The following is a 72,089-nucleotide window of genomic DNA, read 5'->3' on the forward strand; positions in this document are numbered from 1 at the left end:
GATTATATGATGATCAATATAATTATGAAATTAAACAAAATATAAGAATTTAATAATTTGAAAAATAAGCAAAAAAAAAACTTTTGTAAAAATAAATTTAACCAAACTAGAGTAGTAGAGTTAATGACTTGATGATTAGACTTGATGACTTTGTAATGACTTAATGACTGAGTAATGACTTGATGACTAGACTTGATGACTGTGCAATGACTTGATTACTAGACATGATGATTGTGTAATGACTAGACTTGATGACTTGGACGTCTAGGATTAGTTAATTTAAAAATAAACAGTTGAGATTTAATCTTTTATTGTAGTCGACCATAATCGTCCGTAGTCGACCGTAGTCGACGAATACGGTAGAAGCTTCCCAAGATTACCTTTTGCTCGTCCTCGAGCAAAACAAAACCAAGGGAGAAATGATGAGCTTATTCAAACAAACAAAAAGAAGAGAAGAGACAAGAATATACACTAACTCACTTTCGTAGGAATCACGCTCAATTTTAGCAACTAAAGACAAGCCATTTAAACCCCTAGATCGCCCTAGAGGACGAGTGATGCTCTCGTAAAGGTTTCCTGAGAGATTAATCTATAACTCTCGTCATAATACAAACAAGGCAAAGCGCAAAAAAGAAACCAAAATATAAGAAAAGCAAACAAATGTTCATGAAAGGACTTTTCCAAATGTACAAGCACAAGTGAATGCAAATCTTTTTAAACAAGTAAAGGAGTTCACATTCTAAGATACCTAAGGTTGATTGAAACATAGGTCATGATAAGCATGGAGAACTAAAGAAACCCAATTCACTTTCATCTCAAAACATTTTAGCACATTCTTCCAATTAGCTTCAAATCTACTTTTAGTGATTGTCTTTATAGTTCCTCGAAGGAACCGGAAAAACGAATAGATTTGAGGTTTCTCAACATCTTGACTTTGCATCACCTTTCCTTAGGCTTTAACTCATAATGCCCTCCCTCGATATCTGACTCAACCTCTAGGTCGAAAGGTCTTTCCCAATGGTTGTAACGTAAGGGCAAAAGGGTGAAGGTACTAATAGTGAAGCAAAGAAGGCGCCTTTCTTAGAATCACAATCAAGTAATGACCAAACAAAAACAAACTAACACCCCCAAGCTTATTCAAAGCTATACTCACAAACATATATACAAAAAGCGTAAACGCTTCTCCCCCAAGCTTAAATGAAGCATTGTCCTCAATGCTTAGAAAGGGAGAATAATTCACATCAAAATATTTTTGAAATTTCTCATTTTCACCTTTTTTTGTTGTTTTCATTTTTTTCAAGGCAATTGTCCTCGCCTCTTTTAACTATGGACGACTCTTACAACTTTACATTTATTATGTCCTTGCCTTTTTTTAACTTTGGACGACTTTTCCATCATTCATTTGCCATTATTCACAAGATATACATAAAACACAAGCTTGCTTACAAATAGAACCAATATCCAAACTCATATACCACAAACTCCAAGAACATGATCATTTGCTTCACAATAACCAAGAATGGAACAAAAAGAAATAAAAGGCTCAAAGTTCTAAAAATGTGGCTTGAAAAGAAGGGAAAAAGCTCAAATGGTTAGCAAGAAGGCAAATGTAAACCCAATGAACTAAAATAAAGAAGATTAAACCTAGAAAAAGAAAAATTACCACCCCAAAAAGATGCCTTTGTCCTCCCTAGATGGTTCGGTCTCGTGTTTGAGAATTATGAGTCAAGATTCAAGATTAGATAAGCAATAGTCAAGGATCAATGCCGCTCATACAAGTAAGTAAAAAAGGCTAGAAAATCATGAAACCTCACAAGGTTGTGGCGAAAACTCACTATTAGCTTCAAATTCACCAAAAGGGAGCAATTGTAAAATTTTAAAAACAAATAGAATCCGGCTTCAAGGTCCCAATAGTCCAAAACGACTACCTTAGCATAATCTATCCTAGAATCAACCAAACATACTCTCAAACCATGCACAGAGTTACCATTTAATAATAAAAGCATTCAACTATACAAGTCCAAAAGTATTATGTCCAAAGCAAGAACAAAACAAAGATACATTGCAAATTTGCCTTGATAGAAACAAAAATATTTTTGGAGTTTTTTCAAAATATAAAACATGGAAATGCATATAAAAAGGTGCATGTGTAGACACCTAAAAATGTCTCCCCAAAACCAAACCCGATGATGAACAACCTTTCACCACCATTATTGGTCGGGTTGAGTATTTAATTTTTGGAGTGCTTAAATCCATATTTCCATTTAATAAACCAACCCAATTCCTATCCCATTTCCCCAAACCATAACTTATTTTCCTCTTTTCGTGCCTTTAAACCCAAAATAATTCATTTCGTGTCCTTTAAAATCAATCATTTCGTGTCCTTTTTATAAAAACGTTTATTCCAGTTTATTTTGGTCCATAATCTGGGTCTAATGATTGAATATTTGGATGGGGCTTTAAAAGAGCTTTCCAAAGATATATTACAAGCCAAAATCCGAGTTATAACGAATAAGTTATGGCCAAAATATTAAACTGAGCCCAAACCTAACCTAAGCCCACCTTACCTACGACCCAATGATCATGTAGAGGGTCCAAATTATTTAATCCAATTTCTAAACTAATTAGGATTAATTAGAAGCCTATATAAGTTTCTAAAAGATCTTAATTATCCTTTTTCAAAAGATAAGATTAAAGAGTTTCAAATTGAATAAAACTTTTCTTTTTGAAAATCCTATTTATATCCGAATTGAAAGACGTTCAAAGATAGACAGATATTATTTTCGTGCCTCATATCTTTTATCCAAATTTTATATGTTTCGAGAGCCCTTGAAATTATCTTTCCACTTATATATTATAATATCAATTCCGAGTTATAACGGAAAAGATATGAATAAAATGTCAAACTCTATCCAAAACTGACACCGTCTCACTATTTCGGCTATATCTTTTGTTCTACAAACTATTTTAATCTGATTCCAATTGGGTTAAAAATTAAACTTCAGGAGCTTTCCAACCATATCTTATTTATCTTATTCCGATTTCTCGTTCAAAAGATATGATAAAAACAAAAACCGCAAAAACTGCTGTTTATCGCAAGAGTTTTATCCGATTCGAATTCTTATCTTTTCTTGATTCGACCCCTCTTTTCCCCTTATAAATAGAGGTCATATCTCCCCTTTTTGAAACATCAACAAGATTAATCATCAAATCCTTCTCTCTTTCTCTCTTTTACACCAAAAATCATTCTCTTCTCTCTCTCCGATATTCTAAGCCTTAAACCTATATTCCTAATTACACCATTTTTCCCTTAAGCACTCCAATGAGTCCATACTATACCCAAAGTTATATACTTAAACCAAGGCGTGAAAGGTATAATTGACTTAGGGTTTGGACCAAATCAACTCTACTTTAATTTAATTTTCATTTGATTTATATTTTTATTGAAGTTACTAACATTTTATTCATGATGTAGCAATTTAAAGGAACGCGCAGAATGTGAGTAATTAATTAATTGAATTACTCTTATTTTATTTTTAATATTGCTAGTATCATGATTAGGGTTGTTATTATTATTATTTGATTTGGCTAACACTATTATTGTTAAATTGCTTCCAATATTAATGTTTATTCTATTATATTTTTTATTGATCACCATATTGCATGTTTAAAGGGAATATGTAATTGAAAACCACGCCTAATAAGATAATTTGGACAACCGGTTTAGGTTCCTTTTTAATCTTGTTGTTTAATTCAAGTGATCACAAATATTTTAGAATTATATGTTGCATTAATATTCAACTGATTTAGCTAAATAATAGTTTGGAGCGAATTGAATATTTTGTTTGTATGCCTTTGAGATCACAGGAATGCTTTTCAATATAAGAATCGAGTAGAGGCCAATACGGGCGAATGTGACTCCACGACTAACTTCGTACCATCATCCCCGATCCTCCTTTCGTGGTTCCGAACCATATGGAGTTAGTAATCTCATGGATTATGAATGGGGTGTAACCTTCACAGGTCAATCGTTGTTTCCTTCGTTTTCCCTTATTCGTGGTTGCCTTTTATGATCCGTGAACGGTTTACAAGTTCCTAAAAAAACTTGTTGGCGGCTCCCTACTTTATTTGTCCCTAATCGTTGTCCCTAATCGTAATGTCAATTCCCACTTCCTATGAGTGCCAAGCATATTCACACATGCTTTAACGTAGGCGCACTTTGAACGACGCCTACAATTTGGCGACTCCACTGGGGAGGATTCTTGGTTATTTATCGATTTGAGTGATCGGTATTTAATTAAGATGAGTGGATGAGACTTGAAAGATTCTTGAATTGTATTCCTGCGATTTAACTGGCATTGTCACATATGCATATGATTTTTTTTAGGTTACCTATTTTGCCACAATAGTACGTGTTCTACGTATGTGGCTAGCCCGGGGGATTTATGCTCTATCAACCCGAAAACGCTCATGGCAATAAGGGTTCATCCGAGTTTTTAAATCCACCCAAACCATGGAGTCGAGTTCGATTTCATCACGAACTCGCGGAGCCGCCCGTTGGCATACACCCTCAAGGGAGGCTGCCTTGCTAACGCGTCCAAACTCTTAACCATGGTACCCTTTGACACCCAAAAGATTGACCATAGTCGAACATAGAACTTGACTTTAAGTTGCAAACTTCATTGCATCATGCGTGACTATATGCTTATGTGTGCATTTTTTATTGACCTTTTTTTAATTATTTTTTTTTCTCTTATCAAACCCTTTTTTTTTTATTAGGGTCGGGCCGTAGATTTTTTTTTTAAATTTTTGAGTCACCCGGATTTTAATTGCCGTATACTGCACAAGAGTCAACTTGTTTTGGTCATAGCCGAAGTTCTAGAAAGAGTTACGTGTCGTGCCACCTATGGATCTGTAGCCCCAAGTTGTATCTTTCATTTGGAATTGATTTCGTCCCAATAAGAGTCACAGATCAAAAGTTATAACCGATATACTACAGCCTGTCCAGTTTAGGTGTCTTTTGAACGTTACCTTTTTTATTTTATTTTTATTTTTTTTAAAATCGTGTCAAGCTAGTCTTAGCCAAGTCCTTTAATCCGTGTCAACTCGTATAACATAGAATTATAGAATATTTTATTTATTTATTTATTTTTTTTATACCCATGAGTCATAACTCTTCTAGAATTCTAGTTCTCTTCCTAGTGCTAACCTTAACATGTGTTCTTTGTCTTTGATTGTGGTTGATCTTATTTATGACTAATGATTGTCAATGGACCGTTTTCACTTAGTAAATAGCATAAACATTAAAAATGGACAAAATTAATCAAGTTAGTTTGTCTTTTAGTCTTCCGTGCTATTTGGTCATTAGGTCTTTTGTTTTTCACAACGTCCTCATGTCTAGCCATGCGATCATACCACGAGTCTTAATAAACTCACCTAATCACACATGTTGAGTCGTTGCACACACTTTGTCTTCGAGTAATGCACTTTATTGATTATGATCGTATACTAGGGCCATGCATGTATCGTTTTCCATCGTAATAGGAATGAGTGGAGTATTTCCCATCAGATTTCAAAATTGTTTCTTACGCTCTTCCTTTCCAATCCGAGTATTGAGTGAATGCATTAAGTGAGTTCATCCTTACAAAGTACTTAAGTCTAAAATCACTAGGAAATAGTTGGAAGAATAAGGGGAACGTCACTCCTTCCTTCTCTCCTTCCAATCAAAGCATCAACAACAAGAAACTTTTTTTTTTCACCAGGCGGCAAGAAGTTACTCATAAACAGCCATGAATACAATGCATGATGTATGCTTCTCACCAAGATTTCATGTTTTCTTCTTCTTTTGTTTCAAACCCTTCCCCCTAAAAAGTTTAGCATAGGTTCTCCTTACCCATGTGTCTATATGTCACATTTCTTACCTTCTTCATAAATGAGCATCTCTTTCTTACATTCGATCATGTGATAAAAATAAAAAAAATAAAAAAAATCATCAATTGGCGAACTAAACACAAGGTACACCAATGACTTAAGGCACCTTTGCAATCCTGTCATTCCCTATTAACCATTTAATCACATATCCATTTCTACGTCAACCAATTTGAGCCTCGTCTAACGTTTGGCCTTCATTTTTTCAACCCACATTCACTCAACCCTGGAATCGGAAGATGTGCAATTTGTGTAACATTCAAAAAGCAAGTAAAAAAAAAGCAGCAAAATAACAATAAAACAATGTCTAAAGGCAAGTGTTCCAATGTCTTTGATATGAACATGTCTCAAATTGCGTCTCTCATCGAGTGCTTGGTACCGTGCCTGAGAAACATGAATGCTAAGTGAGTGATGGACCGCATGATTTGAGATTGCCTACATTGATTCAAAAGAATAAAAAAAAAGAAAAAAATTCAAAACAAAAAAATGTAGAAAATAAAACTTGCAAAGTCCAATTCACAATTGCATATCTTGGGGATTCTCTCGGGTATGGAGCCTTGTACCCTTTTCTTCTTTAAACCATCAACTTAACCATATTACAACCCTTGAAAGACCTCTTTGAGGTGTACATACACTTGTGCAAAGTTCGGTTAGAGCTACGTTGGCCTGATTCCTAATGGATACGTAGGTAACCTCACATTGAGGTGCGGCCACATTCAATATTCATATCTATGCATGATCGAGTCAAAGAATATCAATGATTACCCCTACCCATTTAGAGCTAGACTTGGGGGCTTAAACCTACATCATTTAGCCTACCCAGCCTAAAGAGTCACCATTTTGACTCTTCTCACATAAATTTCCATCACCATAGCCTTTGCAGCCCAGCCTTAGTATCACATTCACACACTTCACTCACACATCCATATCCATATCAATCATCCTCCCCTTTAAGAACCCTTTTTCATGAAATCTTGTTTTAACACTGTGCATGCTTCATCATCTTTCAAGACAACATTCATTAGAAGAAACATTATATACTTGCTTAGCTTCCTGACCTGAGCAAAATTCATTGTTTCATGCATCGCATATCGTGCTTAGATCCTTGACCTAAGAAACATTCATTATGCAATACTCATCAACCACTTCATCTATATACGTGCTTAGCTTCCAGACCTAAGTGACGTTCAAGATCATTTCCTTACGCCATATATGATGCTTAGCTCCATGACCTAAGTTCATTCATCTATCATGTCACATGATGTAATTGTCCTTAGCCTCCTGGCCTAAGAACATACATCATGCATACATTATTTCCAAGACAATCAATTCAATCAATACAATTCATTTCGTCTTGCTCAAGGAGGAAGTTCAAAACTTCTTCCTTTTTTTCATTGTTTTCTTTTGGGGAAGTTTAAGAAAAATTTCAAAAATTTTATCGAGGGAAGTTTGAATATAAAATTTCATTTTTTCACGTCTTTATTTTTCAGGAGAAAATCGGTACCCTCCACTCGTCTCATGACAAAAATTGACGGAATTTTTTTGCTTTTGCATCTTCGTTTAATTTGCTTGTGTCTGCACACACACACATATACACACACACACACACTCACAAGTCATACACATGTCATGTCACATCAAGTCAAACTTGGTCAAGTCAGTGGTCAAGTCAATCACAATATATACGAGTCCATTGGCAAATTTATTTTTACAGGTCTCATCTACAACCCACGTTCGGGGACAAGCGAACCAACTACAACCCACGTCCGGGGACAAGCGGACCATGTACAGCCCACGTTCGGGGATAAGCGGACCATCTACAGCCCACGTCCGGGGACAAGTGGACCATCTACAACCCACGTCCGGGGACAAGCGGACCATCTACAGCCCACGTCCGGGGACAAGCGGACCATCTATAGCCCACGTTCGGGGACAAGCGAACCATTTACAACCCACGTTCGGGGACAAGCGAACCAACTACAGCCTACGTCCGGGGACAAGCGGACCATCTACAACCCACGTCCGGGGACAAGAGGACCATCTACAGCCCACGTTCGGGGACAATCGAACCACCATCATTTCACGACGTAAGGTTCTCAATACACAGAGACTTGCAATCTCATCATCTGTCGACTTTCCTCAAGCATGGAAAGTATTATTCGGTGGATTTCTTCAAGCATAGAAAACCGCCAAGTCGACTTTCCTCAAGCATGGAAAGCGTTATCGGTGGATTTTTCTTCAACTATAGAAAACCGCCAAGTCGGCTTTCCTCAAGCATGGAAAGCGTTATCGGTGGATTTTTCTTCAAGTATAGAAAACCGCCAAGTAGTCGGCTTTCCTCAAGCATGGAAGGCATTATCGGTGGAATTCTTCAAGCATAGAATGACACTAAATTCATACGTCAACTTTCCTCAAGCATGGAAAGTGTTTTCCGGTAGGTTTCTTCAGGCTTAGATAGCTACCAAACTCATCTGTCGGCTTTCCTCAAGCATGGAAAGCATTTCAACATACGTCATCCGGTGGATTCCTTCAAGCATAGGAAGCTACCGAACTCATTTGTCACCGATACACTAGTGTTAGATACGCATTCTATCCCTTTACTCTTTTATCTGTAGAACTAACATTTTTCTGCAGGTATCGGCGTATACAGAATGATTTAGGATCGCAGAACGTCTTAAATCATTCTCCATTCCTATCGACTACTTTGACTATAGTTTTCGAAACTAAAGTTTCTACAAACTCAGTCAAAGTGGAGCTTCTGTAGACACCTAAAAATGTCTCCCCAAAACCAAACCCAATGATGAACAACCTTTAACCACCATTATTGGTCGGGTTGAGTATTTAATTTTTGGAGTGCTTAAATCCATATTTCCATTTCATAAACCAACCCAATTCCTAGCCCATTTCCTCAAACCATAACTTATTTTCCTCTTTTCGTGCCTTTAAACCCAAAATAATTCATTTCGTGTCCTTTAAAATCAATCATTTCGTGTCCTTTTTATAAAAACGTTTATTCTAGTTTATTTTGGTCCATAATATGGGTCTAATGATTGAATATTTGGATGGGGCTTTAAAAGAGCTTTCCAAAGATATATTACAAGCCAAAATCCGAGTTATAACGAATAAGTTATGGCCAAAATATTAAACTGAGCCCAAACCTAACCTAAGCCCACCTTACCTACGACCCAATGATCATGTAGAGGGTCCAAATTATTTAATCCAATTTCTAAACTAATTAGGATTAATTAGAAGCCTATATAAGTTTCTAAAAGATCTTAATTATCCTTTTTCAAAAGATAAGATTAAAGAGTTTCAAATTGAATAAAACTTTTCTTTTTGAAAATCCTATTTATATCCGAATTGAAAGACGTTCAAAGATAGACAGATATTATTTTCGTGCCTCATATCTTTTATCCAAATTTTATATGTTTCGAGAGCCCTTGAAATTATCTTTCCACTTATATATTATAATATCAATTCCGAGTTATAACGGAAAAGATATGAATAAAATGTCAAACTCTATCCAAAACTGACACCGTCTCACTATTTCGGCTATATCTTTTGTTCTACAAACTATTTTAATCTGATTCCAATTGGGTTAAAAATTAAACTTCAGGAGCTTTCCAACCATATCTTATTTATCTTATTCCGATTTCTCGTTCAAAAGATATGATAAAAACAAAAACCGCAAAAACTGCTGTTTATCGCAAGAGTTTTATCCGATTCGAATTCTTATCTTTTCTTGATTCGACCCCTCTTTTCCCCTTATAAATAGAGGTCATATCTCCCCTTTTTGAAACATCAACAAGATTAATCATCAAATCCTTCTCTCTTTCTCTCTTTTACACCAAAAATCATTCTCTTCTCTCTCTCCGATATTCTAAGCCTTAAACCTATATTCCTAATTACACCATTTTTCCCTTAAGCACTCCAATGAGTCCATACTATACCCAAAGTTATATACTTAAACCAAGGCGTGAAAGGTATAATTGACTTAGGGTTTGGACCAAATCAACTCTACTTTAATTTAATTTTCATTTGATTTATATTTTTATTGAAGTTACTAACATTTTATTCATGATGTAGCAATTTAAAGGAACGCGCAGAATGTGAGTAATTAATTAATTGAATTACTCTTATTTTATTTTTAATATTGCTAGTATCATGATTAGGGTTGTTATTATTATTATTTGATTTGGCTAACACTATTATTGTTAAATTGCTTCCAATATTAATGTTTATTCTATTATATTTTTTATTGATCACCATATTGCATGTTTAAAGGGAATATGTAATTGAAAACCACGCCTAATAAGATAATTTGGACAACCGGTTTAGGTTCCTTTTTAATCTTGTTGTTTAATTCAAGTGATCACAAATATTTTAGAATTATATGTTGCATTAATATTCAACTGATTTAGCTAAATAATAGTTTGGAGCGAATTGAATATTTTGTTTGTATGCCTTTGAGATCACAGGAATGCTTTTCAATATAAGAATCGAGTAGAGGCCAATACGGGCGAATGTGACTCCACGACTAACTTCGTACCATCATCCCCGATCCTCCTTTCGTGGTTCCGAACCATATGGAGTTAGTAATCTCATGGATTATGAATGGGGTGTAACCTTCACAGGTCAATCGTTGTTTCCTTCGTTTTCCCTTATTCGTGGTTGCCTTTTATGATCCGTGAACGGTTTACAAGTTCCTAAAAAAACTTGTTGGCGGCTCCCTACTTTATTTGTCCCTAATCGTTGTCCCTAATCGTAATGTCAATTCCCACTTCCTATGAGTGCCAAGCATATTCACACATGCTTTAACGTAGGCGCACTTTGAACGACGCCTACAATTTGGCGACTCCACTGGGGAGGATTCTTGGTTATTTATCGATTTGAGTGATCGGTATTTAATTAAGATGAGTGGATGAGACTTGAAAGATTCTTGAATTGTATTCCTGCGATTTAACTGGCATTGTCACATATGCATATGATTTTTTTTAGGTTACCTATTTTGCCACAATAGTACGTGTTCTACGTATGTGGCTAGCCCGGGGGATTTATGCTCTATCAACCCGAAAACGCTCATGGCAATAAGGGTTCATCCGAGTTTTTAAATCCACCCAAACCATGGAGTCGAGTTCGATTTCATCACGAACTCGCGGAGCCGCCCGTTGGCATACACCCTCAAGGGAGGCTGCCTTGCTAACGCGTCCAAACTCTTAACCATGGTACCCTTTGACACCCAAAAGATTGACCATAGTCGAACATAGAACTTGACTTTAAGTTGCAAACTTCATTGCATCATGCGTGACTATATGCTTATGTGTGCATTTTTTATTGACCTGTTTTTAATTATTTTTTTTTCTCTTATCAAACCCTTTTTTTTTTATTAGGGTCGGGCCGTAGATTTTTTTTTTAAATTTTTGAGTCACCCGGATTTTAATTGCCGTATACTGCACAAGAGTCAACTTGTTTTGGTCATAGCCGAAGTTCTAGAAAGAGTTACGTGTCGTGCCACCTATGGATCTGTAGCCCCAAGTTTTATCTTTCATTTGGAATTGATTTCGTCCCAATAAGAGTCACAGATCAAAAGTTATAACCGATATACTACAGCCTGTCCAGTTTAGGTGTCTTTTGAACGTTACCTTTTTTATTTTATTTTTATTTTTTTTAAAATCGTGTCAAGCTAGTCTTAGCCAAGTCCTTTAATCCGTGTCAACTCGTATAACATAGAATTATAGAATTTTTTATTTATTTATTTATTTTTTTTATACCCATGAGTCATAACTCTTCTAGAATTCTAGTTCTCTTCCTAGTGCTAACCTTAACATGTGTTCTTTGTCTTTGATTGTGGTTGATCTTATTTATGACTAATGATTGTCAATGGACCGTTTTCACTTAGTAAATAGCATAAACATTGAAAATGGACAAAATTAATCAAGTTAGTTTGTCTTTTAGTCTTCCGTGCTATTTGGTCATTAGGTCTTTTGTTTTTCACAACGTCCTCATGTCTAGCCATGCGATCATACCACGAGTCTTAATAAACTCACCTAATCACACATGTTGAGTCGTTGCACACACTTTGTCTTCGAGTAATGCACTTTATTGATTATGATCGTATACTAGGGCCATGCATGTATCGTTTTCCATCGTAATAGGAATGAGTGGAGTATTTCCCATCAGATTTCAAAATTGTTTCTTACGCTCTTCCTTTCCAATCCGAGTATTGAGTGAATGCATTAAGTGAGTTCATCCTTACAAAGTACTTAAGTCTAAAATCACTAGGAAATAGTTGGAAGAATAAGGGGAACGTCACTCCTTCCTTCTCTCCTTCCAATCAAAGCATCAACAACAAGAAACTTTTTTTTTTCACCAGGCGGCAAGAAGTTACTCATAAACAGCCATGAATACAATGCATGATGTATGCTTCTCACCAAGATTTCATGTTTTCTTCTTCTTTTGTTTCAAACCCTTCCCCCTAAAAAGTTTAGCATAGGTTCTCCTTACCCATGTGTCTATATGTCACATTTCTTACCTTCTTCATAAATGAGCATCTCTTTCTTACATTCGATCATGTGATAAAAATAAAAAAAATAAAAAAAATCATCAATTGGCGAACTAAACACAAGGTACACCAATGACTTAAGGCACCTTTGCAATCCTGTCATTCCCTATTAACCATTTAATCACATATCCATTTCTACGTCAACCAATTTGAGCCTCGTCTAACGTTTGGCCTTCATTTTTTCAACCCACATTCACTCAACCCTGGAATCGGAAGATGTGCAATTTGTGTAACATTCAAAAAGCAAGTAAAAAAAAAGCAGCAAAATAACAATAAAACAATGTCTAAAGGCAAGTGTTCCAATGTCTTTGATATGAACATGTCTCAAATTGCGTCTCTCATCGAGTGCTTGGTACCGTGCCTGAGAAACATGAATGCTAAGTGAGTGGTGGACCGCATGATTTGAGATTGCCTACATTGATTCAAAAGAATAAAAAAAAAAAAAGAAAAAAATTCAAAACAAAAAAATGTAGAAAATAAAACTTGCAAAGTCTTATTCACAATTGCATATCTTGGGGATTCTCTCGGGTATGGAGCCTTGTACCCTTTTCTTCTTTAAACCATCAACTTAACCATATTACAACCCTTGAAAGACCTCTTTGAGGTGTACATACACTTGTGCAAAGTTCGGTTAGAGCTACGTTGGCCTGATTCCTAATGGATACGTAGGTAACCTCACATTGAGGTGCGACCACATTCAATATTCATATCTATGCATGATCGAGTCAAAGAATATCAATGATTACCCCTACCCATTTAGAGCTAGACTTGGGGGCTTAAACCCACATCATTTAGCCTACCCAGCCTAAAGAGTCACCATTTTGACTCTTCTCACATAAATTTCCATCACCATAGCCTTTGCAGCCCAGCCTTATTATCACATTCACACACTTCACTCACACATCCATATCCATATCAATCATCCTCCCCTTTAAGAACCCTTTTTCATGAAATCTTGTTTTAACACTGTGCATGCTTCATCATCTTTCAAGACAACATTCATTAGAAGAAACATTATATACTTGCTTAGCTTCCTGACCTGAGCAAAATTCATTGTTTCATGCATCGCATATCGTGCTTAGATCCTTGACCTAAGAAACATTCATTATGCAATACTCATCAACCACTTCATCTATATACGTGCTTAGCTTCCAGACCTAAGTGACGTTCAAGATCATTTCCTTACGCCATATATGATGCTTAGCTCCATGACCTAAGTTCATTCATCTATCATGTCACATGATGTAATTGTCCTTAGCCTCCTGGCCTAAGAACATACATCATGCATACATTATTTCCAAGACAATCAATTCAATCAATACAATTCATTTCGTCTTGCTCAAGGAGGAAGTTCAAAACTTCTTCCTTTTTTCATTGTTTTCTTTTGGGGAAGTTTAAGAAAAATTTCAAAAATTTTATCGAGGGAAGTTTGAATATAAAATTTCATTTTTCACGTCTTTATTTTTCAGGAGAAAATCGGTACCCTCCACTCGTCTCATGACAAAAATTGACGGAAATTTTTTGCTTTTGCATCTTCGTTTAATTTGCTTGTGTCTGCACACACACACATATACACACACACACACACTCACAAGTCATACACATGTCATGTCACATCAAGTCAAACTTGGTCAAGTCAGTGGTCAAGTCAATCACAATATATACGAGTCCATTGGCAAATTTATTTTTACAGGTCTCATCTACAGCCCACGTTCGGGGACAAGCGAACCAACTACAACCCACGTCCGGGACAAGCGGACCATGTACAGCCCACGTTCGGGGATAAGCGGACCATCTACAGCCCACGTCCGGGGACAAGTGGACCATCTACAACCCACGTCCGGGGACAAGCGGACCATCTACAACCCACGTCCGGGGACAAGCGGACCATCTATAGCCCACGTTCGGGGACAAGCGAACCATTTACAACCCACGTTCGGGGACAAGCGAACCAACTACAGCCTACGTCCGGGGACAAGCGGACCATCTACAACCCACGTCCGGGGACAAGAGGACCATCTACAGCCCACGTTCGGGGACAATCGAACCACCATCATTTCACGGCGTAAGGTTCTCAATACACAGAGACTTGCAATCTCATCATCTGTCGACTTTCCTCAAGCATGGAAAGTATTATTCGGTGGATTTCTTCAAGCATAGAAAACCGCCAAGTCGACTTTCCTCAAGCATGGAAAGCGTTATCGGTGGATTTTTCTTCAACTATAGAAAACCGCCAAGTCGGCTTTCCTCAAGCATGGAAAGCGTTATCGGTGGATTTTTCTTCAAGTATAGAAAACCGCCAAGTAGTCGGCTTTCCTCAAGCATGGAAGGCATTATCGGTGGAATTCTTCAAGCATAGAATGACACTAAATTCATACGTCAACTTTCCTCAAGCATGGAAAGTGTTTTCCGGTAGGTTTCTTCAGGCTTAGATAGCTACCAAACTCATCTGTCGGCTTTCCTCAAGCATGGAAAGCATTTCAACATACGTCATCCGGTGGATTCCTTCAAGCATAGGAAGCTACCGAACTCATTTGTCACCGATACACTAGTGTTAGATACGCATTCTATCCCTTTACTCTTTTATCTGTAGAACTAACATTTTTCTGCAGGTATCGGCGTATACAGAATGATTTAGGATCGCAGAACGTCTTAAATCATTCTCCATTCCTATCGACTACTTTGACTATAGTTTTCGAAACTAAAGTTTCTACAAACTCAGTCAAAGTGGAGCTTCTGTAGACACCTAAAAATGTCTCCCCAAAACCAAACCCAATGATGAACAACCTTTAACCACCATTATTGGTCGGGTTGAGTATTTAATTTTTGGAGTGCTTAAATCCATATTTCCATTTCATAAACCAACCCAATTCCTAGCCCATTTCCTCAAACCATAACTTATTTTCCTCTTTTCGTGCCTTTAAACCCAAAATAATTCATTTCGTGTCCTTTAAAATCAATCATTTCGTGTCCTTTTTATAAAAACGTTTATTCTAGTTTATTTTGGTCCATAATATGGGTCTAATGATTGAATATTTGGATTGGGCTTTACAAGAGCTTTCCAAATATATATTACAAGCCCAAATCCGAGTTATAACGAATAAGTTGTGGCCAAAATATTAAACTGAGCCCAAACCGAACCTAAGCCCACCTTACCTACGACCCAATGATCATGTAGAGGGTCCAAATTATTAAACCCATTCCTAAACTAATTAGGATTAATTAGAAGCCTCTATAAGTTTCTAAAATATCTTAATTATCCTTTTTGAAAAGATAAGATTAAAGAGTTTGAAATTGAATAAAACTTTTCTTTTTGAAAATCCTATTTATATCCGAATTGAAAGACGTTCAAAGATAGACAGATATTATTTTTGAGCCTCATATTTTTTATCCAAATTTTATATGGTTCGATAGACCTTGAAATATTCTTTCCAATGATATATTATAATATCAATTCCAAGCTATAACGGAAAAGATATGAATAAAATGTCAAACTCTATCCAAAACTGACACCGTCTCACTATTTCGGCTATATCTTTTGTTATACAAAATATTTTAATCGGATTCTAATTGGGTTAAAAAGTAAACTTCAAGAGCTTTCCAACCATATCTTATTCATCTTATTCCGATTTCTGGTTCAAAATATATAATAAAAACAAAAACCGCAAAAATTGTTGTCTATCGCAAGAGTTTTATCCGATTCGAATTCTTATCTTTTCTTGATTCGACCCCTCTTTTCCCCTTATAAATAGAGATCATATCTCCCCTTTTTGAAACATCAACAAGCTTGATCATCAAATCCTTCTCTCTTTCTCTCTTTTACACTAAAAATCATTCTCTTCTCTCTCTCCGATATTCTAAGCCTTAAACCTATATTCCTAATTACACCATTTTTCCCTTAAGCACTCCAAGGAGTCCATACTATACCCAAAGTTCTATACTTAAACCAAGGCGTGAAAGGTATAATTGACTGAGGGTTTGGACCAAATCAACTCTACTTTAATTTAATTTTCATTTGATTTATATTTTTATTGAAGTTACTAACAGTTTATTCATGATGTAGCAATTTAAAGGAACGCGCAGAATGTGAGTAATTAATTAATTGAATTACTCTTATTTTATTTTTAATATTTCTAGTATCATGATTAGGGTTGTTATTATTATTATTTGATTTGGCTAACACTATTATTGTTAAATTGCTTCCAATATTAATGTTTATTCTATTATATTTTTTATTGATCACCATATTGCATGGTTAAAGGGAATATGTAATTGAAAACCACGCCTAATAAGATTATTTGGACAACCGGTTTAGGTTCCTTTTTAATCTTGTTGTTTAATTCAAGTGATCACAAATATTTTAGAATTATATGTTGCATTAATATTCAACCGATTTAGCTAAATAATAGTTTGGAGAGAATTGAATATTTTGTTTGTATGCCTTTGAGATCACAGGAATGCTTTTCAATATAAGAATCGAGTAGAGGCCAATATGGGCGAATGTGACTCCACGACTCACTTCGTACCATCATCCCCGATCCTCCTTTCGTGGTTCCGAACCATATGGAGTTAGTAATCTCATGGATTATGAATGGGGTGTAACCTTCACGGGTCAATCGTTGTTGCCTTCGTTTTCCCTTATTCGTGGTTGCCTTTTATGATCCGTGAACGGTTTACAAGTTCCTAAAAAAACTTGTTGGCGGCTCCCTACTTTATTTGTCCCTAATCGTTGTCCCTAATCGTAATGTCAATTCCCACTTCATATGAGTGCCAAGCATATTCACACATGCTTTAACGTAGGCGCACTTCGAATGACGCCTACATCATGGCATATATTAATCAACATCCCATCAAACATGATAGAATACCCTCCCCCAAGCTTGAATGAGACAATACACTCAAACATAAATCATGGAAACCGTGGGACGGGGAAACAAGGAGATCAATCCAACAAACAACATATGTCCAACAAGTCATCATCCACTTAAGAAAGAGCAAGGAAGGATATTACCGGATATTAGGTGGGTGTAAATACCCGCAAATGACCCAATTAAACCTTTCAAAGATAATTTCCTCAAGAACTGAATCTTTCCTTCCATATGCTAGAAATTGTGATGCTAATCTCCCTTGATTTTTAATCCAAACAATGCACTAAAGTATATCATCAAGTCATGTACCTAGTAAAAGGCACACAAAAATTTCCATGAGAGAAAATCTATTCTAAAAAGAAAAGAAAATGAAAGCAATAAAACACGGGTTACTTCCTGAGAAAGGCTTGCTTAAGGTCCAAGCTTGACCGCTTTAGAAAATAATAATTCAATGCACGCAAGAGCTTGTCAAATGAACTACTACACATTTCATAAGAAAGAAGGTAGGTAAATGACGGAAAGAGGATGTGAAACAAGGATAGTGCACGCAAGTGAGGAGAGAGATGCCAAGAAAAGAAAGAAGAAGAATCAAAAGAAAAATCAACAAAATATGAAGAAAAAGAAAAAGAAGAAGAAGAAGAAGAAAAAGATGGAAAACTCTCCTCAAAATATTTTTGGGTGGCAACATCACCCTTTTCCTCAATTAGGGACAAATGTGCCACATACAAATCATCATAGACAAGAGGGTCCCCAATAGGCTCATTGACAAAGGAAGGGAGGAATATAGGGGTGTAGGGGATATAGTTGTAACTCCTTAAGAAAGAGACATGAGAAGAGGGAATAGGGGCTATGGTCTCACTAAAGGACTCTTCCTCATCACCATGCCTCAAATAACCTATAAGAGCATGGAAATCAATCATAGAGTCCTCAAAAGAAGAACACTCATGATCACCATCTCCCTCAAACATCCAACCCCCAAGAGGAACTGCATAATCTCCTCCACTATATTCATGCACCATAACTCCCTCAACTTCCTTAAAGCCTAAAGTCTCAAAACCATGCATGAATGGATGCAAATTTATTTCAAAAGCATCTCTCTCCCATGAAGAATTCACATTGAACTTACTTAAAAGGCTATGGGTATTCCTTTGACACTCAATAAACACATAGGACATAACCTCAAACAAGTCCAAATACTCATGGATAGAATAGTCACATACATACACTTAAGACTCATCACAATCAACAAAGGAAGAGAAGTCTAGGTTCAAAATATCATCAAAATCATCATCACTCTCGACTTCCTTTCCTTCACTCCTATGCTCCACAATAGGATCCTCACACACTCTTGGTTGCTCATGAATATCATTATCATCATTCTCAACACACACATATGATTTGAAATTTTTACAAGCAAGCGTCAAGAGTAATATTTGGCGTTCTAGCTCTTCACCAATCCTTCTTCTCTCCTCCATTAGAGCTTCCCAATTAGCATTAAGAGATTCAAAAGGTGTATGAGATTGAGGCTCAACAAAAGAATAAGAGGTACAACCAAGATTGGAATAATCAACATTAAAATCATGAGCATATACATAACATTGGGGGGTAGGGGCACAATCAAACATATGAGATTTGTTAAATCTATATTCCATTCAATACATTTCATACATATGAAATGTCTCCCCAAAACCAAACCTGATGATGAACAACCTTTCACCTCCATTATTGGTCGGGTTGAGTATTTATTCTTGGAGTTCTTAAATCTATATTCCATTCAATACATTTCATACACCAACCCAATTCCTAGCTCATTACCCTAAACCGTAACTTACTTTCCACTTTTCGTGTCCACATCACAAAGATGAGATGAACTAATTTTGTGGACCTATAATTTTGATCCAATTATTATTTTATTGGATAGGCCTTGAAATTATATTTCCAATGATATATCATAATCCCAATTCCGATTTAAAATGAAAAAGATATGAGTAAAATACTAAACTCATCCCAAAATCGACACCCTTTTACTAAACGGTCGTATTGTAAAATCTAAAAATGATTTTGACCTGATTCCAATTTGGTTGGTGACGAGGGGTGGAACTAGGTCGTTGAAACTAATCCTCCCTCGGTCAAACTAATTTATAAACACTTAACCAACCTAAATACTAGTATAGAGGCAAGTCAAGGGTCGAACCCAAAGGAACGGTAATGTTCATGCGCTCTCAATTATGCGCCTAAACTAGGTCGAAGAAAAAGATAAAGAGAGAACACTAACCAACTACCAAACAAAGAAACCAAACAAATAAAGAACTAGGAACAGGGATCAACAAGTAATCATGACAATTGTAGCAACTCGGGAACAATATGCAAATCAATGGTTGCGAAGACTAATGGCAAACTCAGTCAAAAAAGCTTGATAAGTTATCTCCTAGAGGTCTAACTAGAACCAACTATGAGAGACACTAACTAATAACGTCACAAATCAAACTCAATCGACAATTGTAAGCTACAATTAATCAATGGTCCGTATCAATGTAAACTCACAATGCAATCTAGCATAATTCTCAAGGCCTAATCGAATTACACACATGCAAATTTCCATTAATCACTTTAATCTCAACAATTAATCAACATAATCCCCAAATTAATAACAATCAATCAATCATACAAGTTTCACCCAATCCTTAGCAAACAACTACTCTAACATCATCATCTAATCAACAAACAACTAAGGAAATCAAGAATCAACAAAATATGAAAAACAACTACACTAATAAAGCATCAAACATCAAAATCAATCCAAACAAACATGAATATTAAACAAAGCAATAAAATTAGATAGAGTTAAGAATGCTCATTGATAATAGATATGATCTTCAACACAATTGTCACCATTTGAATCTTCAATCTCTCAATCACCATTGAAATTTCTCATTTTCTCTCTCTAACATCTACTCCTAAACTAACCTTAAAACTAGAGAGAGAAGCTCTCAACTAAGCTAAAATTATCATCAAAATCTAAAATAAAACTTGCTCTTAAACTTGCCCCAAAAATCGGGTTACAAAGATATATATAGGAGGCGCGAACAAAAACCGAGCAAGATGAATACCCAGAGAGGCGCGGTCGCGCGGGCAAGGAGGCGCGCCCGAGCACGCAGGTGGTGCGCCCATGCGGCTGGTCTACGAGCCCGCGCAAGTGGGCTGCGCGCCCGCGCTGATCTGGGTTTCTTTATTTCTTTCTCGCAGCTCCGTGCGTTCGCTAAGGTCTTCGAATGAACGCACAACATGATGATGATAAACACTAAGGGTGGAAGTCCCAAAAAGCACTTGATTGTGGGTTCAACACCCCATCTTCATGAGAGCACGACTTGAGAGCGCAAGAGCTAGAACTTAGAGAATCCACTTCCTTGCATCTTGAGCTTTCCAATTGCCATGAGCTCACTCCAAAAGCATCTTCCACCTTAGTAAATCACCAATATCAAGACCCGAACCTCGTACAATACCTACAACCACGAAAAGAGAGCAAATAAAGGAGAAAAGACTAGAAAAACCATCAAAATGCACAAAACCCCAAAATAAGAAAGTGAAAGGTAAAACAAAGAGCAGAAGCATAAAACTAAGCATTTATTAAGAAAGAAAGCTATGAAAAGAAGGTAAAAACAACCTAAATGCTCATCAAATGGGTTCCATTTATGACACCCATCAGTTGGAAATTAGACATGATAAGCTTTCCAACTATATATTATATTCCTTATTCCAAGTTACGGATCAAAAGTAATCATAGTTTTAAAAATGTGTAAAAAAAATGGAATTACCGCGCAACAGCTAAAACTTCGCGTCAGGGCATAAGTTGACGTGTCATTGTGACTTGTATCGTGACACGATATTATACACCGTTCCGCGGTACACATAGCATGACACAGTGCTTTCACGTGCCTTCTCCGTGTTTTCTCTCACGCGCTTATGAATCTGGAAGCATTTTTAAATAAATTGTACACCGTGACACGGTGTGCTTCACCGTGTCACTGTTCCCAACACCGTTTCATGGTGCTCAATTAAGGTTTTTTCGCGGCTCTTATCTGTTCTAGGGGTCCGTGTATCCCCCTGTTCATTTCCTCTATAAATACCCCCTGATTTCCTCAGTTTCAGGGCACCAAAAATCATTCTCTCTCCCTCTACACCAACAATCATTTTCTTCTCTCTCTCTCTCTTGCTTTAGCCTAAGGGCCGGTTCAGATTCACTTAATTTTATTTCAGTTCAGTTCAGCTCCAATCAATTCAGTTCAGTTCAGCTCCTAATTTCCCTCTCTCATTAAATATCCATTTCAGCTTAATTCAGTTCAGTTCAGTTTAGTTAATCTCCAATAAGTTCAGTTCAGTCCAGTTTAGTTCAGTTCAGCTCCAATCAGTTCAGTTCAGTTTAGTTCAGTTCAGCTTAATCCAGTAAATGTGAATAGGTCCTAAACCCTAGCCACCCTATTCTTCCATAATACTTCCCTTAAGAACTTCAAGGAGTCCATACTTGACCCGAGGTTTTGTCCTTAAACCAAAGCGTGAAAATTATAATTAACTGAGGGTTTGGACCAAATCAACTCTACTTTTAATTTTATTTTAATTTCAATTTGATTTATATTTTTATTGAATTTACTAACAATTTATTCATGATGTAGCAATTCAAGGAAATGCGTATTAATTAATCACTTAATTACTCTTATTTTTATTCTTGTTTCTAGTATCATGATTAGGTTTTATTATTATTATTATTTGATTTGACTAATGTTATTATGGTTAAATTGCTTCCAATATTATTGTTTATTCTATTATATTTTATGATCACCATATTGCTTGTTTAAAGGGAATATGTAATTGAAAATCACGACTAATAAGATAATTTTTTCCACTTGTTTAGGTTCCTTTCTAATCTTGTTATTTAATTGAAGTGATCACAATATTTTAGAATTATATGTTGCATTAATATTCAACCAATTTAGCATAATAATAGTTTGGAGCGAATTGAATCTTTGTTTGTATGCCTTTGAGATTGCAGGAATCATTTTTCACTATAAGAATCAAGTAGTGGCCAATACGGGCGATTGTAACTCCACGACTCACTTTGTACCATCATTTCCGATCCTCCTTTTGTGGTTCCGAACTATATGGAGTTAGTAATCTCATGAATTATGAATGGGGTGTAACCTTCACGGGTCAATCATTCTTGTCTTTTGTTGTCCTTTAATTGTGGTTGCCTTTAATGAACCGTGAACGGTTTACAAGTTCCTTAAAAACTTGTTGGCGGCTCCCTACTTTGCTTTGTCCCTAATCGTATGTTAATTCTCACTTTCTAAGAGTACCAAGTATACTCACACATGCTTAATGTAGACGCACTTCAAACGACGCCTACAAAAATAGTCTAATTTCTTAAAAAAAAAAAAAAAAACTTAGAAGAGCTAAGAGAAAGAGAGGAGGAATTCAATATTTTTCATAAAATAAAAGTACAATACATGGTCAAGTAAATATTAAAAAAAAAACATTACTTACATATTTACATTGTAAAGTTTTATATGCATTTTTACAACGTTCTTTTTAGTGTATGTATTTCACTATGTGATCCAACATGTAATATACTTTGTTAAAAATAATATTTTTTTTTAAGACTATTAAAAATAATATTAGTTTAATCATATTTGATATAATATTTTCTTTAAGGTGATGATATTAAATTTTGCCAACAAATTAATCAATTTTTTATTTATAGAATTTAATTGTATTAGAAGATTTAATGTAGAAAATTATGTTAGCAATATGGAATAATATAATATTCGATAATACAAAATAAAAATGACATGAAACTTTTTATATTATTATTACATTATAAAACTATTACACTCAAGTAGGAAAGTTATATTATAATAATATGTTAAATAGAAGTATGCTTTTAAGCAGATTTGACTTTAAAAAAAAAAAGAGGGGGGAGGGATTGTTTTTAGGGAAAAAATAGCACCAAAAAGTGACAAGTGTTATTATCGATGTACCTTACTTAAACCAATTCACAAAATGTCCTGTTCAAATTCAACACTCTCAAAACTCAAACCTCACATGCCAATGCTTCACTAACTAAAAGGGTTGGTAAACATAGGCCATTAGGTTTGTAACGCGGTTTAAACAAGAGCGGGAAACATTAGGCTCAAATTGGTTAATAAGTAGGTTGATGCAAAATAGAAAACCAAATTTGTAACAAAATAAAAAGAAGATAAAGAAAAATGAGAAAAGGTGCCCTTTTCCTCCCCTAGAGAGGCCCGGTCACGATCTTGGGAGCTAGAGGTCAAAACAAGGATTAAGACATGCATAGTTAAGGATCCTAAATAGCCGCTCAACAAGGTGATTTCCCGTCGTTTGCCTACTTTTTATCATATAAATATGCTTTCTTTTCAAAATACATACTACCTCTGTTTCTTTTTAGTTGACACATATTCCTTTTTTAGGGTTTTTTTAGTCGGCACTTTTCCTTTTGGGGTAAAATTTTTTTACCTTGCATTTATAAGCTACCCCACTTACTTTTTTATTCTCTCTCACTCTATCTCTCCTCTCTTTAATATATGTGCCTAAATCAAACGTGTCAACTAAATAGAAACGGAGGAAGTATTATGTTAACAATTTCCTTTATAATCCAAATTAATAATGCCCCACCTTTTTGTTAGACTTTTTTATTTTTTATTTTTTTTGAATTGTCAATATGTGTTTAACTATTTTTTTTTTCAAAACAACTGCAGTAATTTATACTATCACATAACAGTATATATGGTATATAAATGCATTATTATATTCATATAATTAGTTTATATATTTTTTTTCAAACATCCAAATTTTCCCCACATTCACCAACCAAAATATTCCTTTTTTTTTAAAAAAAAAACCAACCAAAATATTGTGGAACTTTTTTGGATTTTTAAAACATTTTTTAAACTAATTATATCAAAATAATAATGCATTTAAGACTTGTACTCTCCTGGAGTACTATGGATCATGGTATCTCATACCCAATATGCTTGAGTTATTTTGCCTGCACCTTATGTTATTTTGCTTAAATTTTGTGTTATTTTCTAAACAACATGTTATTTACTTCGACCTCAGCTTGTGCAATTTTACATAAAATTGTGTTATTTTACCAATAATACCCGTGTTATTTACACAAACTTGTGTTATTTTCTTAGACCTTGTGTTAGTATGCTTTAAAGTGATAATTTTTTGTATTCAAAACCATCCTATGTGTATTTCACTCCTTTGAACGAATTAAATATTACATGAAAATAAATGTTAAGATAAAGTATATATGGAATATTCAAATTAACACAAGAGCTTTATACAATGAAATGATCGTTGTTGAATATAAAAAAAACACTAAAACAACATATCATGTATAAAAGTCACACACACACAGCATATATATATATATATATATATATATATATATATATATATATATATATATATATATGTATATATATATATATATATATATATATATGTATATATATATATGTATATATATATATATATATGTATATATATATATATATAACAACATACCAACAACCTGGCTGAGGGTTTTGCCTGGAAGGTAGGATCGGGGGATAGGACCAAGGCTGCTAATATGAAATGGGTCAATGGAAGAGTACCGGTCATGGCGTCGGACCAACCTTTAAGTGGTGTGGGCGCAAGTTTAGTAAGTTATTTTCATGCTTAGTGGGCCTCAAAGATGGAATGTCTCTTTAGTACGATCAAGGTTTGAGTGGGAAAGTGCTAGGGAAACTTAAGCTTGGAATTGTCAGCCAACTAGAATGAAGACCTATTATATTGGCCTCATCATAAGTCGGGTAGGTACACAACTAAGACAGGGTACTGTACGGAATAATTTCAAGCCTTAATCCCACTATCTTGAACCCCACTGTGATCATACACTAAAGTACGGTGGCGTCCAAAAGGGAAGAAGATAGAGCAAAAGAGTCGCCAACAAGTTTTAGGAACTTGTAAACCGTTCACGAAGTGAAGGTTACACCCCTTAACGATCCAAGAGATCGTCAACTCCATAAGGTCTAGAACAAAATAAGGGTTTGGGGATGAAGGTACAAATCCAACCTAAAAGAGATTGAACCTGCCCTAATAATAGGCCTCTACTTTATTCTGATCGTATTCATGTGCGCTTTTTAATTAACATGCAATCAATAGGATTAACCCTAAACCTGTTTATCTATGTTGGTTGAATATTAATGCACAAATAAACCTATTATTGGCGATCACTTGAATTATAATCACAATTAACCCTAAATAAGATTATTAATTATCTTATTAAGCGTGATTACAAGTACCAAATTCCCTTTAACATGCATAAAAGGTGTGATCAAGCGATAACAATAAATATCAAGCAACATAATAATCATCATGAATAAAATAATCATCATCATCATAATAATAATAATAATATTCATAATCAACATAAATTATAACAATTATAATCATAATCATGTTCATGTTAATATTAAAGCATAATAATAATAGCAAGATCCTAGGCATGATACTAACAAGATTAATAACAAACCCTAGCATGTCACTAAGCCATAAAAATAAAATCTTTAACCCTAACATGATACTAACAATCATAAATATTAGGAAGAACATAGGAAGCATCGCAGGAATCATATTTAATATATTTGATATTATAATTACCCTGAACATGATACTAGGAATATCATAATAACAATATAAACATGATTTCTACATCATAATATCAATAAAATCATTAAAGCACTTACTTTGATGCCTCGTACCTCTTTCTAATAACAAAATACACGCGTTAGTAACTTCAAGGAAAATAATAAATCAAACAATTAAATTAAATAATTGAAATAGAGATTTGGGACCAAACCCTCAGAAATTAAACCTTTCACGTCTAGGGCGAAGGCAACTTCGAATATGGCTAGGTGTTTCTAGATCTTGTGAATGCGGAATTTTGTATGTGAAAACAAAGTTTAGAAGAAATAATTGAGGAAAGAGAGAGAGATTAGAAAACTAATTGTAGATGAATGATCGTTAGAATTGGTGAATTCGTTCCTGAAAACGGAGTTTTTAATACGATATTTATAGAGAAAATCAGCCAAAAAGATAAATTAAACAAAACAGAGTCTGACACACAGAAAACAGAGCTGGCGCCACCCTTGGCTAACTGGCGCCAGGCACCAATGGCTAGCGCCAGATGATCGTTAGAATTGGGGAATTCGTTCCTGAAAACAGAGTTTTTAATACGATATTTATGGAGAAAATCAGCCAAAAAGATAAATTAAACAAAACAGAGTCTGACACACAGAATACAGAGCTGGCGCCGCCCTTGGCTAACTGGCGCCAGGCATCAATGGCTGGCGCCAGGCCTGGTTCCAGGCACCAAGGCCCGGGGTTAGGCGCCAAGCCTGATTTTAACGCATTTTCGAAAATCAGATAAATATACCGTACTGGAGGATAAAATCATATAATTTCCTCGAAAATGCTATTTGATTTTGATTAAAACTCTGAAAGTCAAAAGTCAATTTATCAATGCTAATTGAATTAGGAATGAAAAGAACTTTCTAGAAGATTCTAGAAGACTAAAACCATTCCTAATTGCATTAGGAATGATAAATCATATTAGGCCCTCCCCTAGATCATTGGGCCGTATATAAAGCTCAAACCGGGCCCAGTTTAGTAAATTGGCCATAACTTCCTCAATATTCATCGAAATTGGGCTTATAATATATCGTTGGAAAAGGTCTTTGCAAGCCCCATCCATCTACACTACCATTGGACCCATATCATGGACCAACCAAACTGGATTGGTTGTTTTCTTAAAATAAGTTTTCAAAAACAGAGAGAAGAGAAAAGAAAATAAAACTTTCCGCAACACTAGACTTTCCACACTTTCACTTCATTCGATTACGATTCAACGTGAAAGGTACTCATCACCGGGTTTGGTTTTAGGGAGACACAAATGGGTGTCTATAGAAGCCCTCACTTTGACTGAGTTTGGAGAAACGCAAGTTTCGGAAAACGAAATCCAAAGTAGCGATAGGGACAGAGAATTATTCAGAACGTTCTGCGATCCTAAATCAATCTTGCAACGCCAATACCTGCAAACTAGCGTTAGTTAAACAGATAAAAGAGTTAAGAAACGCGTATCTTGCACCATCGAGCACACGTCTCTGAAAGTAACCGATTATTTTGATGACCTCCTGCAAGCTAGAGAATGCCATCCCGCTTGAAAACCGCTACGCTCGTAACTGCTTCTAATATAGAAGATTGCTTCGCCTGAAACGATCCTCCCCCACATTGATAATATTCCGCGTCCAAGGGAATACTATCAAAGATTATTTCTCTTGAAACAATCTCCATCCGCACTGATAATATTCCACATCCAAGGGAATACTATCGAAGATTGCTTTTCTTGAAACAATCCTCAGTTGCTTTTTGACAACTTTCCACAATCTATGGAACGCCATCTTGCTGCTTGTTTTGATGTTCACTCGTCTCTGAACGAAGTGCTTCTTTTTGATATGTTCCAATTTCCGCTGTGATAGTCTTCGAAAAGATCACTGATTCTTAATCCTTAATGCTGCCATGCCAATACGTCGGCGCTTTGCTGCTTGTGAACCATTATGTCGACAATCCTCTTTTATTTGGGAATAGTTGCCAACACAACTCTTGTATGATGTATGACAATCCGATTTAGGGAAAGTTGTCAATGCCACATAACAATCCATCCTTGGAAATGTTGCCACGATGAAGCGACAATCCGTATCTCGGAAAATTTGCCAAAATCCAAATTTGGGAAAAAGTTGCCAATGTTTCGTAACAATCTTTCATAAGAACTTTGCTATGATCGACAATCCACATCTTGGAATATAACTCTTGAAATCAATCCACCTTGGAAATTTGCCAACGCTATGCGACAATCCTTTTGGGAAAATATTGCCACTATTGACAATCCGCGTCTTTAAATATTTGCAAAAAAAAAAGTTGACCGACAATCCACTTCGGGAAAATTTGCCACTTGCTAAAGAAAATCCACGTTGAGGAACTTTTGCCGAAATTTATGATGATTAGAGACCTACAACAATCCTTTGGGAAATTTTGCCGTAGGGAACTGGGTGTATGACAATCCAATCTCGGAAAACTTGCCAGCGATCTATGAATGTATGACAATCCGAACATGGAAAAACTTGCCAAACAAAGAAGGAGCACGACAATCCACGCTTGGAAACTTTGCTAGAGATGACAATCCAATCTTGGAAAAATTGTCGTTTAAGAAGAATGCGCGACAATCCATATTTGGAAATATTATCGTTTAAGTGCTTTCTTTTAAACTGATTGTAATGAGCCAGTGTTTTAGGCGCTTAAGCTAAGTGAGACGATCTTTTGTCAGGTCAATCACTTACTACGATTGTAATCGAGCTGACTACTAATCATGTCAAATTGCTTATAGGGGCTAACTAGCGTACCAAGGAACCCGAAATTGCTGCATAAGGTCGAAATCACCTTTTTGAGAGGCTTCGAGCTCTGTTGTTGCTGAGATATTTCTGGCGCCAGGAATTGGATTAGGGTCCTCCCTATTCTGCTGCACCTGTATTTATTTTTGACTATAGAACTTTGCCAATTTCTTTAATCATCTTAGGGTTGACCTAAGGTTTAATGTTGCTTGACTCATTGACTTGATACGACTCAAGGTATAAACTTGACTCACTGATTGACTGACTCGAGGTTGACTCGACTCAAAGTGAAATGACACATGTGTTAGACTCAAATCAAAGTGATATGACACGACATGACTCAATTTGTACATGACTCGTGTGTGCATTGTAATGTGATCGTGCGACTCGAAAATGCAAAAAAGCAAAAATTTTCCGTCATTTTTGTGGAGGGTACCGACTTTCTCCCGAAAAAGAAATTCGCGAAAAAAGAATCGAAGTTTTCGAATGCATGTTGAATGAGCTTAGTCAAATGTTGTTTGACACTATCTCTCAAGGTGCAAGGATTAATCCATCCTAGGCTATCTCAACTGTTGGCTCAATGATGAAAGTATTTGGGTAACTTAGGGACGGAGACTAAGCACTTCACACTTCGTGATGCAATGATGATTATGAGTGATGTTGGTATGACAATTCATGCTTCATCATTAAGATTTCATGACTAAGGGCTCCTAAGGGAAGTATATTTGGTCATGTATCTGTGTAGTGTGTGAAATTGACACTAAAGTTAGGCCGCAAGGGCTAAGTGTGTGGAAAAATATATTGAGAAGAGTCAAATGGTGGTGACTCTTAGGCTAGGTAAGATAATGATGTAGGGATCAAGCCCCCAAGTCTAGCTCTAAATGGATAGGGATGAGCATATAGAATCCCTTGATATGATCATGGTGTAAGTGTGTGAATGTGAATGTGAATTCATGTTTATTACGGTCGCACCTCAATGTGAGGTTGTCTATGTATCCGTTAGGAATCAGGTCGAACGTAGCTCTAGCCGAACCTCGCACAAGTGTGTGTATACCTCAAAAAGGTCTTTTTAAGGGTTGTAACGTGGTTAGGCTAGAGGTTATGGAAGAAGGGGATAAAGGCTCAAGACCCTAGATAAGCCCCCAAGGTGTGCAACCTTGCTTTTGAATGCTTGAGTTTCTACTCTTTTATCTTTTGCTTTAGCATCTATTTTATTTTTATAAGTGTGGGAAATCCCGATCATGTGTTCTATCACTCACTTGGCATTCATGTGTCTCAGGCACGGTACCGAGCACTCGATTAGAGACGCAATCTGAGACGAGCTCTTATCGAAGATATTTTCATATCAAAGACATTGGAACACTTGCCCTTTTGTACACTTTTATTTATTTTTTTGCTTTTGCTTATTTTTGCTATTTTAATTTTTTGAATCACTCAAGCCCTTTTTAGAATTGCATGAGTTGCACACCATCCCATCCCAAGGATAGATAGATGTAGGTTGAAAAAAGAAAGGTTTATCGTTAGACAAAACTCAAAATGGTTTATGAAGAAAAGATTGTATATTTTAAATGGTGAAAGGAGATATGATGTGGCTACAAGGGTTGCCTTAAATCATTGGTATACCTTGTGTTTAATTCGACATGGATTTTTTTTTTTAATGCAATGTAATGAAATGATCATATATAAGGAAATAAATGCTCACTTTATTAAAGGAAAAGAAATAAAGAATCTACAAAAATAATCTAAGGGAAAATAAAGGTGCCTATGCTAGACTTATTGGGGAAGGAAAAAATGAAAAAGAAATAGAAAAGGAGGTCATGAAATCTTGTCGTTGAAGCTCGCCTCTGTCTTGTGTTGTTTGCTCCGACATCATCCAGTCTTCTCGCTAGCTAGAGGCAATGGGATCTTATTTGCCTCTATGAGATCTTGAATGAGGTTTTGAAACCTGTATCATTCATCAGTAGTATGACCGCGCCCTCGATGGTACTTGCAATAAGAGTTTTGATTCCATCTCGAAGATCGATTTTCTAGTGTCGGATCCTCGGTAGGGCCAATAGGTTTGATTAATCCTCGATCGTAAAGACGCTCGAAAGCAGCATCGTAGGTCATTCCAATGGGTGTAAACTCTCGCCTGGGTTTCCTTTTAGATCCTTGATTGTCCATGGCTAAGACATCATTATGGTCAAAGGTACTAACATTATTACTACACTAGTAGAAAAAGGCTCATTTGCGTCGCCATATTTGCGTCGCTCATTCTAAAGAACGAAGCAAATGTGTATTTTTACCCTCCTTTAAATTTATTTGCGTCACTTGTTATTAAAGAAGCGACGCAAAAAACAAGTTTATGTTAGCTTTCTATCATTTTCGTCGCTCCTATTTATTGAAGCGACGCAAATAATAAACTTATTTGCGTCACTCATTTACAGACAAGCGACGCAAATAAGGCAGTGAATAAATTGCGTCACTCCTTTAATAAATGAGCGACGCAAATAACAAATTTTCAGAATTTCAGATTTTGTTATTTGCGTCGCATTTTTATTATAAAGTGACGCAAATAACTCTTTTGCACTTTAGGTTATTCTTTTTGACCTTATCTTTTCACGCCTACCTTTCACTAATTCACTAAACATAAAGAAAAAAACAGAGTTGCAACAAATTCAACATCCAAAATCGACCCTTCAATCCAACAAATTCGCCTAAAAAACACCCACAAATTCGCCCAAAAAACTGCAATTCCCCAGCAAATTCAACATCTAAAATCGCAATCAAGTTCAACACCCATAATCGGCAGCAAATCCGAGCAATTTCGAGCAAAAATTTAGACCAAAAACCCTAATTAATTCGAATCCTTAAACCCTAGAAAAATTGATTATTTTCGACCAAAAATCCCCCATTTCGAGCAAAAAATGTACTCAATTCCATACGAATTCGAACCCTAGAAACCCCAAAAAATTCAATTAAAAATCCTGCTGAAAAAATTCGAGCAATAACTGAAATTTTCGAGTGGAAAAATCGCTGAATTTTCGCCCCCAAAAACCCGAGGAAGTTCAAGCAAATTACAGCAATGTTGAATTTTTGAATTTTCGAGTGGAAAAATCGCTTAATTTCGCCCCCAAAAATCGATTTCGGCTCGACATTGTTGAATTTTTGAAATCAAGTTCACCTATGGTAAGATTGCTTCTATTTATGTTCAATCTTTTGATGGTAGATAGAATGTAGCATTTAACTTGAACAATGACTTAGTTTAATTTCAAGTTTAGTGTTAGTTCACTAATTAGAAATTATATGGCAGATTTAATTGAATTTTTATAATTTCAGTCATAATAATAGTTATAATACACATAATAATAATTAAGAACACAATTAATAGGTCATCTGATAATGGAATACACATAATAATTCTTGGCTAATTGCATTGAAAATTGGAAATGTATGTACTTAAATTGACTGATAAATTGCCCAAGAGAACTTTCTTGGAATAATTATGGATGGGTGTACCCAGAATTCCGCTTTCGCCGTCTTTACATATGGTAGGATAATTTAATTACTATAACTCCGTTACTGCAATTTGAGCATATAGCCTGTTAAACACCCAAACAAGTGAAATAATTTTCAGTTACAAAATTCAATTTACAGAATACTAGAAATAATCATGCATGTAGATGTTGCATGTGATAGTAGTGTAGGAAAATTAATCAAAACTTGGTTGTTAATTATGGGTTTAATTATTTTAACTGGTGGGTATTTAAAGGGGCAGAGTTTTATATACTACCAAGTATGCCACAAATTTCAGTTTCAGAACTGATGCTTGTGAAAAGTGTGCTATGTTGGGTTGATAAAACAGTGGCTCTAAGCATGGACAAATGGTTAGCTTTATATTTTCTCCATTACTTTATAAAAGACTAGGAACTATAAAGTGAAAAGAGGAAAAGGTGTTGGGTACGTGATATTGGAGTATCATCATCCATTTTAGTCCATCTAATTATTAGGAATCTTAAAAGATAAGCTGGTTGGATTTGCAAGTTGCAAGCACACGAAACACAGGAATCTTAATGACTGAATTTTTATAATTTCAGTCATTGAATTTTCATTGAGGCTCATCTCAATTCTGCTGGTTTAATATATTCACCTGCATGTTTTCAGCTAGTACATTTAGTTTGTAGATTTTTACAGTTGCTGTTTTGCAATATACTACTGGTTGCTTGTTTGCATCTTTGAACATTCATTGTTTTTTCTTTAATTTTATGGGTCATGTGACATCTATATGATTCTTTGAATGTCTTATTAAAATTATTTTTTATCATTTAATTTTTTTGTAGGCATCATCATAATGGGCGATGGGAAGCACGAATTGGGCGCGTTTATGAGAACAAGTACCTCTACTTAGGCACTTTCAGTAATGTCCTGAACTCTATTTCTCTCGTGCTCGCTCTTGTTCTATGAGATTTAGGATCACAAGCACACACGCTTGATAAATATTTCATTTTTGTTTGATAAATACAATTTGATGTTAGCTACAATCTTGAATTAAAACTTTCCTCTTGTATATTTGTTGTGTTGATAGGATTTTTCAAGAACTACACCGTACACCGAGGAGGAGATAAATGAGATCTGAGATATTTGGGCAGAGTATATTATACGTAATGTTGAACTTTAGATTTACCACTTAGCGCATGTTTGACTCTTGTTTTGGATTATAGGCTTGAAATGAAGTAATTTGGTTAATTGGTGTTGGGATGGTGAGTATAATGTCTATGATATTGAGATGTAAATTATTGGATAGGTTGTTAATATAATGTCGTCATTCCCAATTTTATGGGTAGGCCAAATTACAAAGGAGACTCTGCCGAAATTTACATTTGCATTATTCAATAATATTGCATTTTAATTTCAATTATATTAGCATTAGCATATTACTTTATACCTAGGAAAACAGGTACTACAAACATATACAAGGCAATTATTATATTATAATTAAAAAAAAAAAATTCACCTCATTTGCGTCACTCATTAAACAAACAAGTGACGCAAATACAGTAGTTTTGTATTGTCTACTCAGTCATTTGCATCACTCCTATATAAACAAGTGACGCAAATAACAAAAAATAAGTTAATTGGAAGAGTCATTTGCGTCGCTAGTTTATAAAGGAGCGACGCAAATAACAAAAAAAGTTTATCTGAAGAGTCATTTGCGTCGCTTGTTTATAAAGGAGCGACGCAAATGACTAAAAATAAGTTTATCAGAAAAGTCATTTGCGTCGCTCTTTTATAAAGGAGTGACGCAAATAACAAAAAATAAGTTTATCTGAAGAGTTATTTGCGTCGCTCCTTTATAAAAGAGTGACGCAAATAACAAAAAATAAGTTAATCAGAAAAGTCATTTGCGTCGCTTATTTATAAAGGAGCGACGCAAATGACAAAAAATAAGTTTATCAAAAAAGTCATTTGCATCGCTCCTTTATAAAGGAGCGACGCAAATGACTCTTATTTGCGTCGCGCCTAGGAGCGACGCATATGACTCAAAAGTCATTTGCGTCGCGAGCAGTTGCGTCGCTCATAGAAGTGACGCAAATACACTATAAATGAGCGACGCAAATAAGCCTTTTTCTACTAGTGCTAGAGTGGGCGTTTTCGGAAGAAGAAGAATTGTCGTTCTTCTTTCCTTTCCAGCCACCGTGGTTACTATTGTTAGTAGCTTTTTGCTTTGCGAGGTCGTCTTCGATTTCAATTCCGATGTCATAAACGGCCTTGAAAGTATTCAAATTGTGTTGATATTTCAAATGCTTCGAATACTTCTCTTGAAGATTCTTGATAAACATCCTCACAGACTCCTTTTCGGTGGGGACCTCAATCATCTTGGCGGAAGTTTCCCTCCATTTATTAAAGAAAGAAGTAAAACCTTCATTCTCTTTTTGTCTTAGCATCTCAAGTTGTCTATGATCAGTTTTAACTTGAATATTGCACTTGTATCTATCAACGAAAGCGTTTACTATCGATTCCCAGGTAGAGGTTTTCTCCTTGTCAAGGGAGAAGTACCATTGTTGGCAAACGGTTTCAAGAGATAGTGAGAACAGAGAGGGAAAAACCTTCTTATCGATACCCTTAATACTCATTATGGTTTCAAAAGCTCTTAGATGAAAGTAAGGGTTATCTGTTGCCTTGAATTTTGGGATGTCGTTGGCATTGAACTTCTGCGGAAGAAGATCTTTGTCCACCGAGACCCCTAGTGATGTAAGCTCTTGAAACTTGTAATCGCTAGACAACTTTCTTAGGCTCTCTTGCGTGAGGCCCATCTGTTGTTGCTTCACAGGATCATCGATCTTAAGTGCGAGAAGCTTCAGTGTCTCAGTCACAGTAGCTAGTTGGTTCTTAAGATCATTGACTTCTTCTTGAGTTGCCATTATCTTCTTAGCCTTGCTCTTTTGACGAATCGGTTTATCAAAAAGCGAGACCTGAATAAAGAGGTTGTCCTTGATTAATCGCCCTTCTCTCCTTGACCAAGTACTGTGGAAAAGGAATTTAGATTTACTTATTGTTAATTATTTGACTCAAACTTTATTCAACATGCAATGGATGGAGGAAGTGAAGAAAGATTGGAATAGAATGTGAAGAAGATTTAGATGGAGGGATATGAAGAATTAGGAGTAGAATATACCCCCAACTCAAATGACGGAAAGACCGACTCATGCATGAACCTAAGACATGGTCAAGGTGACATATACTCAAAGTGTGTGCTAAGACTAGTGAGTGTAGGTGACATGTTGAGACTCGTGTCATGACCATGTGGCTAGACTATGTGACTAAGACTCAATTAATGACTCGACAAGGTGTTATTGACAGCGAAAATTAACTGAATTAATTAGCAAACTGGTTAGTTAGACATTAGGTGATGACTTGACCCATTATCCGAACTGTCGGCCAAACGACAGGACTGGCATCACACCATGGAGCTTGGTGCCAGACGAGAGCTGTCGTCAGGCGCTACACTTCATAGTGTGGCGCTACAGCTCAGACCTTGGCGCCAATACTGGAGCTTCGGTCTGGGACTGTTTTCGGTATTATTAGTCAATCGGGGTATGCCTAAAGTCGTACTAGGTTAATTCCGATAAAAATACTAGACTTTAATGACTCAAATTAATTAATTATTTAAATAGATAAGCAAAGTTCTTTAAGTCATTAATTTTTTAGTCTCAACACAAGTCAACAAACGGTTAAGATAGAATATATATGCACAACAAATAATGCACACTTAGTCAAGTAGGCAAAATATGATGCAATGAGTTTGCAACCTAACCATGGCTCTAGTTCTCTAAAAGTTTGGGATATGGTTTAGTTAATAGAGGGTCCATGGTTAATTGTCCGAATGCACCGCGCGGAAGCCTAACCGTGAAGGGTTGGCGCGAGTGGATGGGACACCGCGAGTTTTAGAAAAAACTCGCTTCCATGGTTTGGTGAATTCAACATCTCGGATGTACCATTTGTTGCACGGAGCGTTCAATCGGGTAGATGGAGCATGAATTCCCAGAGGGTTATGTCCATATGTAGAACACATATGGGTTTCAGAAAAGTGAGAAAAAATTCAATCAGAAAGTAGGATCGAGCAAACAATACGAAAAACCGATCGAAATTAGAACGCATATTTCTGGCTCGGTATTAGGGGAAATTGGCGCTAGCAAATAGCACCAAAAAGTGACAAGTGTTATTATCGATGTCTATTTTAGTATGCAAATTAGTCCGGCAGTCACCGAAAATTTATTTCGAAGAATATTACGTCTATTTATTTATATATTTATTTATTAATTTTATGCTTTCTTTTCAAAATACATACTACCTCTGTTTCTATTTAGTTGACACATATTCCTTTTTTAGGGTTTTTTTAGTCGGCACTTTTCCTTTTGGGGTAAAATTTTTTTACCTTGCATTTATAACCTACCCCACTTACTTTTTTATTCTCTCTCACTCTATCTCTCCTCTACTTAATATATGTGCCTAAATCAAACGTGTCAACTAAATAGAAACGGAGGAAGTATTATGTTAACAATTTCCTTTATAATCCAAATTAATAATGACCCACCTTTTTGTTAGACTTTTTTATTTTTTTTAATTGTCAATATGTGTTTAACTAATTTTTTTTTTTCAAAACAACTAAATTTTCCCCACATTCACCAACCAAAATATTCCTTTTTTTTAAAAAAAAATAACAAAAAAAAAAAAAACCAACCAAAATATTGTGGAACTTTTTTGGATTTTTTAAACATTTTTTAAACTAATTATATCAAAATAATAATGCATTTAAGACTTGTACTCTCCTAGAGTACTATGGATCATGGTATCTCATACCCAATATGCTTGAGTTATTTTTCCTACACCTTATGTTATTTTGCTTAAATTTTGTGTTATTTTCTAAACAACATGTTATTTACTTCGACCTCAGCTTGTGCAATTTTACATAAAATTGTGTTATTTTACCAATAATACCCGTGTTATTTACACAAACTTGTGTTATTTTCTTAGACCTTGTGTTAGTATGCTTTAAATTGATAATTTTTTGTATTCAAAACCAGCTTATGTGTATTTCACTCCTTTGAACGAATTAAATATTACATGAAAATTAATGTTAAGATAGAGTATATATGAAATATTCAAATTAACACAAGAGATTTATACAATGAAATGATCGTTGTTGAATATAAAAAAAACACTAAAACAACATATCATGTATAAAAGTCACACACACACAGCATATATATATATACATATATATGTATATATACATATATATGTATATATACATATATATGTATATATACATATATATGTATATATATATGTATATACATTCTTTGGAGGTTAAGTATTCCTCCAAAATGGAGCCTCTTTCTTTGGAAGCTGCTTCTGAATAGGCTGGCAGTCAAAGCCAACCTCCACCACAGGGGGATTCTTGTATAGATTGAATGTGATTTTTGCAGAGAGGAGGAAGAGGACTTCCAACACTTATTTAGAGAATGCGAAGTGGCCCAGTTCGCGTGGAATAACTGCTCGCTCATTCTTGACTTAAATATTACAGAATCTACTCCTTTGCGACAATGGATTCAGAATCATATCCTGCTCTTTTCTAGCGAGGATGTTATTCATAGCGATAGGATCACTAAGATGACAGTGACCCTATGGTGCCTATGGATAACTAGAAACAGCCGTGTCTTCTGAGGGGAAGTCAGTGATGGAGGTGTTTGGCTGCAGCATATGGGTAGGGCAATGGCAGAGCTGGATATTTTCCGTGAAAAGCAGGATAGGAACTGTTGGAACAACAAGTGTGTAGTGTGTGAATTTTGTGAAAAAACTCAAAGTCCCACATTGGTGGGAAATGAGAGTTTTACTCTCTTTATAATATAGAGAGTGGGCTAAAGGGGTGTGGCCCTTGGGCTACCCACATTTTGTGGAGAGGGAGGACCTATATGGTAAACCATATATCACACGCGCGCCGAACCGAATCGAGCCGAGCCGGGCTGGGCTGGGTCGGTTCGGGTTCGGGTTCGGGTTTGGGTTTGGGTTATTAAACAAACTTAATTTTTGTTACCGGTTTGATTAATATTCAGTTACAAAACGTTTTACTGTTTTGTTTTAAATTTTTCCGTTACATTGCTTGATTCTCGTTGCTGTTTTACTGCTAAACGTTGCACCGTTACACTGATTTAATGCCTTGATTCTTGCTTAACGGATACACTAATTGCAGTAAACGTTGCTAATCTTTCTCCCGTTTTCATGCTTAAGCTGTTACGTATCTTTACCTATAAAAGGACGGTTCCAGCTTTGTTTTTAAACACACGAAAAAAATACAGAAAACCACTTTGCAAAATATATTTTCTCTTCCTCTCAAAACAGTCGAGCAGTTTCTTTCTGATTTTCTGGTGTTCCGTTGTCCGGTGGTTCGGTGCAAAACCGCCGGTATTTTATACTTGTGAAAGACTGTTTTATCCTGGGGGCATCCGGTTTGGTACGAGCTGCTTGCACAAGTTTGAGGCAGTGCCGCGAATGTTCTAAAGAGAGCGACATAGTCCGCGACTCAGTCTTATTCTCGGTAACATTGTTCTTACTATTTTATTTGTGCAATTCCGTTTATAACAGGAACCCCCATGAATCAGACAATATGCATATTCGACCTCCGGGGTTTTCCTATACTTCGTTAGGATTTGAGTCTTATAGTCTTACCCATTGACCAATTACTACACAAGGGGTTACAATTCTTTTTGATGGTTCATGGATGAAAAGAACTGGAAATGCGGGGATAGTATGGGTTTTCTCTTTAGATGATTGTACGTTCGAAGACGGGGGGGTCATTTTTGTAAAGCAGTGTCGGCCTTACATGCAGAGGCAATTGCTTGCTTGATGGCTGTTAGATGGGCAAGTTCTAAAGGTTTTCCTATTGTCTTCTTGCTCTCGGACTGCTTGAATCTAGTTCATATTCTTGGGAACCAGTAGTCAACGGACGTAAATATTTTATGGACTATCAGGGACATCCAGAAATTGGCACCTACTTTCAGAACGTGTGTGGTATGGAAAGTTGGAAGGGACCAAGTGGGTAAGGCACACGATCTTGCTAACTCTTGCAGGACTAACCTTAATTTATAGCTTTGTCACTTAGTTTGTTGTGGTTTGCTGTTGTCAAAAAAAAAAAAAAAAAAAAAAGTTGGGGTTTTAAAAGATTGTGGTGAAGTGTTACAACACTATATATATATATATATATATATATATATATATATATATATATATATATATTAAAATAATAAGAATTTCACATCAAAATAACTTGAATATTATAAACCTACAGTATAGTGACATGATCGATTGTTACAACATGCGTTTATAAATAACATGTACTTATTTAAAAATAACATATATATAAATTGAGATAATAAGAAGTTAACATGAAAATAACATGAATTTTATAAACCTGATTACTTTGTGCATGTTACTCCAGGACTAAGATAGAAACTGCATCTATATACTATTGTGTGGTAGTAAAATTAAAATTACTACAAGTATTTTGGGAAAAGAAAAATTAACATATTGACAAAATATAATAAAAAAAAATCCTCACAAAGATGTGGGGTATTATTAATTTGGACTGTACTATAGAGGAAATTGTTAACATAATATATATTTTGAAAAGAAAAACATAAAATTAATAACAAAAATAAAATAAAATAAATATAGACAAAATATTCCTCGTGATACTTTTCCAGGGACCGGCGATACCGTTGATAGTCGGTATTATTTGAAGCCAATTTTCCTATAAAAATTGTTAAATTATAATATTATCATATTTTATCATATCATCACTAATATATAAAGTCGTCTAGCAGCTAGACCACGAGAAATTAACACTTGGCATTCCAGTTTTTTTCCTAGTGTCACACCACATAGACAACAAATAGATATTATTGTGATTAGATTAGATGTTATATTAGATTAGATTGGATAGATTTTGTAAGATAAATATTATATAGAGTTTTGTTATTGATATACTTCTAATATTTCATTTATACAAAATTAATCATAACCTTTAAATAATATCCTATAACTCGATTTTATTTCTATCATAAAATTCGTTTTGACAGGTTCTTTAAAATAAGACCCACTTATAATATATTTAGGCCTTGTTCACTTTACTTAACAAAAATAATATTTAGTAAAAATAATTTCAGTTCAGTAATTAATTTCAGTTCAGTAAAAATAAGTTCAATTCAGTAAAAATAAGTTCAATTCAGCAAAAATAATTTCAATTCAGCAAAAATAATTTCAGTTTAGTAAAAATCTGTAAAGTTAAAGAAGAAACATAATAGAAAATCAGTAAAAATAATTTTAGTTCAGCAAAAATAATTTCAGTTCAGTAAAATTAATTTAAGTTTAATAAATATGTGTAGCAAAAATAAGGTGAAGTGAACGGGACCTTAATTAATTTTTTTTAATAGGGAATGAATAAAAAAATCATTTTTTTAAAGAAGCAAAAAAATAAGTTTTAATCAATAAAAATAATCTTTGTAAGGTAAAACAAAGTTCACTAAAAAAATTTAAATTCAAAAAAATAATTTCAAGTCAATAATAGCATAGATATTTTAATAAACAAGGCTATACAAAGAGTACACTGATATACGAAGTATAAAATAAGTGATACGACCATATTTAACATTCAAGCTAAAAAAATTTATCCTAAAACTTTATCAATTCAACTATCTCGGCATCGCCCGGGCACAAATCTAGTCTATATATAAAGGGGAGTTTTTTCCCGAGTGTTTAGAGGATTAAATTTTCTTAACTTGACATGTAAGGCCATGTTCACTTCAGCTTAAAAAATAATTTAGTAAAAATAATTTATGTTCAGTAAAATTAATTTTAATTCAGTAAAAATAAGTTTAGTTTAGCAAAAATAGTTTCAATTCAGTAAATATAAGTTTAGTTTAGCAAAAATAATTTCAATTCAGTAAATATAATTAAAATCAGTAAACTTTAAGAAGAAATATAATAGAAAATCAGTAAAAGTAATTTCAACTCAGCAAAAATAATTTCATTTTAGTAAAATTAATATCAGTTTAAAAAAAATAATTTTAGTTTAGCAAAATTAAGTTCAGTAAAATTAACTTCAGTTCAACAAAAATAAACTGAAGTGAACGGGGGTCTAAGATTTAAAAAAATAAGTTATAACCAAATAAATGAGAGAATTTTAAATTCTTTTAGAATTAAATAATTCAATGTTACATAAGCAAAGTTGACAAATAGATTTTAAAGTTTAAATTAATTAAATATAAAATATAATCTTTTGAGATTAAGAATTGTATCTAAATAGATAATGAATGTGAGAAATTCACAATTTATTTTAAAATAAAATTATTAAATGATATACTACATACAATAAATAAAATAATAAATTTTATCACATAAATACACAAAAAAAAATGAAGCATGTGCTTCATCTTTACCGGTAAAATTTAAAATCATCGTGCATACACAAAATGTAACCCAATTGATTATGTATACACGAAAATATATCAAACATTAGTACACAGTAATTTAATAGAACTCAAACTTCGTCATAATTTTTACTCCCTCCGTCCCCCTTTGATAGTCACTTTTGATGAAAAATCACGGGAATTAATAAACATAAATAAGAAGTAGCAAAAGTACATTGAAAAAGGTAAATTTATATTGGGTATGCAAAAAAAGTAGAGAGAGAAAGTAATTAAAATACATGGCAAAGTAAAATTTACATGGAAAAGTTAAATTTGCACAAATATTATTACAAATGGGAAAGAATTTTGGTTTTAAAATAATATTAATGGTACTTGAAAAAAGCAAATGTGACTAACATTTTGGATCACTAAAAATAATATAAGTGACTATCAAAAGGGGACGGATGGATTATCTTATTATCAATTACAAGCAAAAATATTTATTGGCTTATGACCACTTTATCAATGGATTGGATAGATTAAAGAATATAGATTGGATAAAGATATTGGATTGAACATAATAGGTGAGATAAGATTATATTGCACATAATAGGAAAAGAATCACAAAGGATTAATGCAATAATCAATAAGGAGTAATATCAATTATATACACATAGTCATAGTGTATCTCAATTGCACGTCACTTCCACCACACCTAAAGCAACACATATGTAACCTTCCAATTGTATTCGTCCACTTCTTACCCCCGTGTTACTCCGCACGATCCGATGTCAAAACACTTTGATCATAACCCAAGTCAAACACGGGCTACCTTTTCCTAACACATGCTTCGACTTCTTCCCCCTCTATAAATACAATCAATCTTCTTTCATTTTTCTTTCTATTTCTTTCTTCCTAACTTTACTCTCAACAATCTGCCGTGTTTTCTTTGTTTCACCCCTTTTTCTCTCTCTAAAATCATTCTCTAAAACTAGAATGGAGGATTCAAACCACCTCTACGAGTTTGAAGATGTCAGTGCTGCCGCCACGGCCGTGCCGAATCATGGATGGCAGAAGGTTACCTACTCTAAGCGCAGGAAGAATCAACAGCAGAATAAGCAGAAACCTGGTGCCGCTTCCGGAATTACTGTCGCTGATTCTGGGGTTGATAAGGATGGGAATGTTTTTCGAGCGATCGAGCAGCAGTCGGAGGATCGACATCGTCGAATTGTGGAGGCGCAGAAGAAATCTGCTCTTTTCGATGATGACGATGATGTTCATCGGAATGGTAGATCGAAGAAGCGCGATGATTTCGATGATAGTGAATCGGAGGAGAGAGAGAATGTGAATGTTGTTGAGAAGAAGGATGATAATAAGGAGAAGAAAAAGAAGAAGAAGGTTGAGAAGAAAGCTAAGGTTTCGGTTTCCGAAGCCGCTGCGAAGATGGATGCCGATGATTTATCTGCATTTCTTATCGATTTGTCGGTGAGTTATTTTTGGTGTAGATCAATGTTTGATTTGATTGTTTGATTAATGAATTGAATTGGGTTGAATTGAATTGAATTTTGTTGAATTGAATTTCAATTGTGATCTGATTGATTTGAGTGGTATTTTGTGTTTTAGGGTTCTTACGAAAATCAGGAGGACATACAATTGATGCGATTCGCAGATTATTTCGCACGGGCTTTTTCAGGGGTGAGTTCTGCCCAATTTCCGTGGGTTAAGACATTCAGGGAATCTCCAGTTGCTAAACTTTCTGAGGTGAGATTTTTGAGCATAATGATGATTTCTGTGACAACTTTGGCAATTAGATCTTTAGCTGAATTTCAAATTTGATGATTAATTTTGTTGAAGCTTTGTTAATTAGATCTTTCATGCTCGAAACTCGAAATATGTTAGTAATTGAATGCATCCTCTACCAATTTAGAGTCAGTATAGCCTGAATCTGAAACCTTTTTGTCTTTGAATACATCTTGTACGATGATAATAATGCTTGAGCTGATTTGGCTTGGCAAAATCGATGTCGAGTACAAGTTATGTGCTTGTGAAACACGTGGGAATATAAAATTCATGAATGTATTTTATTATCCGCGGACCACAATTGCTGGCTTTTGGACTACCATATCTTTCTCCAACTAAAAAGAATTTGTCTTTTCTTTTTGTTTAGAATTTTACTGTAAATTTTTTGTGCTTTACAACTTATGTACGGAGTATTTTCTAATTTATAGACCATAGAAGAATATAACTTTCTGTATATTATATTGATTTGTTTGGATGTTTTTGAGTAACATATGTTTTCTTTGGTGAAAAGATTCTAGGTATTGGCTATTTGTAGTACGTAATTTGATTTTTATGTACATTGAACCGGTTTTCCCTTTGTGTATGATTTTTTTGCCTCTCCTTTCTTTGTTTACACGAAGTGCAATTCATTATTTCTTATCAGCCTTGTCAAATAGTTTTTGCTTGACCACATTTTGTATAACTACATACGAGTAGCTGTTATTTTCTTGCTAGGCTTGTCTGCTCATCTGCTTTTACTTGTTTTTCTGAACAGATCCCTGTCTCCCATATCCCTGATGCTGTTTATAAGACATCAATTGACTGGATCAGCCAACGTTCAGTTCCCGCTCTTAGTTCCTTTGCAATTTTGTTATTAGATAGTATTCTCGCAGATTTAAACGTTCAAGCTCCTAGTGTTAAGAATGCTAAGAAGGCAACTCAGCAGCCAACATCCAAATCTCAGGTAATTTTGTACAGAATGTGCTCATCTTTAAGCCTATCTCCTAGCAGAACTTTAAATGTTTTCTTTTATCTAAGAATTTGATTTTCTTTTCTTACACTTGGTTTATCATCGCACCTCATTTTAAAGTACACAGTGCTACAGCAGGTTTATATATGCTATTTTAAAATTATGACTTTGATGCTGGTTTGAAGCATGTCTGCTGCAATGTATTCTTTTATCTAAGAATTTGATTTTCTTTTCTTACACTTGGTTTATCATCGCTCCTCATTTTAAAGTACACAGTGCTACAGCAGGTTTATATATGCTATTTTAAAATTATGACTTTGATGCTGGTTTGAAGCATGTCTGCTGCAATGTAACTACTAATGCTTTGAATGATTTATGATTTTCATTTTATATTTATTATATCTTAGATTCTTGGTGTCACTCTTATCCTGTCACTTCTTGTTTTACCTCTTCCCTGTTGCCCTCCATAGACTGTGGAAGGAAGTATCGAGTTCTGTCAGAATTACTATTTCATTGGAGTTAATGAGAACACTAACTGTGCTACCAGCCTACCGCTCTTTTCACTTTCTTGCTCATAGGTCTTTTACAATAATTGGTCATATCACTCTCCACTCTCAAAGTATCCTATGAAAGTTTCCGATTCCTGAAATATATTTAGTCATTTTGTTTTTGTCTTATGGATGTTGCTATATGTGATAGGTTGCTTTATTTGCGGTTTTGGCTATGGTTTTAAGGCGTAAACCAGATGTTCTTGTGAGTGTGTTGCCTACATTAAGAGAGAACCCCAAGTATCAAGGACAAGAGAAGCTTTCAGTTATCATATGGATGATATCTCAGGTAGTCTTTGGAGTAATGCCTCAGATTATTTGAAGGATATTGAATTTGAATTGTTACTATGCTTGTCCTATTTAACTGCCACTGGCTTATCCTGACAAAGTAAACTATTCTGTATAGGCCTGTCAAGGAGATTTGGCAGTTGGCTTGTTTGCATGGGCTCATAACCTCTTGCCATTGCTCAACAGCAAATCCACTAGCAATCCACTTTGTAGGGATCTGATTTTGCAGTTAGTTGAAAGGTTTGAAACAGTTGCATATTTTTGATACAGTAAATCATTTGTGTTAATGTATCGTACGTTTGTAATATAATGTGCTTGATTGCAGAATTTTGGCTTCCCCAAAGGCCCGTTCCATCTTGGTTAACGGAGCTGTTAGGAAAGGAGAACGTCTGATCCCTCCAACTGAGTTTGAGATCCTTGTGCGGGCCACTTTCCCTGTGTCATCCGCCAGAGTAAAGGTGTGTAATTCATATAGATTAATATTCATGACCTTTTATTGAATATGTATCTAATAGTTGTATGGGGATTCTTTGCAGGCAACTGAAAGATTTGAGGCTGTCTATCCTGTCCTGAAGGAAGTTGCTCTTGCTGGTGCGCCTGGAAGCAAAGCAATGAAACAAGTTTCACATCAGATATTTGGATTTGCAATTTTAGCAGCCGGAGAAGGTAATTGTTTTCATGCTATTTTGCATCCTTGTTTTCTTATATAAACATGCATTTCTTAGAAAGAACTCTGTTGTGAAATTTATGTGTATTTTTTGTTTACTGATTTCACAGGGAAGCCTGAGCTGGCTAAAGAAGCCACTGACATCTTAGTTTGGTCCTTGGCTCATAACAGTGATATCTACAAGCAATGGGTAAATTGATTTTACACTTTTACTACTCTTACTATTTAGCATTCAATTCTTTGACAGGTTATATTGGCATTCCATCTTTTGTGGTTTACTTGATTTTCGTGCTCATTTTTGCAGGACAAAGTATACCTGGATAATGTGGAGGCAAGTGTTGCCGTTCTGAAAAAGCTTTCTGAGGAAAGAAGGGAACAGCATCTGAACCAGTCATCTCTTGAAACTGTAAAGCAGACTCTGAAGAGTTTCCAGCAGAAGGTAGATTTCATGATCCTCACTCAACCTTTTTATTTGATTCAATCACATCTGGAGACGTAGATTTAAGGATAAAATACAATAAAAAAATAAAGATGGATAGAGAGAATCAGCTTCTGCTAATTCTGTTCAGGCCATAATATGATTGTATGTGACTTTGTATAATTCATTGTTTTGACGTTCTTTTGCTTTTCTCATAGAATGAAAAAGCATTGGCCGGTGATCATTCAGGACAAGCAGCTCTCTTCAAGGATGCTAACAAGTACTGTAAAGTGTTATTGGGGAGATTATCGCGAAGTCATGGCTGTGTTAAAGCCTTGGTATTTGTTGCAGTTGCAACAGCTGTGGGTGCTGCTGTTATGTCTTCAAATGTGGAGTCCTTTGATTGGAAGAGGGTATCTGTGATGCTCAGCTCCTTCCAATCTTTCTGAAATTAGAACGCTTAGTGGCTGTGTGCTGTCAGTTCTGCCGTTCATTTGGTTCGTAATATGATTGAGAGGAGGCAACACCAGCAAGTTTACATCCAACAATAACCATCTAAATAGATCACCGGATACAAGGAGTTAGAATGAGAGGATGCCATAATGCTTTCGGCTGTATTTGATAGTTTCAATTCGGTCCTCGGCATTTTTGACCGATTTGATTTTCTGTTTATTTATTTTAGTTTTTTTTTTCCAGCTTCCTGTTAACTTTTAGAATATTTGACATACATGCTTGTATTTGTAGACTCTTATGCTTTTATTTACAGGTTTTAATATTATGAAATTATTAAATCACCAAGTCTCTTGTACTCCCTTCGATCTGGTATAAGATTTAAAAAAAAAAAAACAAGAATAAAGTAGAATAAATAAAATTTGTGAGTAATGAAAATTATTTACGAACTAAATTGATCTACTGATAATTTTTTTTTTTTTTTTTTTTTTTTTAAAAAAGGTTCATTTTACCCATGAAGGAATATCACAACATAAATAGGAGACTAATCTCTAAAAAAGCTAAAGTCTTAGAGTTCTCTCGACCCTTCTCTCTCTAACCCCATCCTTATCTTTCACCGCCCCTCCTTCTTTCTTCAGCCCTGCTCGCCGGCGATTGGCGTTTCGCCTAGCCGTCGCCGGCGAGCCCAGTCCTCCCGTTAGTACCCCTTTTTGCTATTTTATTTTTAGTTTTTTTGGTCTGTTTGGCGAAGAATACAGGGAGGCAGGGAGCTCCAATCCTCTTCGGTAATTCGTGGGTTTTGGTATATCATCAAGGGTTTCGGCATATCGTCAAGTGTTTTGCGACTAGATTCAAGGACTAAAGAACCAAAGGGCTACCCTTAACGCCGCCGTTGAAAGTATTAATCTAATTTCCCGACGGTAAAAGGTGAAGTTAAGGCTAGGGTTTCCTCGCGTATCTAAAGTTAGATTTAGTGAGGGGTTCTTTTTCTGTTGTCGCTGACGATTGTCCGTGGTGTTGAGTTGGTTGTTGCCGGTGAGGTCTTTCCCTTTCTTGTTGTTCCTTCCTATGTTCTTTCGTTTCTTTGTGTTCTTGTTTTATTTTAATTGTTGTTATGTTTTGTTTGGTTTTATTATGTTGTTTTTGTGTAAGCTTCTAGTTTGGTTGGTTAAGGGCGTGTTCGGCAAAAGTAGCTGTGTGGGTAACTGTTAGCTGTAGTAGTAGCTGTCAGCTGTATACCTAGCTGTTAGCTGTCAACTAGCTGTTAGCTGTGAATATTTAAATATTTTAATAGTAGTGTTCGGTAAACTAGCTGTTGAGTCTATATAATTTAATAAAAAAAAATTATTATTTCATTAATTATAATTATATTATTAGTCAAATTCTTATAACAAAATTTAAGGTGTGGTTTATAAAATTAAGTACACAATTTCTTGATTACTATCAAATACATTTGAAAGGACAATGTACAATCTATCAAAATAATAAATAAATAAAAATGAATAAGTGTATACAAACCTTTTAGTAAGAATATTTATTTGCTTAACAAGCTAAAAGTTACTCTAATGAAAAAATACACAAATCGTTTTATTACAATAAATAATTACGGCGTCTAGCTTTCCATAAACTACCAGCTATATGGTCACGAATAGCCTTCATTTCAGTACCATCACCTTCTCTATTGTCACAATTTGATCCAGCATGATTAATATCCGGCAGCTCGAATGATGGAATAAAATCTGGGTAATCCTCTAACACTCTAAAAAGGGGATCAGTTGGTGAATTAATTCTAATATAGTTGTGTAGGGCAAATGTAGCAACCACCATTTGTATTTGTGTCTCAACACTGTATTTTGACATTTTGATAAGTATTATATCTTCCATCTCTGCTTCAAAACTCCAAAAGATCTTTCGATACAACTTCGAAGGGATGAGTGCCAACGATTAAAATTTTCTTGTTTATTTTGAGGAGGTACATTCTCAAATTGTGACTTATGATACCTCAACTTAGGATACGGTACTAAATATCCTCTACGATCTGGATATCCTTTATCAGCCAAGTAATACTTACCTAATTGCACCAAATCAAACAATGTTAAATATATATTTATATATATTATAAGAATTTATTTAAATAAACTTTATTATAATTACCTCTTAAAAAAATATATAAACTATAAGCATACCTTGAGAAGGAGTAGGAAATTTCATCTCTGGGTTTTCAATTGCATGAAGAAAAACACGAGTATCATGTGCCGAACCTTCCCACCCCGCCGATACAAATGTAAAACACATATCAAAATCACATGCAGCCAAAACATTAAATGTAGGAATTCCTTTTCGCCCTCTATAAGGCATTTGTTGGGCCTCAGGTATACATGCCTCTATATGTGTGCCATCAATACATCCAATAGCATCCTATTAAAAAAGTATAATGATGATATATATATATACATAATTATAAATAAATAAATATAAATATATATAATTAGATAAATCATTACCTTAAAAAAAGGCATATATCTATTATCCGTGGCAATTTTCGCTAGCACGCCTTTAAAACTAGGATCATAGGGTCTTATAATATCATGCGCAAGCCCCTTTACCTTTCTACTAGAGATTGAGTAGAGAACTTCATGAATAACTCTACTTATTGTATCGCCGGATCGTTGAAAACGCTCACACAAAACTCTATTTGATACCCCTTGAGCCAGTGCATATAATAAAATGCAAACTTTCTCTACTATAGACATGTTACCACTAGCTTTCAATCCATATTTTGAAGATAAGTCGTTACATAGTCTCAATAATAATCTTGGCTCCATTCTAAATGCATTGACACATCGAATAGGATGACCATTTAGCACTTCCCTTATCCACTTTTCTCCCGTAAAATTTAAAGTCATACACGGTTCCTTATAGATATACTTGCAATAATAAGTATATATTAAAGATATAGCATATGCTATTGCAATCCAAAATTTACGCTTTCTATCGTCATCAATGTCCATATCTGTAATTACATTTCAATAACAAGTGATGAAACAAAACACACACACACACACATATATATATATATATATATATATATATATATATATATATATATATATATATATATATATATATATATATATATATATATATATATATATGTTAAACTAAATTTATTAATATTAAAAAATGAAATTAATTACATGTACCAACACTACTATTTTAGGAGCAAATAACTCGAAATAAAATTTAGTAACAAATAACTAATGAAGCTACTTATTTTAAACAAATTGAATGATAAAAATCGAAACTACCTAAAAAGATCTTATCTAATTGTCTTTATTCAAATATAAGTGTTGCAACCATCTAAGCCTACTCTCATCATCATCCATATGCAAAAACACCTCTCTCTTAGTTTGATCTTCAATCACAGAAATAGCATAAAACCAAACATCACAATATTTCTCTAAAATATGGTTTTGTACCATAAGATTGAGAACTTGCATGGCAGTAGTAATTGTGGATGAGGATGGTTGAGTACTTGCATTAGGTGTGCTACTTTGAGCCATAAGCTTAACACACTGTCATTTCACCAATTTTATGAGACAACATTGTTGATCCTGCTGATTGTCTTCTCTTACGCTTCATTTGGACAACATTATTCTTTGTTATAGGTTGCTTTTGGGCCTTTTTAGAAGCATGAGTACTAGCATTTGCACCTTCATTAGTCACTTGTAAAGCACCACCCGGATTTGGTAACACTGAATTCTTAGCTTGTTCCATAAAATTTTGGAAAAAATTATCATTCATTAAATCAGATGTAAATTAGTCACTTTGAAAAAAGTTACTCCCATTTTCCGGATTTTCTTCATGCTCTTCATCATAATTCTCATGTTCTATGTTTTGCTCTTCAATATTAATAACAGGGTCTGTTGAAGGTGCATACACATTATCCCCCGTAGCACATGAATCTCCAAATAAACTATCCCATTTGTTTTCAAGCTTTGCACTAATACCCTTATGACGAAATTTTTTGAAATCTGATTTCTCCTACAAATTCATAAAAAAAAAATCAAATTTAAATATGTCATATAATTCTATTTTGATGAATAACAGAATCCTATTAAAATTTAATGTGTACACACCTTAATTTTTTGATCCCACCATTCATTCGTGGCATCAATTCTACCAGATTGCGGATTCCATCCTAAACCAGTTTCTTTTGATTTCAAAGCCTTCCAATGACGCCAATCTTTTCTCATTGTATCATATTTATGCTTGCAACTATTTGTATTTATGAACACCCATCCAATTCTTTTTTCAACTTCCGTTTGAATTTCCTTCCACTTAAAAAATTGTGAACGACCATTGTCTTTAATAAATTGAAGGCATACATCACACAGTATCATCATGTTTTCATCATTCCATTTGAAAATGTCTTTAGTTGCCTACTGTTTACTAGATGAAGCCATCTAGTATGAAACCCAAATTTATTAATATATATTAAATTTGTATAGTATATGAAGACATACATGCTACCTTAAAAAGAAGTGTATCAAAAAGGAATGAAATTCTTCCTTATTCCCATTGATTAAGATCATACTAAGGTTATATACATAGCTAGCATAACACTAGTCTTAAATCTAGGTGATCTATATGAGTACAACTGTACAACATTCTAGTTGATTATCCAATATTCTAGCTAACATATGTTAAACATAACTATCTACATAAATATAGATATCTTATTTTATCTTGTTCCATTAATTGATGACGTTGCTTAGATGAAATTGTATTGGTCTTTTACAAAAAAAAAATCCCTGTTTTTCTACTCTCTACTTTGTCTCCTTCAATCTAGGATTTAACAATTTAATTTTAGCATTTAGAGACCACCGTAGTACAAGTACATAATTCATAACTTGATTGTACTTTGAGTCATATAATGATAATATATATTTCTGAAATAGCTAATCAAATTCAACTTACAATTCAATAATATTAGGTGGTAGAAATAATAAGCATTGATGATGAACTTTATTAATTATATTTATTGTTTTTTTTTCCCAGTCACCGGTTAGCAATTTGTACAGAACTTTATTAATTATAATTGTATTTATTGAATTTTCTTTATCATGGAATATTACTTGTGCTAAGCTACGTTACTTGAAGCTCAATCTAAATCTAATTCAAAAAACCTAAATAGAACCACAAGAGTTTTTTTGTAGAAAAAATAGAATATGAATTCATACCTTAATTCGAGAAAAGCAATGGGAGATGAGAACCACAATTCGACCCGATGCTAATATCTACAATAGGAAAAAAATACAATAAAGCTTAATTCATAATACTAGAAACCAATAATTTAAGAAGACATATAAGAAGACAAAATTTACCAGAGCAAAGCAATGCAGAGCTACGTCTTTTGTGAAGGAATGACAATTTTTTTTTTAAATGATTTGAAATGAAGAATGCAAAATAGAATGTCAGATCAAGTCATATATAGGGCTATATAATATTTGAACGTTAGACATGAGATAATCATCAAAATAAATTTCAACGTTAAAATTTTGATAAGTATTAAAAACAGTATTTCAAATTTGAAGGATAAAAAAAACAGATTGGATTTTATTTCCTAAAATTTTGGATAAAAATTCTATACCTATTTTTCAAAAAAAAAAAAAAAAAAAAAAAAAAATTACAAAAATAACAAAAAATTCCCACAGCTAATCCGACGTTAAAACTTATAACTTTTGGCAAAAGCTACTTAAAACACTAAAAGCTACTTTCACCACTACCTTGCCGAACATGTCTAATTTTTATCAAGTAGCGTTTTGACCAAGTCAAAAAGCTAAAAGCTACTCAAAAGCTACCTAAACACTGGTGCCGAACACGCCCTAAGCTGTTGTCTTTAAATAAAGTTGTTCAAGTTATAGAGGGTTATGAAGTGTGGTCGTTGTTCTCGGCGCCTTGTTGGTTGTTTTTAGGGGTTGTAAGGTTTATCAATCCCTTGTTAGTTTGGTTGGCGGCCCTTTTAGTTGCTTGTTCGGGGTGGGATTGTGTTATGGGAGGTTGTCATGTTGCATGTGTGGCTTCCCCCTTTGTCAGTTTGGGTGATGTCCTCTGTGTTTGTGCTGTTATCTAGAGGCTAGCGATATTTATGCAAGCAAAAAGTATTCCTTGCATTTGGAGTTTGCAGGGGGTAGGTAAGTTTGAGGGGAGAGGGTTGTACGTTGGCCATGTTGCTTATTGGTTGCGGGATTATATAGGTCTTCATTCAACGACTATCATTCCAGTGTCGGTGTTGGTGTTGATGATGACAAAGACAGTCATCATTAAAAATTTCAATCTTGAAGGAGGCTCCCCATCTTTAATGTTTGGGGTAAGCAAAGTCCTCCATCTTCTTGCATTCTATATAGGTAGAATTGCAGGAAAGAAACCTACATTTTGGTGTAAGGTTTCTCTTGGTAGAGTCGTGAAAAAATCCGACTCTCATGGTTTGGCTCCCGGACTCTTAGGAGGTGAATCCCTAGGAGTGGAGTCGGGTGATGGGTCCTTTTTTCAGCAACATGGGGCTTTTGACTTTCGGGTGTATGGTCTCTACACTTCTTCTGCCGGGATTTTTCATAGGGATTATGCTAAGTTTCGGTTCCCTTATTTAGTGTTCGCTTGCATTATCTGTCCTTCTCCAAGATTTTGGTTTGTTTGGCAACTTTTGGTCCAACAAAAGGTTTTGGTAAGAACCTTTTGGTTATTCGGGCTCCGAGATGTTTGGTATGATGCACATGGGTGTATTCATTCATTTCTCTTTCCCTCTATTGGTTTAGTTAAGTGGGTTTTGTTGTTTTTAATTTCTTGTTTTAGATCTCTTAGGTTGTAATTTGCCTTTATTTATGAAGTTCTCATTGTCAAAAAAAAAAAAAATCTCCTTTAAATAAGGTTTATTTTAAAGACTTTATTGATGCCATCAATAAGAATGAAACCCAAAAGATAGAAAATTAGGCCCTGTTTTGTTTACCTTATTTCTTTTTATTTCAGGATTGATTAAGATAAGTTCAGAGAAGTTAGGTGAAAATAGGAGGGTGTTATGGTTTTTTAATTTTTTTTTTTTTCATTTATAGCATTGTACATTTTTATATACTATTATGCAAGTATAATGTTTTATTAAAGTATAAGTTATCTTAAAAGTAGTTTTTGTGTACTATTATGCATGTAGTGTTACATTTTATCATCGTACCTATTTCTAAAGCACATAGGTGCTATGCACCTATAGTTATTCGGAGCAACATCCAAACTATAAATGGAAGCATCATGCGTTCTATTCACTTTATCATAATTTATCTGAACTTATTTTCCTTGACTTATCTTATCTGAACTTATTAACTTTTATCTGAGCTTATTAGGCCTGAAATAAGTAAAAATAAGATGAACTGAATAAGGCCTTAGACTCATCACTTTTTAAAAAAATAAAATAAAATAAGTTCTCTTTATTTCTTACGCCAATTAGTGATTAAAAAATGATGCATCTAAACTAAAAACCAGAGGAAGCATTACTTGTATAGCCTCTTCAGTCTTCACTGCACAACGAAGATTTAATCTGATATGATTGATAATCAAATAAGGAGTAACTTCTGTAAATAAGATATATGTATAATCACATTGTAATCCTTTAAAAGAGTGAGAAGTTACAAATATCAATTTATCAATACATATACTATACAATTGATAATGACAATTAGAGACGATTCTTTATTCGTAATCTTCAATGGTAGCCCATGGATATTTGAGAAACCCACCCTTAACCTCTGATGGGTTTTCAGGTTTAGACCATGGATACTTCAATGTTGTGTCTCTTGGTAATTTCCTAAAATTAAGAAATGGTGCCCATACCAAAATCCTGCATCACATTTGTTCCATAGTTAAATGACAATAACTTTAATACTACTCGAATCGTCGTATACTAGTTAAATTACACTATTAACGTGAGTACCAAATTAGAGGAAGGAAGAAACAATTGACGTAAGGAGCATAAAGGTACTCACCCAGGGAAGAACAAGAAGACGAACATAAATTGGAAGTACATTTCAAGTAGATTTCTTCTGTACCATCTTATTCTTAGCCAGTTCATGATTATCGGCTGTCATGAAATATAAAATCAAGCATGTCAAATATAAACTACTACGGAGTATATGATCAGTATTGAATAACCTGAAAAATCACCAATTTTTTTTTTTGCTTTGACTCGATAATGAACTGAAAAAATGCTCAACTTGTTCGGATTATTACTCCATATGCTACTATGGTATGTTGAATTATTTTTTTGTAATGTTCTCTATATTATCATAATTGTTATGATTAATATGAAGTATATATTATTATACTCTACTAAGGTACTATGTACTAAGATTGAGTGATGCATATTGCATAGAGTATGAGAATCATCCAACCACATTAACAAATCATTTTAATTAGTCTAGAATGTTTGAATTCCATATTTTTATTGTTACATTTTTTAAAGAGTCTGGTTTATTATTATTATACACTACTATGGTACTATGGTATGGATTACCTAGTTTGAATGATCTATAGATTGTGAGACTTGCCTAACTATGATTAAAACATCACAATTCAAAAGAATACAGAACATAATACTACGAGTTTTGTCAATCTTTGCTAATATTTGAGACGGGGTAGTAAATAAGATCATGTAAACGGACATATATACTAATTACGAGTTTTGTAAAAGATCAATTTATAAATGTTGAACAAAGGATTAGAGAAGGGTGGATGATTTTGCTTACTGGCATAATAAGAAAGTACCAAAAAGCCACAACTCCAGCCTTAATCAAAACCCAAACCAAGTCTTCATGATAATTTACTCCTGTAACTGCAAATGCTGGTTCTGAAGCAACCTGTTGATACATTTTATTGGATCTTCTTAACCACTAAAACAAATATGATTTGAATAATATATCAATTGAATTAAGGATGAAGATCATACAGTTGTGGTGGCCAAAAGTCCCAACTGAAACACCCAATTGGATTTAATCCCATCACTAGGCTTCAATGAAATCTTGCTTCCATTACTAATCTATTTGAAGCAAAAAAATAAAAATAAATAAATAAATAAAGAAGAAGAAGAAGATTAAAATCATACCAAAAATAAATAAACAAATAAATAAGTGGCATTTTTTTCTTCTTTGGGTGGGAAAATGTAGGAGACATACCGGTGATGGTTGTTGGTTGGAGTTCGAAGCGCTAAGCAGTTTGTGTTTGAGCGCACAAGTGATGGAGAAAGCGGGTCGGCATTTCGAAGCAGAGAGTATAGGCAGAGCCTTGAGAGGGTGGAAGATTGTACAATTCATGGTTTTGCTGCCTTATCTCTTCTAATCAGAACCAAATGTTTCCATGGTAAGAATGCCATGCATCTGAGGACGATATTGGTTTGTCCCTTTTTTTTGTTTTTTTAAGACTGGTTGTCCGCCACATGTATTCGGATGGAAATGGTGAAACGTATACAGCGATATACTTTCTTTGTTAATTTTTAGTTCACATATTTTAAATTTTGTCATTACTCACATACTCTACGTTGAAATCTTAAGGGTTTGTTTGACATTATTGTGATTTTTTATTTTTTATAATAATATGATATAAGTCATTAAAAATAAAATAAAAAATTAGTGTTTTAAAATTATGATTATTTTGAAAACTGACGACAGAAAAGTCGAAACAACTTTTTCTTATTTTATATTTTTTTTCCTCAACCAGAAGATTGAAAACAAAAAATAATGTTAAACAAGCCCAAGTTTTTGCGACATATTTATGTCAGATCTTCGTCTGAATCTATGTATTCAAAATACCACCCTTTTATTTTGTATAAATTTACTCATTCCCTTTGTTCTTTAATGTTTGTCACATTTGCTTTTTTATATAGTTTTTAATGGAATATTGCATTTAAAATATATAATATGACGTATTACAAAACTTATAAAAATTTCATATTTGACAACTAAATTTCGGGTCGACCATAACAAGATCATAAATGATGATATTTGAAAAATAAAAAGACATTAAAATGTAAGATTTATTTGCATTAGAATCTCTGAAGTAAGATTCCAATTGGTACATCATACCTTTCATCGTCAATTAAATTATTTGTCTTGAATGGAATCTTGAATGAACCTTTAAAAACGTCTTAGGATTGATTGAAATACTTGAATTATATTTGAAGGGTGTATTATGGTGCATTAGGAGTAGTGCTGTCAAATTTTAAATCGAAACCGTTTAACTGTCCGAAACCAACCGACCCAAATGAGAACCGAACCGATTAAAAACCGATTTTGTAAAACCGAAAACCGACCCAAACCGTATTTAAGTAAAACCAAAACCGAACCGATCCGAATAATGTCAAACTGTATAAGAATCGAACCCGTTAACATACCGAACCAGTTCTAAACCGAACTGAAATCAAACCGAACCGAAAAAGAACCGAACTGTTTCTAATCCGAAACCGTTTCCAACCCAAAACCGTTTGAACCGAGATAAAAACCGTTTACACCGAATCGTTAACAAACTGCAACCCGTTTACACAGAACAGTTTATGAACCGAACAACTTACAAACCGAACCGTTTATAAATCAAACTGTAATTTCGATCTCACAATAACTCATCAAATCATGATTATGACACATCAATTAGATGATTAAATAAGAAGCAGCTAATAATGTGATAGTAACAAAATAATAATTCATTAATATACTAAACTTTTATAATCTACGTTACTTCGTAATAAACTAGTAAGATCAGTATGACTAAACTTGAAAATAACATGATATGTATTTTTAAAATCGATGAGAATTTGTATATAATATAATGCCTAATGGCTAAATATGAAGTGATGAAGTCTCGACTTGATATAAAACTTGTTAACCAGCAAAAGGTTAGTAAGTACTATGAAATTCAAACCAAAATCGTTTAACTGCCCGAATCCAAACGTCCCGATTAAAAACCGACTTTTTGAAATAAAAAAGTTTCGAACCATAATTTAGTAAACGTGAAATGAAACTGGTCCGAATAACGTTAAACCGTATAAAAGGCGAACCCGTTAACAAATCGAACCAAAATAAAATTGAACCGAAAAAGAACCGAACCGTTTTTAACTCGAAACCATTTCCAACCCGAAACTGTTTGAACCGGTATAAAAACCGTTTACACCGAACCGTTAACAAACCGTAACCCGGCTGCACCAAAACGTTTACTTCCCGAACCGTTTACAACCCGAACCGAATTAAAACCGCTCAAGAATAAATCAAAACCGAATCGAACCGATAACTATTTAAACCGAACTGAAACCGACCCGCAAGACATTTAAAACGATTTCAAACCGACCCGATTTAATACCGAACCGATTTCAAACCGAATCTAACCCAAATTGTCAAACCGTTTTGACAGTGCTAATTAGGAGCTAAAGTTTTAGGCTCATAATTTGAGTGTGTCCCATTTGAACTTGATTGGTGAAATTTGTCGCCGTCACTGCATTATTGCACGCTGAGATTTAATGCACAGTGATATATTTAATGCACTGTGATAGATTTGGTTAGAATATAATCTAGTGCAGTGAGCTAGCTTCCAAAGCCGTCTCAGAGAGGTTTTACTAGGTTTTTTTAGTGGTCTTTAATTAGGTTATTTGAACGGGTTTTTAAATCGGATAACTATAGGCGCATAGTCCCTATTGATTTACAAAGATATAGGATGGAAAAATTGTTATTAAGTGGAACTTTATCAAAGGTTGGTGTGTCTTGAATGTGTCAAGTGGGATTGAAGTGGAACAGAGCCGAGAGAAAAATAGCGGGACATGAAATTTGAAGCAGGAAACCAAAAATTACCCACTCCCCAACAAAAGTAACTTTTTGCAAAAAGTTTAATAATAAAAAAAAAATTGAGTAGGAAGAGGCTTTAATGGCGGAGAATGTTTCGCCATGACCTCCAACTCAGGATTCTTATAGCTTGCTAAACCCAAAATTGTAGTTAATTGGTGAATCCCAACTATATTTTGACAATGCAAAATCGGGTAGCTGATTTATTAGGAGTTGACTTAGTGGAAGCATTGCGGGAAGATGAAGTCCACTGTTATGCATGTAAGGCCACTGCTATGAAGGCCACGATTGCGCTAGGAGGGAGTTGCGGTTTGAAAGTGAGAATGAGAATGTAGGTGTTCGAAACCCCTATGTAGCTCAATCTGTTGTGCATGTGGTATTTGTTATACTTAGCAGTTAGTATGCATGAATTAGGGGAGTAAACACAATTGAATTAGCTAAAAAGTTAGGGTTTTTTTTGTGTATTTCAATCATTGATATCGTTTCAAGTTGTAGTTGCTGTTTACAGTGATTGTGATAGTGCTTAAATTAGTTGGCATATTGTTTACACGTAAGTCATTTTTTGAGCAATTGATGTTTGTAATGTTAGATTGTTGATTGTAACCTGATTTGACGTGAGTGTTGTTAATTTGTGTTGTTTATGTTGAAATTTGGAGTAGGTTGAAATTAATATTAAGGGTAGTCTTAAAATTATGAAACTAAAACTTGGAAAATGGTTGTTCTGTTATGAAGCTTTGAGTAGGCATGAAAATGATATGTATAATTTAGATTTGGTACTTTATTACTTCTGGTGGTGTTGTGTATATAATTGTTTTACGTGTGTCATTGTTATAGGGGGGTTTTGGTGGTGGTGATGATGATGATGATGCATATGGTAATGAGGAGGGATTTGAGAGTGAGCATGGGTATGGAGGAGGGGATGAGAAGGAAAATGAACAAGGATCAGAAGATGATGAAGAGGATTGGGGGTCTGATAGTGAGGGAGAGGAATGTGGGTCAGATTCGGAGGAAGTAGAAGAGGTGGAAGGAGTTGAAGATGGAGGTGTAGGGGCAGGAAGTTCTACTTTCATAATGCCGAAGAAGAATACCGTACTGGTTAGCACTATATTTGGTGTGGAAGAGGAAGTACCAGCCCCAACTTTGGGTATGGTATTTGGTAGCTGCTTGGGATGAGGTTGATAGTTATTTTTAGAGGTATGCTAGGTAAAAGGGGTTTGGTATAGTGAGGGCTGCTGATAGGTTTGCCAAGGTGAAGAATGAAGTGGGGGATGGAACGTATTGTAAGCAGAAAAGGAATGCTAAGTGGACTTGCAACTGCTACGGAAGACCTTCCAGGAAGCGTAAAGTGGATGTACTTAAGGAGGGTTGTTGCAAGATGAGGAAACAGTTGTGAAACGGAAGACTAAAAAGTGTGGTTGTGAGGTTGAGTTGTATGCTAGTATTGATGAGAAGGGAATTGGGTTGTTCGAAGGCTACACTTGGAGCACAAAGGTCACGTAGTTACACCGGGAAAGGCAATGGATATAACAATGTTAAGAAAGCATGAGTTGGAGGCAAAAAAATGGACATTTGGTGAACCGGGTGTGTAATGCAAAGAAGTTTAGGGTGAAGGTATCGCAAATGTATAGTTGTTTTGCGCGGGAGAAGAACGGCCGGGATGAGATGGCATTTGCGCAGAAAGACTTGGAGAATGCAGTGGTTGAGAAACAAAGACTAGAGTTTACTGAGGGTGATGCAAATGGAATGATAGAGTACTTCAACAAAATGAGTGCAGACAATCAATTTTTTTTTCATCTTTGTAGGTTTGGGAAGGACGGTGCATTACAAGATGTTTTGGTAGATGTGAGGAGTAGAGCTGCGTATGAGGAGTAGAGCTGCGTATGAGGAGTTTGGAAACGTGGTCTGTTTTGACATTACATACCTAACGAACAAATTTCACCTTCCCTTTGCAGTGTTTGTCGGTGTGAATCACCACGGGCAGAGTATACTATTTGGCTGTGCATTGATCTCTCGGGAGACGGAAGAGACCTAGGAGTGGGTGTTGAGGACATGGCTACATTTCATGGGAAGCAAAGCTCCAGTGTCGATCCTGAAGGATCAAGATCCAGCTATTAGGAAAGTTGAACATTTAACCATGAGTGACACTTGTCATAGGTGGTGCATTTGGCACATCCTTCAGAAATTTGGGAAGTACGTGGGTAAGCATGAACAGTATGATGCTTTGAAAGATGCATTTGAGAATATCATCTATGGTAGTTTAGATGCCGAAGAATTTGTAGATCGTTGGACGGACGCAGTGGACTATTATAAACTATAAGAAAACAGTTGGCTTGAAGGTAAGGTTAATCATCTTTATGTTATTTATTTTTTTTTACTGCATTGGTATATGGTTGTTGGTATTGATATACCCTAAATATGGTTGTGGACCATATTTGAGATTGGTAATTGTTCTTTCATTTTGGGTGTGTAGTCCATGTCATGATATGAATGAAGTACTGAAACAGGGACTGTGATTTAGTGTGCAGCATGGTTGAAGCAATTCTGGTGTTGTGGTATTGGCTATTGTAGACACCCAATTGTATCTCCCTAAAAACCAAACCCAGTGATGAATATCTTTTCACGTCGCTTGATTATCGAATGAGGTGAAAGTGTGAAAAGTCTTGTGATGTGTTTGTTTTAATAAAAATCTTTCTTTCTGTTTTAAAAAAGAACTCTATTTAATGGAAATAGCCGGTCCAATTTATTTTGTCCATGATAAGGGTCCAATAATAGTGTAGTTGGGTCGGGCTCGAAAAAGCTTTCCAATGACATATTACAAGCCGAATTCTGATGAATAATGAGGAAGTTATGGTCCAAATACTAATTTGGGTTTGAAATGGTTATATGCCCAATGATCTAGTGGAGGGCCTATTAAATACTATTTCTAAAATTATTAGGATTGATTATAGTCTTCTAGCATAGTCTAGAAGGATATTTTGAGTTCTAATAGCATTATGATTGATAATTAATATTTTAGAAAAATATTGAATTTGGTTTGAAATAGAACAAGTGTTTTATTATGATAAATCTGATTTTAAATTGATTAAACGGAGTTTTTATCGCTGAATTATATTAAGAAAAGGATTCTGTACAAAAGCGCGTTTGTCTTTTAAGCTGTCGCATAACGACAAGCCTGTCGCCAAACGCAGGGCTTCATGCATGGCGACAGTCACTCGCGACAGGCAGCAGTTTTATTCCGATCCAAATTCTGATTTGTTTTTATCGATTCCGGACTATTTTCTTAAAAATATGGGTCGTATCTCCCCGTTTTTATTCATTCACAATCATCAATATCTACTATTTCTCTCTAAAGCTAGAAACTTATTCTCTCTCTATTCTTTTTCTAAACCTTCCCCTCTTACAAAATTCCACATTCACGAGTTCTAGACATACCTAGCCAAGTTCATAGTTGACTTTTCCCTAGACATGAAAAGTTGATAATTTATGAGGGTTTGGTCCCAAATGCCTATCCCTATTATTTATTTTAATTGTTTGATTTATTATTTCCCTTGAAGTTACTAACGCGTGTATTTCGATATTAGAAAAAGATACGAGCCATCCAAGTAAGTAATTTAATTGCTATTCTTTTGATATCAAAAAGCATGCTTAAATTATTTTAATTCCTAGTATCATGTTGGGATGTTATTTATTGCTTTATAGTATCATGTTTAGGCTGTTTCCTATTCTTTCCTTCTATCATGTTAGTATCATGTTAGGGATAAAACTTTAATCTTTATTGTTTAGTGACATGCTAGGATTTGTTATTAATCTTGTTAGTATCATGCCTAGGATCTTGCAAATATTATTATGCTTTATTAAGATTAAGATTATGATGATTGTGATTATTATGTTGCTTGATATATATTATTGTTATTGCTTGATCACGCCTTTTATGCATGTTTAAAGGAAATTTGTACTTGTAATCACGCTTAATAAGATAATTAATAATCTTGTTTAGGCTAATATGATTGTAATTCAAGTGATCGCCAATAATAGATTTGCTTGTGCATTAATATTCAACCAACATAGATTAAACAAGTTAACTTGCACATATCCTTCATCATTAACTAACTCTAACAGCCCCCTTATATCCACAATGTCCTCTATTCTCCTCTTTCCTGTGTTAAATGTTTTACCCTTCTGCCTATACCAAAGGCTATAAAGCATAGGCACTTGCATGTCATATTTCACAAATCCATGGACATCAACCTCCTTTATCAAATTAACATCCAACTTAGACACCTTCACCTCCCTCCTTCAATAACACCACCCCCCACACCACACAAGCAACTGTCTGTTTTTGCTGACTCTTTGGGGAAAAACCCTCCCCCAACTCTCAAACACATATCAATTATATCATCATTGTTGTTATCCATTGTCTACCAACTATTGAGCCAATAACAAATGAGTACAAGTCAATACCCAATTAACAATTACATTAGCATCTTAAACTTATCAAATTAAGATTATTTTTTCACCTATTTCACAGCATCCCACACAAGTTCCAATATCTTAGCATAACAACACTAAAACACAACATATTAAGCAACTAATTATAATTTAAAGGCAACAAAATCAACAACTCCAACACATAGTGCACTAACAACATAAATTAATCAATAAAACCAGTAAAAAAATTCTCAAACCCTAATTCGCGCAGTAACATTTAGGGTTTTATGTCCTATTTCAAAATTACCGCAAAATTCAACAACAATTTGCAACTTCGTCATCAATTACACCCCAAAAAATAGTTAAAGGTTAAAAAAAAACCTAATTTGGAATCTTCCGCCAGTCTTTGTCAGTAAAACAACAACTTTCGCCTTTTTCTTTGAGGAGGATGATGACGCAAATGGCTGACTTGTTGTTTTTGTACGACCTTGAATTCTCACCTCTGAATTTCACTCCTCAATTACACAAATTAACTTAATTTGATTTTCGCAGAAGCTTGTTTGAGTAGATGTAGAAATTCAATTGAATTTCTTGCAGAAGGTGGGTGAGAAATTAATGAGAGCACTAATGGAGGAAGTGAAATCGTAAATTGAAGGTTGAAGTTTAGAGGTAAAACATAATTGTAGGCCCCACGAACTTTTTCTGTGACAAAAATCGTTATCTGGTGGTAATTTTTAATTTTTTTTAAGTGGTGTTAAAATAAAAGGTTTTTTTGTAGTGTTAAAAGCCATTTTTTTGCGTTTTTGTGGTGTTAAAAATCAAAATTTCCTTATTATTATTGTTTAGATTTTGTGTAAAACTCCTCAAATTGGAGTGATTCCATTGATCAAATATATATAGGGTTACAAGAGTGATTCCTAAACACATTAGGAGATCTCACAAGATAATTACATAATATTAACAAGCTATATCCTTCTATACAAAATAATATTTAGAATATTTATCATATTCTATCACACCCCCGCAGTCATCGCAGGAGGAGGACGTACGCTAAGACTGGAACGAAACTCCAAAAATAGCTGTCGAGGTAGGCCTTTGGTGAAGATGTCAGCAAACTGATAGCGCGAAGGAATGTGCTATACCCGTACATGCCCCAACGCCACCTTTTCACGAATGAAATGAATGTCCATCTTGATTTGCTTGGTGTGTTGGTGCTGTACGGGGTTATGAGATAAATAAATGGCACTGACATTATCACAATAAACAACACTGGCCTTTCTAAGAGGACACATAGTAACTCTAAAAGAAGATTACGAAGCCAACATGCCTCGGAAACAATGTTAGCGACGCCACGATATTCTGCCTCTGCACTTGATTTAGAAAGAGTAGGCTGATGCTTGGATGACCAGGAAATGAGATTGTCACCTAGAAAACAACAATACCCTAAGGTCGATCGACGAGTGTCAGGACACCCGCCCCAATCTGCATCAGTATAAGTAATCAATTGCGAGGATGTTGAAAGATATAAGTGTAACCCGTGATCAATGGTGCCCTGAATGTTTCACATGATGCGTTTCAATGCATTAGAGTGAGCCTCTCTGGGGTCATGCATGAATAAACAAACTTGTTGGACTGCATAAGCTATATCAAGGCGAGTGAAAGTCAGATACTGAGGTTCACCTGTAAGGCTGCGATATAGTGTTGGATCATAAAATTTAGGCCCTCTCCGCACTGAGTTTGGATTGAGTATCCACTGGAGTTGCCCCAGGTTTACAACCGGACATACCTGCACGCTCTAAAATTTCCTGTGCATATTTCTGCTGTGACAAAAACAAGTATAATGGAATACGAGTGACAGCAATGCCTAGAAAGAAATTCAGAGGACCTAAATTAGTCATTGGAAATTATGTACGTAAGTGGGAGATAATGCACTCACGTAATAGATATGAGGATGTAACCAACACAATATCATCAACATATAATAGAAGATATGCCACATCATTTTCATGTCTGTAAATGAATAAAGAATTGTAACTTTTAGCAATGACATACCCCATCTGCAAGAGAAATTTAGAAAACCGTTGATACCAAGCTTGGGGAGCTTATTTTATACCATATAGAGCCTTACGTAGTTTGCAAACATAGCCTGGAAATTTTTTATCAACAAAGCCGGGGGATTGATGCATATACATACACTCTTTCAAATCACCATGTAAGAAAGCATTTTTAACATCAAGTTGATGAATAGACCACTTACGAGTCATAGCCAGGCTCAGCACCGTGCCAATAGTAGTCGGTTTCACAATCGCACTAAACGTTTTGTCACAATCCACACCTTCAACCTGTGAATTACCATTACAAACAATCTACGTCCCCGTTTTAATTAAAGCACTATATTCATCACTCATCGCGGCATTCCAATTTGGGTCGGAAAGGGCTTGTTTGTGATTTTTGGGAAGCGGGGATCGAGTTATTGGATGACTCGGGGTGGTAGTCACAAGGCCGAATTTTTGGTTCAGTTTGAAAATGTCGTGTTTGGAATGAGTTTGCATTTGTGGAGAAGAAGGTGGACAAGTTAGGGTGATGGGGGGTGACCTCGGAGAAGTGGAGGTGTGTAGGTAGGGGAGCCCGAGCTAGCAGTGTGCGTGGCTGGGCTAGGTATGGCAGAATGACTATTCGAGCCAGCAGAGTGCATGGTTGGGCTGCCTGGCTGCACGTGCTGGCTCGGAGGGGGGCTGTGCAGGGGATAAGCACTGCCAGGACGAGCTAGCTACTACGTCTGGCTGCCTGGCTGCTCTGACTGGCCAGCTAGGTATCCAGCGTGCGCTGGGGAGTGCTGGGCAGCTGGGCCTGGCATACCAGTCCGTAGGTTGGCTGCGGTGTGAGGCAGAATGTCGCGGCCTGCTTGCGGACTCTGTTGTCCAGGGTTTTAAGGTGGGTTTTTGGGAGTGTGATGCATCGAACGCAATGAGGGATGATTTAATAAATATGGTGATGGATCATTGGAAGACAAAAAATCATAATCAATTTGGCGAAACATAGAAATGTTGCGATATGGAAGAGTTTTCTCATCAAATGTGACATGACGAGATATGATTATTTTGTTGGTGTTGAGATCCAAAGACCGATAATCTCTATGGTCGGAAGGATTGGAATGAGGTGCTAATTTGTGGGACATAGTAGAAGACAAGTTCGGAAAGCAAAGACACCCAAAAACCTGAAGGTGATCATAGGACGGAACTACCCCAAAGAGAGCCTGAGTCGGGGTTATTTGATTGAGAGTTTTTGTCGGCAAAATATTCAGTAAATATCTTGCGGTTTCAAGAGAAAAGTGCCACATAGAAGGTGGTAGGGAAGCATGGAATAGAAGAGTACGCTTAACGTTGTTAATCGTACGGATCATTCTTTCGGCTTTTCCATTTTGTGAGGATGTGTGAGGACATGAAAAGCAAAAAGCCAATCCATTTTTGACACAAAATAATTTGGACGGATCATTATCAAATTTGCGACCATGGTCACTTTGAAAGGATTTAATAGGGTGTTCAAATTGAGTGAGAGCATATTGTCTAAAATTAAGAAAGGTTTGAAACACTTGGGATTTATAATCAAGAGGAATAGTCCACATAGAGTGAGTAAAATCATCTAAAAGCAAAAGATAGTATTTGTGACGTTTGTCACTGTGAATAAGAGAAGTCCACAAATTAGCATGAATAATTTCAAAAGAAGAATGAGTAGTGCTATTAGAATGATAAAAAGGCAAGCGAGTGTGTAGACACCCATTTGTGTCTCCCCAAAACCAGACCCGGTGATGAGTACCTTTCACGTCGAATCATAATCGAATGAAACGAAAGTGTGGAAAGGTCTAGTGTTGCGGGAAGTTTTATTTCTTTTCTCTTCTCCCTGATTTTGAAAACTTTATTTTAAAGAAAACAGCCAATCCAGTTTGGTTGGTCCATGATATGGGTCCAATAGTGGTGTAGTTGGATGGGGCTTGCAAAGACCTTTCCAACGATATATTATAAGCCCAATTCCGATGAATATTGAGGAAGTTATAGCCAATTTACTAAACTGGGCCTGGTTTGAGCTTTAAGTACAGTCTAATGATCTAGGGGAGGGCCTAATATAATTTATCATTCCTAATGTAATTAGGAATGGTTTTAGTCTTCTAGAACATTCTAGAAGGTCTTATCATTCTTAATTCAGTTAGGATTCTTCAGAGTTTTAATCAAGATCAAATAGCATTTTCGATTGAAATTATATTATTTTATCTTCCAGTACGGGAAATTTATCAGATTTTCGAAAACGCGTTGAAAACCAGTTTGGCGCCCAACCCCAGGCCTTGGCGCCTAGAACCAGGCTTGGCGCCAGACGCTAGCCACTGGCGCCTGACGCTAGCCACTAGTGCTTGGCGCCAACTAGCCAGGGCTGGCGCCAGTGTGATTCTGCGATCTTCAAACTCTGTTTTGTTAAATTATCTTTTTTGGATGATTTTCTCTATAAATATCGTATTAAAAACTCCATTTTCATTCATCATCTACATCTATCATTCACCAACTATCCTCATCATTCACCAAGAATCACCAATTCTCTTCTTCATTCATCAACTCTTTTCATTCACAAATCATTCATCAACTCTTCAATTCATTCATCTCATTCATCAATCTTCATTCATTCTTTCTTTTCTAAACTTTGCTTTTTAATACAAAATTCCGCATTCGCAAGATCTAGAAACACCTAGCCATATTCGAAGTTGCCTTCGCCCTAGACGTGAAAGGTTTTAATTTCTGAGGGTTTGGTCCCAAATCTCTGTTTCAATTATTTAATTTAATTGCTTTTATTATTATTTTTCCTTGAAGTTACTAACGCGTGTATTTTGCTATTAGAAAGAGGTACGAGGCATCCAAGTAAGTGCTTTAATTGATTAATTGATATTATGATGTAGATATCATGCTTAGATTGTTATTTTGATTCCTAGTATCATGTCTAGGGTAACTATAATATCAAGTATGATTAAAAGTACGATGCTTCCTATATTCTTCCTAATATTTATTCATGTTAGTATCATGTTAGGGCTAAATATTTGATTTTTATTGTTTAGTGACATGGTAGGGTTTGTTATTAATCTTGTTAGTATCATGCCTAGGATCTTGCTATTTTTATTATGCTTTAATATTAACATGAACATGATTATGATTATAATTGTTATAATTTATGATGATTGTGAATATTATTGTTATTATTATTTTGATGATGATTATTTTATTTATAATTATTATTCATGATGTTGATTATTTATTATGTTGCTTGATTATATTTATTGTTATTGCTTGATCACCTTTTATTGCATGTTTAAAGGGAATTGGTACTTGCAATCACGCTTAATAAGATAATTAATAATCTTGTTAGGGTTAATTGTGATTATAATTCAAGTGATCGCCAATAATAGTTTATTTGTGCAATAAATTCAACCAACATAGATTAAACAGGTTTAGGGTTGATCCTATTGATTGTATGTTAGTCAGAAAGCGCACATGAATACGAGCAGAATAAAGTAGAGGCCTATTATTAGGGCAGGTTCAATCTCTTTTAGGTTGGATTTGTACCATCATCCCCGAACCCTTATTTGGTTCATGACCTTATGGAGTTGACGATCTCTTGGATCTTTAAGGGGTGTAACCTTCACCTCGTGATGGTTGGTTTACAAGTTCCTTAAAACTTGTTGGCGGCTCTTTTGCTCTATCTTCTTCCCTTTTGGACGCCACCGTACTTTAGTGTATGATCACAGTGGGGTTCAAGCTAGTGGGATTTTTAAGGCTTGAAACTATTCCTCACAGTTTTTGGTGACTCCATTGGGGAGGATTTCTATTTTAATTCCTGAATTTGTTTCGACAATGATTTAGAATGAGTGGATGAGACTCGAAAAGTTCTAAGTATTTCATGTGCGTAATTTTGATTAACATTATTGTCATATGCATAAAAAGGTTCTCATTGGAAAGACCATCCGTAATGAGTCAAAAAGATAAGGATTTTACACGTAGGAAATTTGAGAAATGTCTTTCACAACTAGGACTGAAATAACACCGCGCGAAACTGGATGATTTTGTTGAGCACAGAAAGCTGCTGAGGCATGTGGGAAGTAGCGTCAGGGGCCAGAGCTTGGCGCCAAACTTTTAGCCGTAGCGCCAGACGACAGTATTGGCGCCAGGCGCCACAATTAAAAGTTGGCGCCAGTCTCTGTTTGTTGGCGCCAATTTCCCCCAATACCGAGCCAGAAATATGCGTTCTAATTTCGACTGGTTTTTCGTATTGTTTGCTCGATCCTACTTCCTGATTGATTTTTTTCTCACTTTTCTGAAACCCATATGTGTTCTACATATGGACATAACCCTCTGGGAATTCATGCTCTATCTACCCGATTGAACGCTCCTGGCAACAAAGGGTACATCTGAGAGGTTGAGTCCACCAAACCATGGAAGTGAGTTTTTTCTAAAAATTCACGGTGTCCTATCCACACGCGTTAACCCTTCACGGTTAGGCTTCTACGCGGTGCATCTGGACAATTAACCATGGACCCTATTTGACTAAACCATATCCTGAACTTTAGAGAACTAGAGCCATGGTTAGGTTGCGAACTCATTGCATCATATTGTGCCTACTTGACTAATTGTGCATTAATTTTTGTGCATATATATTCTATGTTCTCTTACTCGTTTGTTGATTTGTGTTGAGATTAAAATTAATGACTTAAAGAACTTTGCCTAATTAATTAATTAATTAATTAATTTGAGTCAATAAAGTTTCTTTTAAATCGGAATTGACCTAGTACGACTTTAGGCATACCCCAGTTGACTAATAATACCGAAAACAGTCCCAGACCGAAGCACCAATATTGGCGCCAAAGTCTGAGCTATAGCGCCACTGTATAGTGTGTAGCGCCAGACAATTACTAAAAAAGTCTGGCGCCAATCACCATATTGTGACGCCAGTCCTGTCGCTTGGCCGACAGTTCGGATTATTTGTCGAGTCATCACCTAGGGTCTAATTAACCAGTTTACTAATTAATTCGGTTAATTTTTGCTGTCAATAACACCTTGTCGAGTCATTAATCGAGTCTTGGTCACATAGTCTAGCCACATGGTCATGACACGAGTCTTAACGCACCATCTACACTCACTAGTCTTAGCACACACTTTGAGTATACATCACCATGACCATGTCTTAGGTTCATGCATGAGTTGGTCTTTTCCGTCATTTGAGTTGGGGGGTACATTCTATCCCTAATTCCTCATATCCCTCCATCTAAATCTTTCTTCACATTCTTCCATCTTTGTTTACCTCCTCCATCCATTGCATGTTGAATAAAGTTTGAGTCAAATAATTACAATAAGTATCCCCAAATTCCTTTTCCACAGTACTTGATCGAGGAGGGAAGGGCGATTAATCAAGGACAACCTCTTTATTCAAGTCTCGCTTTTTGATAAACCGATTCTTCAAAAGAGGAAGGCTACAAAAATAATGGCAACTCAAGAAGAAGTCAATGAGCTCAGGAACCAATTGGTTACCATGACTGAAACACTGAAGCTCCTCACACTTAAGGTTGATGATCCCGTGAAGCAACAACAGATGGACCTCATGCAAGAGAGTTTGAGCAAGTTATCTGGTGACTATAAATTTCAGGGCATGAGCTCGCAAGGGGTCTCGCTGGATAAAGAACTTTTTCCGCATAAGTTCAACGCCACTGACATCCCTAAATTCAAGGCAACAGATAACCCTTACTTCCATATAAGAGCTTTTGAAACAATAATGAACATTAAGGGTATCGATAAGAAGGTTTTTCCCTCTCTGTTCCCACTATCTCTTGAAACCGTTTGCCAACAATGGTTTTTCTCCCTTGACAAAGAAAAAACCTCTTCTTGGGAGTCGATAACAAACGCTTTCATAGATAGATATAAGTGCAACATTCAAGACGATACAGACTACAGACAACTTGAGATGTTAAAACAAAAGGAAAACGAAGGGTTCACTTCCTTCTTCAATAAATGGAGGGAAACTTCTGCTAATATGGTCAAGGCTCCCACTGAAAAAGAATCTGTGAGGATATTTATCAAGAATCTCCAAGGGAAGTATTCAAAGCACTTAAAGTACCAACACAACTTGAATACTTTCAAAGCTGTTTATAATATAGGCATTGACATTGAAGATGACCTTCTGAAAGATAATAATGCAAGAGGAAAGAAGAGTGACCATCCTTCTTCTTCCTCTAATGAGGTACATGCTACAAACACCTCTAAACCACGAATCCAAAGATCAAAAAGGGTGTTCACTCCACTTGGTATAAGTTATGAAACGGCTTTCGAGAAGCTACATTACAAAGGACTAGTCATGCCCATAGGGCCCATCAAAGATCCGGTTCCAGAAGCCAGACCACCTAAGTGGGATCCTAATAAGCACTGCAAATATCATCAAGGAAAGGGTCACGACACTGAAGAGTGTTGGAAACTCAAAGAAGCTATCAAGATCTGATCGATAACAATGAAACTTCCGAGATTCTAGCCATCGAAGATGACCAAGCATCCTTTGATCCATCACTTCTTATCACACCTGTAGGAGAGCCTATGATCGAGACAGCTTATATGACCTCTCTCGATGAAGTGGCCATAATTGAGGAGGATGAAAGTCTTTTCTTAGATAATACCAAGGAAGACTCGACAAGTCTAAAAGAGGAAATTAGAAAACTGCAAGATGTCGTTGCCATGCTTTTGAATATGGTAGAAGGATTAGCAAATCAGGTGATGGTCATCGAACCAAATTCTCGCCAAGAGTTTAATGAAGAACTCAATGCTCCTAAGCCACAAGCAA

At 35.2% G+C, this 72,089-nt stretch overlaps 3 protein-coding genes, 1 long non-coding RNA gene and 1 pseudogene across 4 annotated transcripts; 2 read left to right on the top strand and 3 right to left on the bottom strand.

Moving 5' to 3' along the window:
* Window positions 1–31,472: 31,472 nt before the first annotated feature.
* On the top strand, window positions 31,473–33,762 carry LOC110699934. The gene is made up of 3 exons (XR_002507039.1): window positions 31,473–32,036; window positions 33,188–33,264; window positions 33,433–33,762. It is a non-coding gene; the product is annotated as an uncharacterized LOC110699934 (long non-coding RNA).
* An 8,937-nt stretch (window positions 33,763–42,699) lies between these two features.
* LOC110699935 lies at window positions 42,700–47,283 on the top strand. Its single transcript, XM_021877427.1, has 10 exons — window positions 42,700–43,300; window positions 43,439–43,576; window positions 44,370–44,558; window positions 45,264–45,401; window positions 45,519–45,640; window positions 45,726–45,858; window positions 45,937–46,066; window positions 46,178–46,257; window positions 46,372–46,506; window positions 46,704–47,283. Exons 1-10 carry the CDS (start codon window positions 42,812–42,814, stop codon window positions 46,932–46,934), a joined length of 1,785 nt encoding a protein of 594 aa, XP_021733119.1. The 5' UTR covers window positions 42,700–42,811; the 3' UTR covers window positions 46,935–47,283.
* A 1,242-nt stretch (window positions 47,284–48,525) lies between these two features.
* LOC110699977 lies at window positions 48,526–49,946 on the bottom strand. The gene is made up of 4 exons (XM_021877464.1): window positions 49,542–49,946; window positions 49,122–49,353; window positions 48,937–49,006; window positions 48,526–48,781 (listed from the first exon to the last, which is right to left on the bottom strand). The coding sequence occupies exons 1-4, from the start codon at window positions 49,944–49,946 to the stop codon at window positions 48,526–48,528; spliced, it is 963 nt and encodes a 320-aa protein (XP_021733156.1).
* A 259-nt stretch (window positions 49,947–50,205) lies between these two features.
* Window positions 50,206–51,401, bottom strand: LOC110699963 (annotated as a pseudogene).
* A 3,138-nt stretch (window positions 51,402–54,539) lies between these two features.
* On the bottom strand, window positions 54,540–56,408 carry LOC110699937 (NAD(P)H-quinone oxidoreductase subunit L, chloroplastic-like). Its single transcript, XM_021877428.1, has 5 exons — window positions 56,154–56,408; window positions 55,928–56,017; window positions 55,728–55,838; window positions 54,969–55,063; window positions 54,540–54,823 (listed from the first exon to the last, which is right to left on the bottom strand). Exons 1-5 carry the CDS (start codon window positions 56,289–56,291, stop codon window positions 54,676–54,678), a joined length of 582 nt encoding a protein of 193 aa, XP_021733120.1. The 5' UTR covers window positions 56,292–56,408; the 3' UTR covers window positions 54,540–54,675.
* Between the last annotated feature and the right edge of the window lie 15,681 nt (window positions 56,409–72,089).

Source organism: Chenopodium quinoa, unplaced genomic scaffold (assembly GCF_001683475.1).
Source record: "Chenopodium quinoa cultivar QQ74 unplaced genomic scaffold, ASM168347v1, whole genome shotgun sequence".
In the NCBI taxonomy this organism is placed as follows: domain Eukaryota; kingdom Viridiplantae; phylum Streptophyta; class Magnoliopsida; order Caryophyllales; family Amaranthaceae; genus Chenopodium; species Chenopodium quinoa.

Excerpts from the sequence above, each read along its gene's own strand:
- LOC110699935 (XM_021877427.1), top strand. The coding sequence starts at position 42,812 with ATGGAGGATTCAAACCACCTCTACGAGTTTGAAGATGTCAGTGCTGCC. Across the intron at positions 45,859-45,936 it reads TGTCATCCGCCAGAGTAAAG|GCAACTGAAAGATTTGAGGC; the intron begins GTGTGTAATTCA and ends GATTCTTTGCAG. Across the intron at positions 46,507-46,703 it reads TGAAGAGTTTCCAGCAGAAG|AATGAAAAAGCATTGGCCGG; the intron begins GTAGATTTCATG and ends CTTTTCTCATAG.
- LOC110699977 (XM_021877464.1), bottom strand. The coding sequence starts at position 49,946 with ATGGACATTGATGACGATAGAAAGCGTAAATTTTGGATTGCAATAGCA. Across the intron at positions 49,354-49,541 it reads ACTCAATCTCTAGTAGAAAG|GATGCTATTGGATGTATTGA; the intron begins GTAAAGGGGCTT and ends CTTTTTTAATAG. Across the intron at positions 49,007-49,121 it reads ATTTCCTACTCCTTCTCAAG|GTAAGTATTACTTGGCTGAT; the intron begins GTATGCTTATAG and ends TGGTGCAATTAG.
- LOC110699937 (XM_021877428.1), bottom strand. The coding sequence starts at position 56,291 with ATGAATTGTACAATCTTCCACCCTCTCAAGGCTCTGCCTATACTCTCT. Across the intron at positions 55,064-55,727 it reads GGTACTTTCTTATTATGCCA|CCGATAATCATGAACTGGCT; the intron begins GTAAGCAAAATC and ends ATTTCATGACAG. Across the intron at positions 54,824-54,968 it reads GTCTTCTTGTTCTTCCCTGG|GATTTTGGTATGGGCACCAT; the intron begins GTGAGTACCTTT and ends AATGTGATGCAG.